Raw genomic sequence first — 72,089 nt, 5'->3', positions numbered from 1 at the left:
TAGATGATAGCTTATGAAAATAACTTACAATAATATATTTAAATATTTTAAGAAAATTTTATTTAGATTTATATTTAAATTCAAATTTAAATATAATTAAGATTTAAAATAATATATGATTAGGATATATAATTTATATTTCTGTTAAAAATATGTTTAGAATTTATTTCTTAATTTAAAAATATGATTTATTTTTATATTGAAATTTAATTTTATATATAGAGCGATGAACAAAAATTTATCGTATGATATTTTATAAAAAAATGAGAGACTTATCCATACAAAATATATCAAATATAATTTTGTTTCTGCAAATCCAAAAACAAAATAACCCCATCAATATATAGAAATAATTTGACTTTATTTTATTTTTTGTTTTAAAAATATCTTATACACAAACACTTATACATTAAATTTTTATAATATAAGCATTTAATTAAGATGTTTTTCGAAACAAGTTTTTAATTTTATTGCATTCAACTAAATTCTATTTCTTTCCGTTAGTTGTGTCTATTTTAGTCTGGTACTTAAACAAGATTCCGATCTCTATTGCTGGAGTTTTAGTGTTCAAAGTTCCTCTGAGTGTATCAAATGTATTCAGCATTTTATTTGATAAATCATCACAACCACTCAACATTTCTTTTTATTTTTTTCCTTTAGTGGAGGGTTTATATTAATTTAACTTCATAATTCACACTATTTTCAGGTCTCTTTGCTGGTGTATTATTTGCAAGAGCTGGGATCTTAAACCAGAAGTCATCTTAGTAATAATAAATGTTGGATCTTATATTAGAGGTATCTTGCAAATCTTGAATAAGAAAAAAATGAACTTGATGATGACGAATGTTGTACAAATAAATTTTAAAGCGTGTGTATCACACTAAATTTTAGATTTGATTCGTTCCCACCGATCTATATATATTGGATGCAAATCGGTTAACCGGCGAATCCCCTTCAAGATACTTTGAAATCCTTAAAGTGAATTGCACATTCACATTAACAGAATAATTTTTTTTTCAATTACTCTCGTGCACTAGAGAAAGAAAGAAATGACTCCGAAATATTTTTGACAGAAATTTGATTCATGTAACATGAAAATTGTATTCTAACTTTGTCTCTAAATTGGTGAAAGAAAACAACTTTTGAACTCATATCAATTGGTAAAAGAAAACAAATATTGAAAAGGATTGTAACTTTTGGTAACATAACAAATGCATTGGTTTGAATTAAACCTGAACATTGCAACCACTTGATCAAGTGATACATTAAGTTATTTAATTTTGTTACATTAATATAGCTATTAGAGAGTTCCAAATATATTTTGGAAATTCCCCTCACAATCCCCCACCATTTTCAAAATATATCTAAATTCGTTATTCCGTAAATTTCATGGTTTAAGATAAAGGTGTCTTACGATTTGAACCATTACTTAATAAATTATGTTTTCACTCATTCCCGAATAGATTGGTAGACAAGCTTCGAACCAACCATTCATTAGAACAAGTGTGCATAACTCACACATGAAATCTCGGTACCATTGATCAAATTATAAAAATGACACATTTGATAATGTCATGTGTCTCATATCCTTTTCGTGAGAATTTAAGAGTCAAGCCCTTGAACTCTATGAAGCGGCCCACTTCATTCTCATATAGGTAGACTATATTAGAAATGCACCTATAATTATACATTCCAACAAATATATGATATATGTCCATTAAGATGAGACTACCACTCTTATTTTATGGTCCAAGTACTTTTACCATTTGGAATGTATCTATTTTCAAGTAATTCAATCACCTTAATAGTGTACTTTCATCATTGAACTCACGACTTAATGTTACTCAAGTGTGAGTTGATCGTTTCCACCATTAGTGATAATTTAGATACGAGTTTGTATCATATCTCTAATGATGTCTTCAACACCATATCCTTTGTTAGACCTTTCGTCAAAGGATCTGCAAGATTCTTTTTAGTTCTTACAAACATTATGGATATCACTCTATTAAATCATTTACATAGCTATGTCTTAAACCAATATGTATTGATTTTCTATTATATATTTGACTTTTAATAGTGTGTATTGACTATCACAATATATGGGTACTGGTGTCATTGGCTTTAATCAAATTGGTATCCCATACAACAAATTTCTTAGTCATTTAGCTTCTTTACTATCTGCAATTAGAACAATAAATTTTGTAGCCATGGTGGCAATGCAATTTTGTTTCTTTGAACCCCAAGAAATTGCACCTCTACCAAGGTTGAAGATCCATATATTTGTGGAAGCATGATCATCAACATGATTTACCCAACTGACATTTGTATATCCTTCCAAAACTGAAGGATATCCACTGTAGATTAAATTATAGTTTGTTGTTCCTTTAAAATATTTTAATATTTTATTAATAGCATGTCAATCAACTTAATCTTCTAATAACATATGTTATATCAGATCTGGTATAGGTCATGACTTACATCAAGCGTCCAATTACCTTTTATATTATTGATAATGTTGACCAACTATCTCCAAACCATGACACTTTGTCATTTAATCTCTTCACATTGCATTGCTTACAATTGATAAGCATCTCAATTATCACATACACAAACTTTTATGCTATCATACTTTTTACTATATTTAATAAACATTTTAATTTAAAATTCTAATTCGCTTTTCAATATATACAAATTCAAGATATAATATATTGAATGCATTAAATATATATTGCCACAAGCTAACAAAATATAATTATAAAAATTTCTCATAATCAAATATTATAAGGTGGATCCAAACATGTAAGTCATTTACTCCTTAATAAATAAGAATTGATTTCATTTTTATTAAAGAAATTATACCTTCTTAGTTATATTATAACTAATACATGCATCATAAATTCAATTTGGTAATTCAAGTTTCATATTTAAATATGTTCTATAGTAAATCCAAATAATTATCACGATAGAAAATAAACAATGAATAAAATTATTAAGATTTTCTGTTACTTTATTTCCTGAACATTTGTCCAACTTAGAATATTTTAAAATATATACCCAAATAATTTTTAATATCAATATAAGCAATAAATTGATAGTTATTTTAATGCATATATAATATGAGTTAATCAATTATAAATTTAAGACTTCTTACATGAAACACAATATCATTAAAACCATTAAGTTGATATTTATGACAATTTTTAATATACTACTTTTAAAATAAAATAGCATACAAATATACATCATAAATCAAACATATTCATTCTAATAAAATCCTCAAACTTGTAGTTTCTCAAATTTGTAGTTTCTAAATCATGTATATACGAACCTTCATCTATTACACGTAAAATTTAACATATAAGCTCTATATGTTGAAAATTATCGCATAATTATGAAATTAAGACTCAGGTACAACTAAAAGCAACATATATCTAATTATATATAGGCTTAAATATGTAAGCCACATATATATATATATATATATATATATATATATATATATATCATAAAAATCAAACAAGAAGCAAAATGAATTTTTATGCATCAATTATAGCTCTAAGACTTGTAATTTTATGTAGCCATCGAGATAATATTTTAGGGTTTTGTCTACTTTGCAAAACACAACTTTTGAGTTTTAAATTTAAACACAACTTTTGTATTTGATTAAAACTTAATTAATTTTAAGTTAAATAACACTTGTGGTCCCTTAATTTAATTTCAGTTAATGTTTTAGTCATTTATCTTTTTTTTCTTTTCGATTTAGTCCTTTATTTTAATTTTAAGTGACAGTTTGATCTTTTATGTTTTAAAATGTCAACAATGTTATCGTTTTTTTTTACAAAAATTAAAAAAAAACACCAAAGTTTTCAAACAAAACCCATATAACTAATTATCATCTTCAATATAATGCAAATTTTATAAAATGCATAACTCAAATATTCAAATAAACTCAATTTTCATCTCCAACAACATCAAACTCATCAAATAAAGAATAAAACATATGAGTTTATTTAAAGATTTAGTTATAAATTTGATGAAATTTGCATTATATTGAAGATGATAATTAATTTTATGAGTTTTGTTTGAAAATTTTGATTGATTTTTTTGAATTTTTGTAAAAAAAAAGAAGATAACATTGTTGACATTTTAAAACATAAAAGATCAAATAATCGCTTAAAATTAAAATAAAGAACCAAATTGGATAAAAAAAAAGATCAATGACTAAAATATTAATTGAAATTAAGTTAAGGGATCGCGGGTACTATTGAACCTTTATTTTAATATGTAAACTGAAAATTCAAAATTGGTGCTTCCATATACAACCTATAGCACTAACGTAGCAAAGCTTTGAAACAAAATTCGATGCAAATTCAATCATTTATAATAATTAATTTTGATGAAGAAAATTAGCACCGAATTGCATAAACATTTAAATTCCATAGTTTAAAAATTTAATTCATATTCTCTTTAAAACTAATTGTATGTACTTTTCACCATAATCATACATGAGTATTTTTCTTCTACAAAGTTGCCTCATAAATAAAATCATAAATCGAAACTAAAGATTGTTAGATCTTATATTGAGGTATATTACAAATATTGAACTAGAAGATGATGAACTTGATGATGATGAATGTTGCACAAATAAATTTCAAGGCGTGTGTATCACAATAAGCTTTAGATTCGATTCGCCCACATCAATCTATATATATTGGATCCAAACGGGTTAACTGGTGAATCCCCTTCAGGATACTTTGCAATTCTTGAAATGAATTGCACATTCACACCAAATCTATTGATGAATGATAGTTTACAATTTTTTTTTGTTTACTCTTATGCACTACAGAAAGAAAGAAATGACTCATAAATATTTTTGACATAAATTTGATTCATGTAACATGAAAATTGTGTTTCACCTTCTGCCTCTAAAATATCTCTATTTATAAAGAAACTCATACAATTGGTGAAAGAAAATAACTTTTGAACTCATACCAATTTGTAAAAGAAAACAACTCTTGAAAATGATTGTATCTTTTGGTAACTTAACATACATTGATTTGAATTAAACCTAGGCATTGCAGTCACTTGACAAAGTGATACATTAAGTTATTTAATTTTACTATATTAATACAGCTATTAGAGAATTTTAAATATATTTTGAAAATTTCCGTCACAATAATCTCTCACATTAGGCTGGAAGGATTGATGACTCAGAGATGATGATATGGGCATCAAGATGGTCCTTGTAGTTAGTCCAGAGGTAGTTAATGGCATTCTTGAAAACAGAGGTGATACGGGGAAAGCCTACTACCGCATAGGCGAAGTTATAATATAATTGTGGCATGTCATATTTCTGGTTGCAACTAAAATATAATTGTGGCATTAGTTTAATTTTAAAAATCAGATTTTTGTTTTAGGGTTTGGTTTTTATGATTACGTTGAATTTCTTCGAATTCCATTTTTTGTTGTTATGGGATGTGACTTTTTTTAAGCAGTAGCAGAACAATCGATTGCTTCACTACTCTTGTTGTGTGGTTTGTGTTATATGGGGTTGTGAGCAAAGAGTCTGTAGTAGTGAAGTTGAAGACTTGTCTTTTTTTCCTTAAGTTCTTTTTTACTTTTTTTGCGTCTTTTGAAACCATAAATTAAACGAGCAGCAACAACAGTTGCTAATGTTATGTATGTGTTTGTGTTTGTGTGTCTTTTGTGTCAATTGTCTATAAACTTGTGAAAGACTACATGTAGGTAGCACTGGACAAGAAGTGCAATCCCGACCGCAACCAAATGATCCGAGGCCCAAAATACACATTCGGGCAGGTGAAATGGGTAGGCGGGGGTGGAAAAGTGGATTGGGTTGGTAACACGCAGGTGGGTTCGAGTTGTGAAAATTGAATTGATAATAACCGACCTTGATCGTAGATATATGTGAATGGAGTTTGGGCCTCTAACTAACTAACAGGCTTAGTCTGCAGCACCACACCCAGCGCGACCCAAAATATAAAACTTATACTAACAAATCTAACCTAAACTCTCTTGTATTGCCTACACGCACATCACATTTAACACTCGTTTTCTCTCTTAGCCATTTTCGTTCCACTTTTTGAGGGAACCTAAACTATCAGGTTCTCTCTTCTCTCGTTTCGTTCAGTTTTCATCATGTCTCTCGTTCCATTCAGTTCTCTCTGTGTCTCTCGTCCTCACATCTTTAATCGCCTTAATTTCATGGTAAGATAATTTACCTCTCGTTTTTTAGTGACTTTTTATATATTTTTTCTTTCCTAAATTAGTGATTTTTTTCGAGCAGCATATTTGACTAAAATGAATTTTTATTTTCAATTCGAAGATTTATAATCGGACAAACTTGACGGATTGATGGGTTGGAGTCACACATCAACACGTTATTGTTAAAGGTTAAGCCTTTTATGCTTATTGATTGTTATTTTTAGCGTTAGTGTGTCTTATTACATGGGGTATATGGGTTTTGGCTTAAGACTTAGAGTGTTTGTGTTTTGGTTTAAAATTTAGGGTTTTTAGTTTTTGGTTTTTTACTTTCACCATTTATCAGGGTCCATCGCTACTTTTTCTCTAGAGATGATATGACTCAAATATTCAACACTAGTCTCCGCAAAACTGAATTTTTTTCTTTCTATTAGTCACTAGACCTTGAAGGTACAAACACGAGAAGGGGGTTGAATTGCGTTTGTCAAAGTTGATAACTTTTTGAGAATTTATATATATATATATATGAAGCATATCTGGTGATAACTGATAGTTATTATGAAAAATGAGAACTATTAATAATAACCATTGGATTTAATTAACGCATAAGATTAAATTATTCACTAAAGATGTTATGTGATTGTATCCTCATCCAATAACTTTTGGATACTATATGCTATAATTTTTTTAAATTTATTTTCTTTCTATTTTTGTAATAATTCGAATTAAAAACTCATTAATGTTGTATCTAAAAAATAAATCTCCTTCCAAAAATTGTGAGATATAATTATTTAAGGATTTTATTTTTATTTGTATATTTGTTTTAGTAAAAAAATTTAATTTTATTAAACTTGCATTTTTATTGTTTATCAAAATAAAAAACTACTATTCAATCATAGTTTTTTGTTTAAAAAAATAAATCTGAATTTTTTTTTGTATTTCCAAAAAATCCCTTAAAAAATAATTTTCAAAATTAAATATAGAACTTGTAAAATCCGAATTTTGAATATCATAATTCAAACTAGCCACACCCACGATTTTATTACAATAAATAAATTAATGATTTATTAATAAAATTGTTTATAATAATTAGTTTTAAATTAATAATGCTTAAATAAAAAAAATAAGTTATTAAATTATATAAACTCGAAATAAAAATAAATTTGGAAGTTAAAATAATAAGGATTGAAATTTGGAAGTTACAATAATATTATAATAAACAATAAAAATACAGGTATAATAAAAATAAAATCTTTGAGTCAAAAACATATAAAAATAATATCTTTTTTAAGGAATTTTTAATACGAGTTATTACGAAAATCGAAAGAATAAATTTAGAGATATTATAACATATAGTATCAACGAGTTATTAGGTGGATATACAATCATATAACATCTTTAATTAGTAATTTAATCTTATGCATTAATTAAATTTAATGGTTATAATTAATAGTTCTCGTTTCTTGCAATAAATATCAATTCTCACTTTATACGCCCCATATATATATATGTAGTTTGAATTTTTGTGATTTGCTTGGAGTAGAAGCAATCGAATTCAGAGACAGCAAACAATGAAAACATAAATAATCATATTCAATCCCCTCATTTAGAAAGTTTTAATCCACTAATTCAAATACTTTGAATTACAAAGCATCTGACCCTCCAAGTCAGTCTTCCCAAACAGTCTGTGTCACGACCCAAAAACTAAACGTTGTCACCGACGTACAAGCTATATTCATAGTCTAGCAAGCCTACCTACAAACTTAACAATTAAGCGACTAAATAGTTCTCAATAATTAATATATATACAATTTTTCTCGAAATTTTGACAGAGTATCCTCTGTAACTTCAATGTTTCCAAATCTATAAAATTTATGTTTAAACTTTCAATTTAGTCATAATCTAATATTCAATACATCTCCCAAAATACTTTTTAGACCCAAAATAATTGCAAAATACATCACGACTCAACAGACTTTACAAAAAATGGGTCCTCAATCAAAAAGGCATACCAAAAAAATATGATCGAGACTTAAGTCTACTAACAACTTCCTACTCAGCTGTCTATGAATCTGAAGAGAAAAAAACATGAAGAGGTTAGTCACAAAGACTTAGTGAAGAGACAACAATCACCAGCAACTAGAAGGGAAACACCAAAAGACAGAAAATAACTGTTTTATAATTTTGTGGCATTTATGTTAAACAGTACTACTTAACATATAGGTAATTTTCAAATAAAATATAAAATCATTAACTTGTAATTTAACCATTCAAGTAGAAATATTAAAAATACAATTCATAAAGAGGTGAATAAAAATAAGCAACCTTAAAATATCATAGAAAATCAAACAAATAAAAATATAAATTCTTGGGAACCATCTAATGGATAGCCATCTCATCTCAATTGTGCAACGCGTCATCACACATCAATTAGGAAGTTTACATCTCATTGATAGTCATCTCCTCATATGGGTGACCTCTCTCATAGGGGCGACTCCATCTAACGGATAACTCTCCCTAATCAAAATGATGTAACTAGGGGCACCTACCGCTGTTAACGATTTCATAATTATAACAACAATTTCCACAACACATATTTAAAAGCTTTATAACTCATAAATAAATCAAACTACAAACATATCACATAACAAAGACCATGAAAATAAATAAAGGTTGACATCGAGAAAATTCAAAGGTTGTGTTTGCCCTTTTTTCCATATATGCTTTAACATAGAAAACGAGTAAAATAATAATTATAGCAAAAATACAAATATGACAATGATCGTCGTCTACTCACAACTGTGGAGAATCGCCTAAGTTTGTTCTCCAGCAACTCCTAGTGTAGCCGACAAGACCTCAGCTGATAAATCTGAGTATAAAAAATATTCTCAAGACTTTAGAAAAGAAAATTATTCCAGAGTTTAGCTAACTCTAGGAAACCATAAAAATCCTTTAAATTTACTTTAAACACAAAAATAAGAATTTAAACCAAAATTACATTTTTCTAAAGACCCATACAAGCTTTAGAGTTATATATTTACCTCAAAGAGTCTCAATTAACACATTTCAAAGAATGGCTTCTCTTCTCCTTTCTTACTCACTAACCCTAACCCACAAAATTCTAACAAAGAGTATTTGTAGGAGTATGAAAAGTTATGTTTTTGGGGATGTCAAATTATTTATATAGGTTGAAGGTTTAGGTGTGTCATTGGGGTTGTGGAGTGATAAGAAGCAAGGATAAAAAGAAAAAAAGAAAATAATGGGGGTATGGATGTTGTTTGCCGAGAGAGAAGAAGAATGAGGGAGTGAGATAGGGAGGGAGTGAGAGTGATTATTTAGTAATTATTATTTATTAATTATTTTACTACTATTATTATTATTATTATTATTATTATTATTATTATTATTATTATTATTATTATTATTATTATTATTATTATTATTATTATTATTATTATTATTATTTTGAAACGGGGTGTTTCAGTCTCACAACCTCAGTCTTTTGAGGAACTAATCACATTGACCCTAAAATCCAAATCTTCTCCTAATAATCCGACAATCCCAGATTAAAGAATGAACTAAACCACTATCGAGTTGAATGCAAAAGGTTGGAACTTTAAATTTTTGTTTCTAACAAAGTTGATGATAATAATAACTCTCACATACACAAAAAAACACTTAGAGAATATTTCTCATTCGAGCAAGTGTTTCTCTCTTTGAACTCCAAGACTACTCTTTTATATTTTTCGATGATTTTCTTCTTCAGCATTGAGTATCTATTTATAGTTAAAATTCAGGTTTCAATTTTGTTTTTGTTTAATTCTGAATTGTATCTTGTTCATATTGAGTTTGTAAATTTTTCAAATTGATTATGTTCCTATTTTGTTTAGATTGAGTTTGGGGATTCTTCAAATTGATTATGTTCGTATTTTATTCAGATTGTGTTTGTAAATTCTTCAGATTGATTATGTTCATATTTTGTTGTAGATACATCTTGATCAAATTTTCTTTAAATCTTCTTCCAATCTTGATCATATCTTGTTTTCAACTTGGCCAAATATTTTCTTCAATTATAAATATGAATCAAATCTTATTTTAGATTTTCATCAATTATAAATTTGAATCAAATCTTATTTTAGATTTTCTTCAAAAATATTAATCTTCTTTCATACTCTTTGAAATCAAATATATTATTTTCGTAAAATACTTTTGTTATCATCAAAACTCTAAGTATAATATCAAATTGGTTCCAACAGACTTTGCTGCTGCAAAATGTTCAGTATAGAGGATACATAATGGAGAGGGTCTTCCAAACTCGGGTTGTACACTAATGTGTCATCAAAAAATACCAACACATATTTTCTTAGAAGAGCCTTAAAAATGTCATTTGTTAGAGCTTGAAATGTCGAGGATGCATTCATCAATCCAAACGTCATTACAAGATATTCATAATGGCTTTCATGAGTGCATAACGCAGTTTTGTGCCCATCTTCGATCTTAACTCTCACTTGATGGTATCGCGATTTGAGGTCTAACTTTGAGAAATAATGAGCACCGTGTAATTCATCTATGAGTTCATCAATCACCAGAATAGGGAACTTATATGGAACAGTTACCTTGTTAAGAACATGATAATCTACATATATCCAACATGACTCGTCTTTCTTCTTCACGAGTATCACTAGACTAAAAAATGCAATTTGGCTAGGACGAATGACGCTCAGACTGCAGCTCCCTCCCTGAGATGAATAGCATGCTCTTGTCTTCTCTTAGAAGGTAACGCATAGGGCTCTGAGAACACCTTTGAGTACCTTGCCAATAGCTCATGAATCGAACGATGAGGGGTCAAATGTTAATCATTGAAGTTTTGCTCAACTCAAGACCCTTTGGTTCCCCTTATTCTCTTGCAGATAAAAACATTCTTCTGTATCATAGCTTGGGTCTTCCCAATAAACTTTGTAAGGCCAATTAGTTTTTATGTTCATTGTCTTCCCCACCCAACACTTTTTGTGCCCAATCGGTCCACATGCCCCTTATGGAAGCTAACTAAGACATTTCGAGGACAATGTCATTTCCATCCAAATCGAATAACCAAGCATCAATGGTAGATGTCAGGTTCCCCACATCCAACACCAATTTCCTGTAAACTCCTTGTGCCACCACTTTAAACCCATCCCCCAATTTGACATTAAGAAGAGTAGTTTCTTCTACTGGCCATCCCATTTATCTGACCAACTTGTGCGAGAAGAAATTATGTGTCGCACCACTGTCTACCAACACCAACAAGGGTACTCCTTGCACTCGACCTTTTAACTTGATGGTACGCACATCTCATAATGTTGATTTCAACTCGTTCTCCATCTTCCTCATTTGTATCCGCTACAAGGATTTGTTTCGTCCTCCTTCTTCATCACCATCACACGACGATTTGGGCACTGGTGATGAGGATGATGGGCGCCACTGCACTTCAAACAGAGGTTTTTCTATCGCCTTTCTGCATTCTTGTAGGTGAATATATGATTGATCCCACGATCACTAGGAACATATCGTTGTGAGTCTTGATAGTCTCAAATTTCTGTTTTGACCCATTTCTCTTCGTCGTCGTTGGAGCTCTTGACTACGACCCAACCTTTAACACTCCGGCCATTATCGTTATCGACGGTGCTACCTCACGACCTTCTCGCCCCTTGATAGCGTTTCAGCAAGTGTACTGAATCGTTGCAAGTAATAATAAAACGGTAGTACCGAGTGTCGAACTCAAGGATTGCGTTTTACTATTGAATTATATTTAGTTACTAAAATTGAACAAAAAGTTCCCAAGTTGATTGAAAAAATATTTAAAATTGACAACAATAATAAAATTGATCATGTCTTAGTGACAGAACCTTTAATTCCAAAGTAACCCCTAATTCCTTAGTGGATTTAAGATTAGAATTAAGCATTACCGTATAGAAATTCTCTTGTAAATTATTGCTTTGCAACTAATTTAATTGGTTTCATGACCTGCACCTATGTCTAGACTACAAATTCATGAATTTCTCATCTCAAGCATTTGTAAAGTCCACTTCCGTTTCAAAATACAAATCGTAGAACATTTTAATGTTGATCAAGCAATAAAAAGCATTAAGCTTAGAGATGAGAAAAATAATTCAATAAACTCATTCATATAACTAGAAATCAAATCATAAAAATAAGGGTTTCATCTTGTTACACTCATCCCTAACAAATAGGGTTTAGTTACTCATGACAGAGATAAAAGAGATAGAGATTAGAGAAGAATTACAAGAAGGGTTCATGAATGATTCTTGATAAAACTGCTCCAATGATGTTAGAAACGGCCGTCTTTGAGTTTCTATGCTAGGGCACAAGTCTCCCAACTTCCCAAGAGTCAAAAAGATCCCTAAAACAGTGAAAAATTGCATTTTTATGGTTGTTGATGCGCGTCACGCGCCCCAGGCGCAGAAAACGCGCTTCAAGCGCGCTTGGACAGTGTTTGAATGGCTGGGAATGCGCTTCAGGCGCGCCTGGCGCGCTTCAAGCGCTCAACATCTGATGTACGACGTATATTTCATTTTGCGCCTCTTTAGAGTCTGAATTGGTTTCTGGTGTCTTCATGGAAGTTGTAGCGATGGATGTTAGCTTTCATTTGCACTTAATTTGACTCTAATTGGACATCTACAACTCCAGATATGGCTAAAATACTCTATATAGGTCATGTTAATTTCTCACCAAAATTCAGCACTGCACTAAAACAAAGTAACAACACAAAACTCCGAAAAATCCCTACTTAATCAAGGAAATAATAACATAAATGTTTCATTAAATCAAAGAGCTAAAATCAATAAAATATATCAAATAAATCCTTAAATTAACTAATGATTAAAGATAAATAAGACTAAAAACAATGAAAAATATGCATATGATGAAGAGTCATCACAACCCAAAACTTAATCTATTGCTTGTCCCCAAACAACAATTTATTTCAGATTTTGTGCAATTAAACGCAAATTTAAATTCAATTTCTCAAATCAAATCAATCTCAATTTTCAAATTTCCAGCTACTACAAAACATTCATCATGCTCGATAGTTGTTTACAAAAAAGACACAATTTGTACACTTTAACATTTATTCATCAAGTTCAATTCTCTCTTCACGCAATCTCACCAAAATTTCTCTCAAGTGTTTAGAAAGGGTTACAAATTTATCACTCAAATCCGAGAACATCCATCACGCTACCATAGGCTTGAAAAACTTCTACTTAGCAATCACAATGCAGCAAACACATACACTTTTGGAGGACTTTCGGGTTGTAATGGGGCTTAGGTAAGGGTATGACATTTTGGGATAGTAGGCTTTACTACTTGGAGTTCGGCATACATTTCCAAATTATTCTACATTTTTTATTTTTCTTCACCTTTTCATTCTGGAGATTCTCAAACATTGACAAAAGAACCAAGAAGATATTATTTACCAAAGTACACAAACTAAATTTTTTTTTTCTTTTTTCTTTTTCTTCTTTTCTTTTCTTTTTTTTTTCTTTTCTTTTTGTGAGAATCACCACCTCAAACTTAAAAGGTTGTTATCCCATGAACAACCCCAAATTTAGAATTTTACTAAGACAACACAATAGTTTCCAACCTAACTCCAAGTAAGGTGATGTAATGAGAGTCAGGTCTTTGGTTTGTAATGTGGCTAGTGACCGAAAGAAAAGCGCAAGGCTCAAAGGGGCTAGCAAAAGGTAAAATTTTCATAGGGTAGTTAGAAAGGCTCAAACGACCAAACAAAATTGCCTCAGTGTGTGCATAAATTACAAGTGATGCAAGTCAGAATTAGTGCAAGTTCTGAAGGGATAACACATGTCTGGATAATCACACAACAAAGAATTAAAGTGTTTAGGCCCAAAAGCTCATAGCTAGGATAATAAGAAAGAGTATGAACTATCTAAATGATGTCAAACGTGCTACTACAAAATTTATTTAATGGCAAGTAGGACTTCAACAAGCAAGGAGTAATCAACAATGCATGCATTAGTGCATGTTTACACACAATTAGAAAAAAACAAATTCAAATAAAAAACATAAGATTGCAAAAAATAAAAGTTACCTCTACCTGTGGGTTGCCTCCCACGAAGCGCTTCTTTAAAGTCATTAGCTTGATGCCTCAACTATTGTCAAGGTGGCATATATGACAGGAAGAACACATCATCCTTCTTTTTCTTTTTGTTTGGTGGAAATTCCATGAACTTAAGAAATAAAAGATGTTGTTTCCATGTCCTTCTCAATTGGACATTGACAAACAAGGCATAGATTGAATCTCGAACTTTATCAATCTCTTCTTTTTTCTTGTCCTCGTTCGCCTTTTCCTCTTGCTTATCTTCTTCTACCACAACAATGAAATTATCTTCAATCTTCAACTTCTCCTCCATCTTCTCAAACTTAACCACTTGTTCCAATAACCTCTCACACTGACTTTCAAATCTTTCAATTGAAACCATGTTATTCTTCATGAATTCAACCAAAACGTCCGTAATGTGAAAGTCTTTGTCATTTGATTCTTTGGATAGAATTTTAGGAGGTAGAATTTGTTCCCAATAGATCTTTTTAATATAACACTCATCGTTTTCTGTAATTTTGAGAAAAAAAATCTTCATATTCTATTAGTTCATCAAGGTCATCTGAACAATGTCTATTCTTATGTGCTTCTCTGCAAAAGTTACACCTAAGATGCTGCATCGGAGGGATTTGAGGGTGATATCTTAAAAATGTATAACTCAAGATTTGCCCCTCAATCATTCGACATATACCAGATATAAGACAAGTATCACACTCTTCATATAATTGTAGTAGAATATCATCATTATAATCTTCGATGTTTTACAGCGAATAGTTATCTCAAACAAAGAAGAGACAACCCACTAGACATGACATTAGCAAGCTCAACAAACAAAAATAGAAAATAATTTTTTTTTTCAAAAAATCAAAAATAAAAATAAAAAATTTTATTGCAGATCAAAAAAATTCAATTAAGTAAATAAATTAAATCAAATAGTCATATGGCAATCTCCGGCAACGGCGCCAAAAACTTGATAGCGTTTCAGCAAGTGTACTGAATCGTTGCAAGTAATAATAAAACGGTAGTACCGAGTGTCGAACTCAAGGATTGCGTTTTACTATTGAATTATATTTAGTTACTAAAATTGAACAAAAAGTTCCTAAGTTGACTGAAATAATATTTAAAATTGACAACAGTATCAAAATTGCTCCTTTATAATGAGAAAAATGTCAGGGATGAGTTTCACTTTGAATCCAACCTTGGTGTCTAATTTGATCCTAGTTACTGAATTCCTTGATTGAATTATTACCGAATTCTCTTTATTATTCTTGCCCTAATGTCTTAGTTACAGAACCTTTAATTCCAAAGTAACCCATAATTCCTTAGTAGATTTAAGATTAGAATTAAGCATTACCGTATAGAAATTCTCTTGTAAATTCTTTGCAACTAATTTAATTGGTTTCATGACCTGAACCTATGTCTAGACTACAAATTCATGAATTTCTCATCTCAAGCATTCGTAAACTCAACTTCCGTTTCAAAATACAAATCGTAGAACACTTTAATGTTAATTAAGCAATAAAAAGCACTAAGCACAGAGATGAGAAAAATAATTCAATAAACTCATTCATATAACTAGAAATCAAATCATAAAAATAAGGGTTTCATCTTGTTACATTCATACCTAACAAATAGGGTTTAGTTACTCATGGCAGAGATAAAAGAGATAGAGATTAGAGAAAAATTACAAGAAGGGTTCATGAATGATTCTTGATAAAACTGCTCCAATGATGTTAGAAACGGCCGTCTTTGAGTTTCTATGCTAGGGCACAAGTCTCTCAACTTCCCAAGAGTCAAAAAGATCCCTAAAACAGTGAAAAATTGCGTTTTTATGGTTGTTGATGCGCGTCGCGCGCCCCAGGCGCGCCTGGACAGTGTTGGATGGCTGGAAACGCGACCCGGGCGCAAAAAACGCGCTTCAGGCGCGCCTGGACAATGCTGAATGGCTGGGAACGCGCTTCAGGCGCGTTTGACGCGCTTCAGGCGCTCATCATCTGATGTCCGACGTATATTGCATTTGTCTCCTCTTTAGAGTCTGAATTTGGTTCCAGTGTCTTCATGGAAGTTGTAGTTATGGATCGTAGCTTTCATTTGCACTTAGTTTGACTCCAATTGGACATCTACAACTTCAGATATGGCTGAAATACTCTACATAGATCATGTTGATTTCTCACCAAAATTCAGCACTGCACTAAACACAAAGTAACACAAAACTCCGGAAAAATCCCTACGTAATCAAGGAAATAATAACATAAATGTTTCATTAAATCAAAGAGCTAAAATCAATAAAATATATCAAATAACCCCTAACCACCCAGCCCGGTACCTAGGGAATAAGTACCGCCTCCACACAGTCCCACTACCAATTGAGCCAATTGTAACATCCCAAAATTCATAATCAACTATTTTATTAACTAAATAAAATTCTAAAGAAATTAATTTGATGTTAAAATTATTTTAGAATATATATTGATTAATTTGATGATTAGTTCTCCTCATATGTGTGAGTTTCTTATGGTTTGATAATCGTATATATATTTGATTTAATGAGTAATATAAATTATAAATATTATGTTTATTTATTTAATTTATTTTCAAAGATAAAATGGTATTTAAGCAAAAGTATTTTAGAGGATAAGATTTTGAGTGAGTTTACATGTAGATTTTCATTAGATATTTGTGGCGATATTTTCGTGTGCGTTAAACTATATAATAAATATTTGCATAGTTATATTTTAATTATTTAAGACTATTTCCTATTTTAATTGTTTGTTTTATAAATAATTATCTTAAGATAGTAGTAATATTGTGATTAGTTTCTTTATTTCTATATATTTTTTACGATATGATAGTTTTATACATATTTATTGGGGTTTAGTAATAAATATTAATTATTTATGTTAAATTTAATTATTTTATCATTTTGACTATTCTATAAAGATAATAGTATTTTTATGTGATTATTTTGTAAGATAGTATAGTAATAATTGTAATAATGCGAACGCATGGTAAACGTGAGTTTTTCTTTCAAGACGATTTTGTAATAATGGAATTTTCCAATATTTTTAAGTTCTTTTGATCTTTTGTCACAAACTTTTAAAATGTACTAGAATTCTAGGAAATACGGAAGTGGTTCTCTTCTGTTAAGAATAATTGTCTTCGTATTATTTTAGTTTTGAGTAAATATTTTCTTAATGATATTGAATAATGTGATTGTTACTATTTATGTAAAATGAATAAATGTTAATTATTCAAAAAAAAAAAAAGATTCGTAAACTTTTTTAAGAAATAAGTATTTTTTTAAGTAACGTTTTGGATTAAAAATCCAGGGCATTACATAATCACCATTTCGCGCTCGACCCGGGGGAGTTGACCTGAATCCGAAATTAGGATTATATCTATAAGAAAAACCTGACTCTGATCCCTTAGGCCCATTCCAACCAATCATCTTCTCACGCACCTCCGCTTCCACAACACGTGCTAGATTCATCAGTTTCGCACATGAGACTGGACCCAATGATTTGAGGCTACAAACTCTTCCTTGTATTCCATCATAGAGGCCATAGATGAAATACCCAACGAATTGAGCTTCTGGTAAACGACATATCTGTGCAACTAACCTCTCGAACTCTTTGATGTACTCATCCATATTGCCTTCCTACTTCAATGACAAGAGTTCTTCAAACACGCTCCCATCACCGAGATCGCCGTACCTCTCCAACAACACATCATTGAAAACTTCCTAGGTCAAATCAGTCTCATCCACAACAAGCGCTTTGAAAAAATGGATGGTTGATTGTTCCATACAGAGTTGAGCCAAACTAACGTTGATCTCAGGACTCGTATCCTGCACTCGAAAATAAACCTATGCTCGAGTAATTCAATCGGCGGATCATCACCGGTGAACATTGGGATTTCAATCTTTTTCACCAATTGACGAAATTCATCAAGCTTCTCTCCTTGCATCTTCTAGATCAACTTCTTGATTTGCTCGTGGTCACTGTGATTTGAGTCTCCATCACTCTTCTGTTTTACAAAACCTCCCACCTTAATTTGAGTGATGAGCCTTTCTTGATATGTTGCAGCTTGAGCTCGCATCACATCAATTGCAACCTCGGGAGTTGACATTCGGTTCTCCAATGCATGAACCTTGTTATCCCCGTACATTCATTGGTTTGTAATGTATCCGACAGGTCGGACCAAATTGATAGGTTCTCAATTTATAAATGCAGCAGTAAGAATTAATGAGAGATTAATCAACAAATTATAGTATATCCTATTGATGTTAAAGGGAAATTGAGTAAAGGAATCAAAGCTTCCTTTTACTCCTTAGAACTCTGCTCAATCAAATAAGAGAGAATCTTCCCTCTACTCACGATTAACAGAATTTGTTATCCTCTCTCATTACCAACTTCTCCCATGTATACGGGATAGGGCTCATGCTTTTCCTCCTCACTTGTCACCTCACCTTTCTTAAATTTTCTAACATACACTCTTCATACCTTAGGTGTACTATGTGTCCCACTACACACGTCATCAATTCCCTCTTTGTCTCCGTCAATACTCCCCCATTGAGTAATGAGACTTAGAAAATTGCAGCAGCAATTAGTGTTAAACACGTTCTCTCTCTTCATCAATTTGTTCTTTCACTCCTTTAAGTGTGACATTTAGCTTATGACAAAAAAAAAGTGTGACTTTCCTTCTACCTTATTTTCTATGCGAGTGTGCCAAAAATATTTATTCTTCATCTTTTTTGTTATAACCCTTCTTCTACCTCTTCTTGGAAAAAAAAACTCTATTTATAGTCTTTTTTGTTAGAACCCGTGGTCTTCCTCTTCTCGCTTATAACATGTGTATTGTGTTGGGGACATGTCATTCGTTGCTTGATTACAAGTTTATTTTTCAAGATACGGTTCTTCTCTTCCATTCACATTATTCATGGTTCCCATGTTTTTTTATAAGCATGCTTTAAACTATTGACATGATATGATTTATCATATTATTAGTAATTTTTGTTAGATTGTTAGTGATTCAATGATACAAGATGTTCAACCCAACTTGCTTCTATTAATGAATTAACCATGGACTTCCTATAGGCTTATAGTAATTTGGTAAAATATTATTTTCTCGTCAAATATTCAAGTATTGTGTTTTATGAACTCTTATTGTCAGTTTCTTTGGAGATTGAGTTCTACTTTTTTTGATTGGTCAAATAAGATATTCGATTATACTGAACATGGAGATTTCAATTTTGCCCAAGATTTCAAATTTGTTGACAATTCAGAAGAAACTTTTGATTGAAAACTTATTGCTGGGATACTATTTTGAAGAATGCAAGGAACAATTGTTTGATTTACCTATTTCTTAGCAACTAAAAATTTTCCTTTTGATTTTCCTCAATATGTGCTGTCATGTTTTTTGTAATCTATCTGTTATAATAACATTCCATTTTGTCATTTGGCAATTATTGAAATTAAGGGTGTTTATAGTCAAAAACTGAATTGAATTGGACCACATTAATGGTTTGGTTTTAAATCGACTTGAAATTTGATTATAAATATAAATCAATTTTATATTTTAAATAAGTTTTTAGTTAAAATCCGTTTCAAACAAGTTCTTCAGGAAAAGTAAAATTCAATTTATTTCAAGGAAAGTTTTTCATTTTTTTTCGAAAAAATTAAATGTCAAAATTATTCAGAAAAATAAAATGTTTTTTTGATTTTTTCTCAAAAAATTTTGAAGAAAAAAAATGATTAAATTTTTTTTCGATGTTTTTTGAAAAATTATTATAACTGATTTGATTTAAATATGTGTTTTAATTCATCAACCATATAATTTATTTGATTTTTTTTAGTGCAGTACAATTTAATTTATCAATATGATCGAATAAATCATATATATTGTTCTGTTGTACACCCCTAATTGAAACAACAATTATAAATTTAAGTTTTTATTAACAGTATTATTAATTGAATATATTAATTATTAATTCCAATTTTATCAATATTCTATTACTTTTGGAGGAATAATAATATTTATGAACTCAATTCAAATTCAATCATTTTTTGTCACTATCTATTCAAATGAATGTTTTGCATTTCAAGTTTTGTATAAATTCTCTCTATTTGGAAAATATAAAATTAATTTTTCATAATTATGAACCATCTCACTTATCTATAGTTTGTTGATTATAAATATGATTCATAAAGAGTTCGTGTGATATACATTTTCTCTCTAAACATAGTTTTATGCTATGAAAATGGTTTTGATTGATGAGAAAGTTTTGTTCTTTCTTTCATGTATTAATGTTTTAAATCAAACACTAATTGTGATTGTTATGTTATAAATTTAACAAATTCATATATTATTTGTTTAGGGTTAAAAAGTTGAATTTTTACACAATCTTATCACATTATTTTTCTTTAAATAGATGTAGTGAGAATTTTAGTTAGAGTAGGACAAGAAAGATAATATAAAAAGTAACATTTAAGATTATTGAGTTGAATTTGTGTTCTACAGTGACCATAAATAAGAGTTTATGAATTTCAAATTATATATTTCATGTCATCAAAATTTATTATAACTTCTACACAAAAATTAAATAGATTATACAACATGAGTTGATCTATACTTATTAATAGAACAATATATTTATTAATATCATAATTTATCTTTGTGCACGCACAGATTGCAAACTAATTATTACTAATAGATACGCATACACATGCTCAACATTTACAAACAGTGATTAAATAGAGAAAATGATGTTATTGAAAAAGGTGAAAAAAATCTCAACAATTCACTAACTCATAATCACTTTATTGGTATAAAATCAAATCAAAGATATAATTAATGTTTACATATCAATTGTTTCTTTTTACAAAATTTTACAACAATTGCTACTTTTCACTCTAGAAAAAAAATTAAAAAAATAAAAAATCTCTAACATCTCTTGCTTCTTTGAAGAACTTTGCCGAAGTCTGAAGGGAAACAACCGGTCACAGCAGGATCATTGAAGACAATTTCGAAAAAAACGGATTCCCTGTGATGAAATATATTCATGGCAAAAATCATTTAAGATTAGCTACCAAGACAAACATAATAATCCAAGGGAGAGTTAAAAACAATTATATAAAAGGGTTAAGGGAAAGGTATCAAAGAATACCTGCAATGCAAAAGTAATATCGCCTTCATCTATTTTGGATGTCACTCTTCTCAATTTATCATCTCGAGATTGTCCTAGTTTAATTAGGCCCTGCAACATCAATTTATGTTTTTATCATTTTCCATATAACCACTTTGCCACTCCGGTATAAGAAGTTCATAGTCACTTTGATACCTGGTCATTTAGTACTCGGCACATGTTTGAAAATTCCATGATTCCTGTTGGGGGAATTAGTGATGATTTGCATATTGCCGCATAAGATTTATATAACTGCATCATTGATACAGTTTTAGAAACCAAATAAAGGATGAAGTCAATATCTTGAACAGAGCTATAAGGCATACCTCGCCAAGGATTGTATCTTTCTTGGCTGCGCGGAAATGTTTCATCGAAGAGCAGAGGATAATCTACAAACAGTGCAGGTTGTTAGGGTTGAAGTTACCTCAAGCAACAGATTGTCTTATTATTTGATCACAACAATTCACATAGTATATTGCCACTTCATGATTACCTGTTGATGATGTGGCAGAGATTGTATTGTATCCACCACTGGTGATCTATATGTTTTCGACAAGGCAAGAGCCATATGATCAATCCTTACCTGCAATCCATTTTAAGGATTTTAGGACTATATTAGCTACAAGAGGGAGAGAATAACAAAGGAACTCTACTTGTTTCATAAAGTTATTTTATATTGGTGATGACATGTAATCATGTAACAATGACTCCAATGCAGAATGCTGAAAGAAAATAGTTCAATGCACCTACCTAAACATTAATTGTACAAAATGCTATTATAAAACGAAGTTGCCTAAACGGCATAATATATAATCTGGGCTAAAAGTTATGCATCTACTGCAGTAAATTACATTAAAGTCTTCTACAGGACAACCAACTGAATTTGAAACTAAGAACACCAAGTTAATGACCTATTATCCATGAATCAAATGAGATGCATGATAAATTGTACCGATTAATCACTGTTTCATCCTTGAACTGTTGTTAGTTCTATTTGTGGGACTGTGGTTCATTACAGCAAATCATTACACTTACCATATCAAATTCTTGTTTTTTTACAAAATCCGGAGCTGTAGGAAGATTTTGTTCTGAGGATGATTTCTCTTCCAAAGCATTCACACTGCAAGCAGATTCTCTAATTTCTGCTTCTAGCATCTCTATTGCACTCCTGAAAAACAATAAAAATAATTACTTAACTGATTTTACTAAGGCTAATTCATCAAATCAAATACTATATCAGCAATCTCCAAATGCAAGACACCTAATGTGTTTTAGGTTCAAATTCAAATATTGCAACTTAGGATCCAAGCTCAATAAGAAAACTGAAGTCAAGTTCTCCATGTGTCAAATATATGTTTTGATTTAGAGAGGTATCAAATGATCCAAGGCCTTTTCAGAACCAAGATTTTGAACATAAGACGTGAAGTTTAAGCTCAACCTATATAATAGACTAGATTTCAGATATAGATGCACTGATTTATAATGGAGATAAAAGCCAAAAAACAGTACATAACAATAAATTATGACAGACCTGCATATACAAAGAGCGTTTCGCATATCTCCAGAAGCTGCAGCAACTTTCTGCAAGTAAATTAGACTCTAAATAAATTAGACTTTAGCTAATGATGAATTACAATAGCCATTTCTTAGATGTTTTAGAGCTTGTAGCATTCTATAGCATTTAGATTTTCTAGGGTTACTAATAATTTTACAGTCTCTCTTAAGGATGACACTGGAAAAGGTTAACTGTGATAATATTTCTAAAAGTAAGTTATGACTCAGGACATGATCCAAAAGTCCCAGAATTTTTCATAATTTAATTTATATTTGATGATCCCAGATAAAGACTGAACAACATATGCAAATATAAACTTTTATGGAAAATGGTAAACGTATTTACCCTAGCACATAGCTCCAATGCTTGATGTTGGAAAACAATGTAAGGAAGTTCCTGATGGTGAGACAAAAAAAGCTATTAATAAGAATATTAAAAAGGGACAAATGTAACATTTGGTTCTGTTTTTCTTGGCCAATGCCACAACTCATGAAGAAATGAAGCTGTTAACAATGAACCATGATAATTTTATGAATTTAACTTATATACACTAACAGTGAATCACAATCATCCAATGTTCAAAAATGGTCGAATTGTATTGTAACCACTTTTAAAATAATAGACATGATTGATTGTGATATGCTGACACTATAAAATATATTCCACTGTCTGTGCATACAAATTTAACTTTAATTTTATTAATGGCAATAATATTTCTTGGAGAAAATGGCACAACCATATAACCCAACAAATTTATATAACAATAATCTTACATTTAGCCTTTCTTCAAGAATCCTAAGGATCTGATCTTTGGTGTATGCTCGAAAATTTACAACAGTAGGCTTGCCTGAAACAGAAAGACAGAAAAATTAAAAAGAGAGAAATGTCCAATGATGAATACAATTAGAGGACAGCTTCATTACTAGGGTCATTTGAGACAGTACTTAAAGAGTTTAAAACAAAATAGAAATTATTGATTTACTCACAATTTAATGATGTAAGCCTTGGAAGAAATCGATCAGCAAGGTCAATTGCATTTGCTACACCTATATTAACAAGCACAATAAGTCATGATCATGGAGAGCTAAGGTTAGAAACCAAATTTTATAATTTTCACAATAAATTTACCTATTAGTATACATCTGGAAAATGGGAAAGTGGTAAGCATGAAAAGATCATGAAGCACAGCTCTATCTTTGGTTATTAGATAATCTAATTCATCCGCTACTATTAATCTGTTAAATATTAATATTTGTTAGCATTCAAATTTACAGAATCAAACAGTAATGAAAAAACATCTTTGCCTAACAATTTAATTGAAAACATAAGCATTCTTGTGCAGAATCAAATCCAGGACAAGAATAAGTTTCTTACATCATGTTTGTTGTAGGTGATTCATGAGAATACATGTTCTGAAGTTGCTGTAAGGGTGTGCCTGAACCCTTTTTACCTAGGGCTTTGTGTAACCCAAGTATCTGCCAGAACATCCAATGAGTAAGTCAACTAAGTAATGATTTTTTATATAATGTAATGTTAAATTCAATAAAATGTGCTTAGGCATTCCTACCTTTGAGAAAATATCAGATGTATTTGACAGAGATGTACAATTTACAGATAAAACATCAGGCAGTGGAAAATCTCCCTGCAAAATGAAGTTGTATTAATGGAAGAAACAAAAAATCTAAATACAGTGAGCAATTTAAATATCTTCTACAGTGTGTTTCTTCTCCCAATTACATGGGATCATCAACTACATACTATGAACAAGCACGACAAATGGTATTGTTCTCTATGACTAGTCAAAGAATATACTATTGGTATTGGCGTGTAATTATACAATACGATCAGTCTAATTAGAAAAAATCCACTAAAGAATAACCACAAATATCTATGTATGCCATCAATGATCAATCCATAATAAACCTCAAAACCTTTAATAAGCATGACAATCAAACTAGAAATTAAAAAAATCCAATATCAATATAAATCAAATTTACACTAACATCCAATGATAATTTTCCGTTTTTTCATGGCATAACATCAATTTCAGAATGGAGGCGATGAGTCAAAATTCAGAATTTTTATTGAATGTCAATTTAAAACATGTTTGCACAAATAATGCATATCATTAAAATCCATCAAACTGTACTAGTTACTAGTTATATCAAATTCATGACACTAAATTCTCCCAAAAAATTTAATTAACATTTCAACCTTCCAATTAATTTCAATGTCCACAAAACAATAATTATAGAAATAGATAGATAGATAGATTAATATACCTGTGTAGCCCAATTGAGTAAACTATCTTTCACTTTCTCCATAGAGAGAGATTTCCCAGTTCCAGGGCATCCACATATGTAGAGACTCCCAGCCTTTTCATGTTCAACGCAGCCTTTGCAAAACTCCAACACTACATTTTGCTCCTCTTCACGGCACACTATGGTAGACGGTGCAGTAGACATGTGCAACACTTCTTTCACCATTCTCAATTGCTCAACATCTATTATTTCCAATCAACACAAACAACAAGAATATTCACAAACTATCCCACCGAGAAAACAAAAATAATAAATTAATTAATTAATTGAATAATTGATTAATTAATTTTACCTTTGGGATTCCATCTGGATTTCACGCCATTGGATTCATGCGATTCGACTTGATTTTCGTCGGTGTCGATCATCTGAATTACGGTAGGGACGGAATTGGGAGTTGCAGTGATGCAACGGCGGCGGGATTTCCGAGTGGGCGGAGTTGCGGCAGGGAGTGGTGGTGCGGGAGATCTGAATCTACGTCTAGCGCCAATTGAAGACATTGTTTAATTGCAGATTTAATTTGGAGTGTGAAATATTTAGAGAATGGAAAGATTAGGTATGGAAAGATTGAGTGTGAGATTGATTGAGATTATAAATGGTAGAAAAGTTTTGTAGTTGAGTAGAGCGGGAAAACATTAGCGCTTGATTTCATTTTCCCGCCATGCTTTCATTCGGGTGTTGGGTTGGTTTCGGTCTGGCACTGTCTTTTTAAAAATTTGATTCACCTATAAATTTATTTAAAAGTTTTATTAATATTAAAATATTAAAATATTATATTTTATAATTCTAATAATATATTTTTTTAAAAATTTAAAACAAATACAATTTATATTACCGAATATATAATCACTATTAAATAAGGAGCGGTCACTAAATATAGAATCAATACCAAATAAGGAACAATTACCAAGTAATTATCTAATTTATACACTTTAAAATAGAAAATAATATTACTAATAAATAATAATAATAAAATATATATAGGTCGGTCTGTCAAACCTAATAGATTTTTTTATAAACACGAGTATGATGTATTTAAATAAATGGATTTTAAAAATAATATTAGTGGTTAGACTATAAACCCCTGACGTATTATAGACCTGGACTATAAACTTTACTTTTGACGGACGACCTAATCTTTTTCGCATCCCTAACTATGTGTCCCACTAAACACGTTCTCAATTTCCTCTTTGTCCCTATCAATACTCCCCCTTTTGAGTCACGAGACTTAGAAAATTGCGGCAGCAATTAGTGTTAATCATGTTCTCTCTCTTCATGAATTTGTTCCTTCACTCCTTTAAGTGTGACATTTGGCTGACAACAAAAAAAGTGTGACTTTCCTTCTACTTAATTTTCTATGCGAGTCTGCCAAAAATATTTGTTCTTCGTCTTTTTTTTGTTATAACCCTTCTTCTACCTCTTCTTAAAAAAAAACACTATTTATAGTCTTTTTTGTTAGAACCCGTGTTCTTCCTTTTCGCGCTTAAAACATGTGTATTATGTTGGGGTCATGTGATTCGTTGCTTGATTACAAGTTTATTTTTCAAGATATGATTCTTCTCTTCCATTCACATTGTTCATGGTTCCCATGTTTTTTATAAGCATACTTTAAACTAGTGACATGATATGACTTCTTATATTATTAGTATTTTTGTTAGATTGTTACATCTAATTTTTGAAAAAAAATTCAAAAAATTTTCAAAAAAAATAAATGTCTTTCATTTTTTCTCAAATTTTTGAAGAAAAAATAATCAAAATATTTTTTTGATTTTTTTTATTTTAAAAATATCGAAATTGGTTTTTAAATTTAGTTTTAAATATGTAATTCAATTTATAAATCATATAATTTGCTTTATTTTTTTTAGTACAATGCAATCCAATTTATTAATATGATTCAATAAATCATATAGCACAGCCCTAATTAAAACAACAATTATAAATTTAAGTTTATATTAATAGTATTATTAATTGAATATATTAATTATTAATTCCAAATTTATTAATATTCTATTATTTTTGGAGAATAATAATATTTATGAACTTAATTTAAATTCAATTATTTTTTGCCACTGTCTATTCAAATGTTTTGTATAAATTCTCTTTATTTGAGAAATATAAAAATTAATTTTTCACAATTTTAAACCATCCATTACTATTAATAACTAATATATAGACTTAATTTAATTATTATAACAATTACTAATAGATCTGTATGTCCTATCTATTAGTTATTATTACTAATAGACTTCCGCAACTATTACTAATAGATATGCATACACATGTTGAACATTTACAAACAGTGAATGATAAAAATAGAAAAAATAACATAATTAAATAGAAAAAATGATGTGATTGCAAAAGGTAAAAAAAATCTCAACAATTCACTAACTGATAATCATTTTATTGGTATAAAATCAAAGACATAATTACTTTATTGCAGTGAGGCGAATGACGGGAGATTTCCAAGTGGGCAGAGATGCGGCAGGGAGTGGTGGTGCGGGATATCTGAATCAACGTTTAGCACCAATTGAAGGCATTGTTTAATCGAGGAAAGTTTGAGTGTGAGATTGTAATTGGCAGATGAGTTTTGTAGTTGAGTGGAGTGGAAAAACATTGGCAAGTTGATTTCATTTTCCCGCGCCATAGTTTTATTCGTGAAATGGTGTTGGTTTGCACCGTTTACTAATTTTCTTATTAATGAAAACAATTAAAATTAAATGAGACGCAATCATATTTTTTTAAATATAGTGGTTGTGGTTTACTCATTTCTTATTTATGAAAATAATAAAACTAATTAATGAGACATGATCTAATATTTTTTTCAAAAACGGTGTTGGATTGCATCGGTTTTTATGACAAAAGAAAATTGAAGTTTAAATTATTTTTATTTTTATTAGACATATATGATAAATTTTCGTTCAAAAAATATATTTTGTCTCTCTTAAATTATATGTCATTTTATAATATTAATGAATATTATTTTTTTTATTTTTATGTCATTTACTATTTATTACTTTTTTTTTTAATTTTTTTAATTTGTGTTTCTCATTCTATTTACGGAAGTACTTTATAATTTCTTTTCTATATAGCACTAAATGTATTTCTTAATTTGTGTAAAATTATTAAAATGAAATCTAATTTGGAATGAAAAAGGTATTTTTTATGAAAAAATAAAACTATAATTTATTTTAAAATAATTTCAGTTTAAATAATAAATTTAATTTATATATACACTCTGTATATATAATTTTTACACTTTCAATCAATCACAATCCTTAAATCATTAATAATATTTAATTTTTATTTATAATTATTTATAAAATCATTAATATAATTAATCATAGTTAGTTTATTGTAAAAAAAAAATCACACTTTTAGTATACTACATCAAAATTAAACTCTTAAATAACTATGATTACATTTATACAATATGAATAAAAATCAATCTAATTGCCCCCCGAAAAAACAGTCTAAAAACTACCATTTTCATTTATGTTTGATTAATTACTTTAGGTTTCGGGAAAAATATTTAATTCTGGTTGAATAGTAGAACTTTGTGTCTTTTGTTTCATTGAGTCGGAAAAAAAAAAGTCTTCTATTTAATTTTACAAGTCACATTCAGTTAAAAAGTATTCTGTTTAATCTACTTATTATGATATCAACTTTAATGTAGTTTTCCATAAAATGAAAATTTAATGTAGTTTTAAATTTACTTCCATGTTGTTACCAAATAAACATTACTTCCATGTGTAGTTTTGAATATATATTTTTTTGGTATGAATGGTGTGGTTTTTTTTTTTCTTTTAAAAATAATATTTATTCATTCAAATTAATAAAAACTACATGAATTGGGAATAATACAATTTAAAGTAGTTAACATCGAAAAGAATAAATTTGAGAATAAAGTCACAATATCTAGATTAATAACATAAAATGGCAAAATATATAAAAATAAAATAAAATTGAAGTGCTGAAACTCTTGACAACTTTCAATTAGCTATAAAGTGGGATGAATGAATTTGCAACGAGTTGTTCATTGTACTTGCACTGCAAAATTTCCTCTTCTCATTGTTCTCATGTCTGATTGTTTATATCATTGAATATTCTTCATGGACATACATGAATATGATTGAGAAACCGAAATCAGATTTGCACAAAATATATACTTGTCTTTGCACACGTGAATAGTGTCAACAAAATTGACCATATGAAAGCCCGTGGAAGTTCATCTTTATTAGTTTGTTGCAATTCAAGTGATGGGTATGGAATGCATGAGTCCTTTATATGTTACTAAAACCTTGATTTAGTTTTTTTAAAAAAAAAAATTGAAACATAGATGATGGTGCCTCGCCACACTGAGAACAAAATAAAATTGTAGCAATTTCCTCGTTGCTCTTCTTGGGTTTTTTTTTTGGTTGAAAAATTTGTTGTTGAATGAGCTCGATTATATGTCGTATATGTTTTACTGTGTTACTAACTATTGTGCAACTTTTTCACTATTGTGTTTTTTTTTTTACCAACTTCAATATATGTGAAAAAACACAAATTTTCGTGTTGCTGAAATTGCATAGTAAATTCTCACTGTGCAACAACACTGCCTTGCTCCTTATTAATGTTGGATTTAAATTAAGTTGCGAAGTAGCGATATTAATCTCAAAGAAAGAAGTTTAAATTGTGATCCTTTTTTAAAATCTTAATTCTTAAACTTAATTCAAATTAATTCAATATCAATCTTAGTTTCAAACAGAAAGTCTAAAATATTATGGGTGAGTTAAAGATAAATAAAACAGTTTATTTATAGGTTATATGTGATTAATGAGTGAAAAAATAAATAAGGGTAAGAATAAGAAGATAACACAATAATGTATTGCAATTCACCTAAAGTGAGCTACATCCAATCCTCACAATCTGCGAGATTTTTCACTAATGTGCTTAACACCAAAACGTCATTGATTTCACACTATACTTCTTGATCACTCTTTACTAGTTTTAGAATTCAGTATCAACCTTAAAAGAATTTTTACAGTTACTTTTCAATTTAGAAAGAATTTTTACCATTGACATTTTAATAACTAAAGTATTTTTTACAAGATATTGGCCAAACTACAATATATTGGCCAAACTATTCAACTATTTTTTACAACATATTGGCCAAACTATTCAACGATTAAAATTATTTTTTTAAAATCAAATATTCAACTACAATATATTGGCCAAACTATTTTTACCGACCCGTCTACAATCGTGCACCTGAAAACTAACCAATCCATTTAAAAAAGGTAGAGACTAGAGGGTATGTTTGAAACACTTTTATATTTTAGTTTTTAAAAAATTGTTTTACAAATTTGATTTAAAAAATAATTTTAAAGAATATAATTAAATAAAAAATTTAATTGAGAGACTTTTTTTAAAAATAGATTTAAAGATGAGAAAAATAGAAAATTTATTTGATAATCTAATCTTTTTAAAACATTTTTTGACTAGAGAATGAAAAAAATTGAAAAATAAAAATAAAAATATCATTTTATCTGTTTTGATTTTTTAATTTTAAAAATATAATATTAAAAATAGTTTTACAAAACAGTTTTTAAAAATAAGTAATCCACACATTTAATAATTTTAAAAAAATGATATTAGTAAGTGAGAGAGAGAGAGAGAGAGAGAGAGAGAGAGAGAGAGAGAGAGTGAATTAGAATAAATACAACTCCAACTCTAAGAATTTTGTTACAAACTTCTAATAATCATCCTAAGGTAGCACACCACTATCCAAGTTTACAACACTTGAAGACAATACACTACTTTCTTCAATTTATACAATAACTTGAATGATTTCACAACAATGACTTTAACTGAAAACAATAGTGTATAACAATTGAGTACACCGACTTGGTTTTGTATTCGACTACTTACTTCAGATTAGTGACAATCGTTTATAGAGGTTTGATGAACATATGCAATGATCCAAGTTGAATCTAAACTGAAAAATTACATTGATTCACAGTTGTATTCGGCTACAGCAAGTGTGTAGTCGAATACACCTCTGTAACGTTAAGTTCTATTTGAAAATTTTAAGCTTGTATTTGAATACAACACCTTGTAGTCAAATACAGATGATTGAATTTTGCCATTGACTTGATTTTGTATTCGGCTACACCATGTTGTAGTCAAATACAAAAGTCCAGTTTTAGCTACTGACTTAATATTTGTATCCGGCTACATCATCTCATAATCAAATACATATATTCAATTTTTGCTACTGAATTGAGTCTGTATTCGGCTACAACATGCTCTAGTCAAATACAACTTTGATTTTTGTCAAAAACTTGATTTTCAAACATTGTTCATGCATTTTGACATTTTAAAAATTATTTTGATGCATATGCTAAAATGGAAGGTTCTCATGTGCATTTGAAATATAATAATATTAGATTGCATCATGTACTTTACATTATAAGACTTATATCATATTGACTATAATTGACTTGATTGTTGACTTCTTTTTGAGCTTGCAATTTGATCAATTTCCTTAGTATTTATCTTCATAAACAACATAAGTATTTTATAAATTTAAAATTAAATAACTAAATCAATAATCTAAAGATATTTTAAGGTATTAACCACAATACGTGTTAAAAAAATCGATTGAAATTTACCTTATAGATTTTCATTAAAAATTAGAAATTAGAAATCTACAACAAAAGTTATTTGAAAGATGATTTTTTCTTTAAAAAAGTTTATAGATTATAAATCAAATTTAATTTATTTATTAAGACGAAAAACTTATTTAATGATTGATGTTATTTATAGAGTTAAGAGCTATTTCTTTTTGACGCTTGAAGAAATTTTAAAGATAAGGAGGATTGGATTAATTCCACTATGTTCTTTATTGCTGATAATGATAAAGATAAGGAGGATTGGATTAATTCAATTGGTCGTGCTATTGTTCTTAATTCTATATCTCATTCTGATTCTGAGGTTATTGATTATGGTCAATCTAACGCTACTTGATCATAACTCTTTGTACACTATTGATCGTTGTATTTAATTGATAACCCAAGTTGTAAAAGTGTTCTTATGCATTTTCATTTTTATTATTATAGATTAATTGCAGTTTTAGTCCTCCTATTTTTATTTATTAACAAAATTGATCTCTTTATTTTAAAAGTCGACAGTTTAGGTCAGTCTCTCAGATTTTTAAATTAAAAAATGACGATTTGACATATTTTTAATGACGTCACATACAATTATATAATATAGAACCATCTAGATGCATTAATTATTTATATATTATTAATTAAATTAAAAATATGAAAAATTTTCGAAGTTGAAATCTAAATTTTTTACAACGTTTTATTCTAATTTCATGGGTGTTAATCATCCTATATTGTCGTGTTATATGTCACATTATTTAAACTATATCACGTCATTATTTTTTAGTTTCAAAATTTGATAGAATGACCAAAACTGTCAACTTTTAAAATAAATTGACTAATTTCGTGAATCAGTAAAAATAAGGGGACTAAAACTGCAATTAAACCTACTATTATCAATTAAGTTTTTTGCTTTTTGTTAACTATGTATGTAGGATTTTGGATACTTGGTTGACCTGATTGAATTTGTGGTGGGAGTGAGTGATCTATTCTAGTAGCGTCAAATTTACACTAATAAAGTAACTTTTTATCGAAAACACTATAACATTGTAGTTTTTTTTGTAGATTTAAAGTCTTTTGCTAAAATCACGGTGGTATATTGTGATTCTGCCAAACTCAGTTACACACTAAGAGTGTGTGTTTGGTTGAGTAGGAGCAACCGCTACTTTGAGTTTGGAGCTTCCCGCCATGATTTTAAGAAACTCCAATATGTAGTTTCTGGTTGACCTAGGTTTTCCACCGTGATTTTGGTGCTTTCCAAACACAAAATTGGGATAGCTTTGTACTACATGTGTTTTGTGTGTGGTACTGAGCAAGTCAGATCAGGACTCAATTGTTTTTCATCTTGATTATCACTTTATAAGCTAAGAGTTGATGTTATGAGTCTTTTCAAACTGAAATCAAACACACAGTGAAGCATTTTCTATTTTTGACACTAATTGAATTGAAGCTTGAAATTTGCTTGATTAACTACTAAGTAATGTATTTTTCTCAATTTTTTTATTGAGTTAGTCTATTGTATCACTAATTAATGAATCTGTCAGATAGTTTCATTAACTTTAACGTTTGATTTAGATATATAACATTCAATTGACTTTAACGTTTAATTGAAACTTTATTAATTTTTTATTGCAATTTAAGTGATATTTTATTTGCATGTATAAGTAATGAATTAAAATAAGGACGTATTTAAATTAAGGTATAGTTTGGTTGGTGAGGAATACTAAATAATTTTAAAAAGAAGGATTTAGGTCTAAAATATGATAAAACTAATATAGTCACTAATTTTCTAACATTTACTTAGAAACAAAAAATGTTTCGGCTATTAAAAGTAAAATATGTCATTATTATTTTGCGAAGGGATATTAAAAGTAAAATGATAAGTTTAAGGATAAATGAATTTTCAAATTAAATTTAGTATTAGTATGTATTTATTTGTTGAAAGATGATACACTTTGTTTAAAGTAAATTTCAATTATTTATCAAATAAATTTATTAAAAATTTGTTTATTAACTATTAAAAAAAATTAAATTTGCAATATTTTGTATGAAATAATAAAATGTCGTTGATCAATTTTTTTTTATTAAAATTAAAAAAATTAAGTTCACATTATTTTAAACATCCATATTTTATGATGGTTGATTGTAATATTGAAGTGATTAAATATAAAAGCGGTTGTATTTGAAGGTCACGTTAAATTTCTAGATGAAAATAGTTTTTATTTATTTATTTGTTATTTATTATTTTTTAATTTGAAGACATAAACTATATTTTTTTTAACACAAATATGGTTCAACTATTAATAATATTATTGAATATGTCATTATTATTTTGTGAAGTAGTATTATTGAATATTTTATGAAGGAAGATTATTATTGAATATGTCATTTTTCAAATTAAATTTAGTATTAATATGTATTTATTTGTTGAAACTTGAAATGTTTTGTTTAAAGTAAATTTCATTTTCAAATATAGATCAAAATTTTGTTTATTAACTAATAAAAAAGATTAAAATTGCAATCTTTTGTATTAAATAATAAAATATCACTGATCAAGTTTTTTTTAATTAAAATTTAAAAAAGTTAAGTAGACATTATTTTAAAAGTCCATATTTTAGCATGATTGAGTTAGGTGAGAGATGAATTTAGATTCTCTAATATTGAATCAATTAAATATAAAAGAGATTATATTTGAAGGTCGTATCAAATTTGTAGATGAAAGTAATATTCATAGTTTGAAGACATAAGCTACAAATTGATGCAGAGAAAATCAAAGGTGTGGTTAAAATCTAATAGAATGAAATAGAACTGCAAATACCTAGATTCTTTCTTATATATATAAATTTAATTTTTCAAACTTAAAGCTACAACATTTGAAATGTGTCGAGATGTATCGGTTCTAATATTTTTGGTCTTTGATACACGATAAAATGTCTCAAAAGAAAACACACACACACACACACATATAGGTGGTTTGTCTAATTGTGTGGACAATTTAAAATTGGTTCCATAAATGTAGAGAAGTTTACCGACGGAGACACAAATTTTTCAAGAAATAAGGAGAGACGACTTTGTGAGATTGGGTTCATATTTGTATATGATCATTGAAACATTTGCCATGAGATAACATTAGATATGATGTATTTTGTTATCAATTATATACAAAGTTAGAAATGGAGTAACATTGAAAGGTAATTAAAGTGAGAAGATGATAAAATTATTTTCATAATAAGCTTTTATGTGAGTTTTCAACATATGTATATGATGATGTGTGAGATGCAAAAATTAAATTGAAAAATAAAAAACATAAGATAGATTATAGAGACATATAAATAGTATCACATAAGAATATAAGTAACGTAACACAAATACTATAATGTGGAATATAAGTGTGATGTTTCATTGAATAAAGTTAAAAATTTATTTTAATATATTATATAAATAGATGTTCCATTCGACATCAAACTAGTACTCAATACTTGTCAAATAGAGTATAGTTCTTATAAGGGTACTATTTATTATAAACTCAATTAAGCAAGTACTTTTGACCAATGAACTATTAGATTTAACTAAGTTAGGTTTGCGGGTTATAGAAGAATCTAATTAAATAAAAAAAGCAAAATGAACATTCTGCAATTCTCCAGCAGTCTGGGGTCTATCCCCAGTTTCCAGAATAGGATTCATGACCTCAGCCATGACCAGGTGCGATCAAGGTAGAGAGGGTTGTGCTGCAATGAAGGCTGCAACAATGCTTAAAGGTAGCGCAACAATGAAGGCTGCAACTTAGGGTTTACAGGCACGATCAGAGGCTCCCAAGGATCAGCAGCTCTGATACCATCTGAAATTTAGAAGGAATAATATTCTTTCTTATATTATTATGAGGTCACTAGACCTATATATATACATGAGCCTGCAACTTATTTTAGGAAATATGGACAGCTAATTCTAAGGAAACAAATCCCTATGATTATGGGATTGATCCTAAATACATAAACCTAATAATAGCAAGATACAACTATTACAGAAATACAACAAATATAAAACTTCCTAAAATACATAAGGAGAATCACGGTTTTGACAAGACATATTAATAGTGTAGGTGTTGTTGTTGCCTTCTTAACATAGACTCCATGTTCATTTACACACTTTTCAAATTGTTGCTCTATGAGGAACATTTCAATCCTCTTGTTTTAGGCCCTATGAGCTTGCTTCAGGCCATATAATGTTTTCCTCATTTTATACACACTGTCTTCTTTGCCTTTATCTCATATCCTGGTGGATGTTTCACATACACTTCTTCCTCTAATGTCCCATTAAAAAATGTTGATCTTACATCCAATTGATGCATGGTCCATCATATGTAATTGGCCATTGACACTACAAGCCTCACTATTTCAATTCTGGCCACTAGTGCAAAGACTTCATCATAATCTAGTCCAGGCTTCTGCAGAAATCCATTTGCTACAAGTTTGGCTTTGTACTTTTCAATTTGTCCATCAGGCTTCATCTTGATTTTATAGACCCATTTCACATCAATTGGTCTTTTGTGTACTGGCAGGGTCATCAGCTCTCAGGTTTTGTTTTTCTATGGCATTGAGCTTTTCCTCCATTGCTATTCTCCATCTTGGATCACTTAGGGCCTCATCTTCAATGTATGGTTCAATGCAAAATGTATTTGTTCAAGAATCAAGGAAAATTAGATTTGATTCTCTTTTATTTTGTATTATATTATTTTGTTTATTTTTATTTTATGATTTTGTTATTATTACTCAATATTACTATTATTATTTTTTCCCATATATAAACAGCTTAGGGGTATTGTAATAAAATATGAAAGTATTTTGTCTTTTACTTTCTTCATGGTATCAAGAGCTCTTGGTTAGGGTTATGTAAAACTTTCCACAACCCAGTAAGGTTTGGGGCACCAAAATTAATAGCCACAATACCTAATGGCACACAATACCCTATGGAAGACAGCCCTAATGGGTAACGGCGGCAGTAGCGACAATGGTTTGGGTGAAAAATTAAAAGTAGTCAACAACTCCAGCAATATTGGTTTAGGCAGTGGCAGCGGCCTAGACGACATTGGCAAATGCCCAGGCAAAAGTGGCGGCGGCCTATGCGGCAGTGCGGTTGGAATGGTTTATTTAAAAATGTTTTTTCCATATTTTTTTGCCATAAGGAAACTTCTAATTCCATAAAGGTTGAAATCCAGAAACTCAATGGAAAAAATTATGTCGAATGGTCCCAAACCATAAGATTGATACTAGATGGTAAGGGAAAATATGGTTTCCTCAAAAAAGAGGTGCAAATGCCTGCCACAACTGATCTGAATTACAGGTTTTGGAAATTTGAGAACTCTATTATTATTGCTTGGATGCTTAGTAATATGGAATCAACGATTAGAAAACCTTTTATGTTTTTGCCTACTACAGAGGAAGTTTGGGAGGTTATCAAAGAAACATATTCTGATATTCAGAATTCTTCTCAAATTTTCAATCTCAAATCACAATTGTGACATGACAACAAAGAGATAGAGATGTCACTACCTATTATAATGAGTTGATAACAATATTGAAAGAATTGGATCTCTGCTATGATGAACATTGGAAGTTTTGTTAGGATAGTGTTTTGTTTCTTAAGAGACAGGACAACGACCGGGTATTCATGTTCTTGGTTGAGCTTAATAAGCGGCTTGATGAAGTCTGAGTCAAAATATTGGGAAAGATTATATTGCCATCACTTTGGGAAGCGTTCTCACAAGTTAGGAGAGAAGAGACGAGACAAGGTGTTACGATGGGTAAGTCACCTTTTGTTGTTGATGTTGAAAGCTTTGCCCTAGTCACTAAGAATTAAGACGGGAAGAGATATGGCAATAAACCATGGTGCAAACATTGCAAACGTCCATGGCACAATTAAATCAATTGTACAAACTTCCTAAGTCTCAAACTTCTTCTTGCTCTATAGTTCAAATAGGTAATTTTCCAAATACTGCTCTACGCAGTATCACTCTCAAACATACTTGGATTATCAATTCTTGTGCTACTGATCATATTGATTAGGGAGTCGAGTATGTTTTCTTCTTATAGTCCTTGTGCATGTAACCACAAAATTAAAATTATAGATGGCTCTCTTTTTGCCATTGCAGGGAAATGTTATGTTATTGTGTTGCATGTGTTAACCATAAAAGATGTCTTACATGTTCCAAATTTATCATGTAATTCGTTATCCATTACTAAATTAACAAACGATATAAATTGTCAAGCTAACTTATTTCATTCTCATTGCACTTTTAAGGATTTGAGCACAGGCAAGATGATTGGCAATGCTAACGAGAGTGGAGGACTCTAATATCTTGACAATGGACTCGACTTCAAAGACCAACTAAAAACGAGTACCTGCTTCGAAGCTATTTTTGTTTCTTCTAATAATGATGATATTATGTTATGGAATTTACGGTTAGAACATTCCAGTTTTCCGTATTTCAAACATTTGTTTCCTAAATTATTTTCTAAGAAGGATTCGTCTTTATTTCATTGTGAAACTTGTGAATTTGCTAAACATCACGGTTCTTGTTTTTCTATACAACCATATAAACAATCAAAACTGTTTGCAGTTATGCATAAAGATGTTTGGGGTCCTAATAGAATACACATATTTTCTAATAAAAAATAGATTATAAATTTTATTGATGATCATACTAGAATTTGTTGGGTTTATCTGTTGAAAGAAAAATTGAAAGTTGGACGGGTTATCAAAATTTTCTTTAAAATGGTGCACACTCAATACCAAACAAATATTCAAGTTTTTAGAAGTGACAATAGTACAAAATATTTTAATATACTTTTGTTCGATTTTTTTTTTCTGGCAAATGAGGTTGTTCATCAAGGTTCTTGTGTACACCCCAATAAAATGGAATTGTTGAGAGAAAGAATAGGTCTCTTCTTGAGGTTGTTAGAGCTTTACAATTTGAAAATAAAGTTCCAAAATATTTGTGCGGTGAAGATGTTTTAACTACATCATATTTAATTAATCGAATATCATCTAAAGTTTTAGATTTTCATACCCAACTTGATGTTTTTCAAAATTATTTTTCTTTGACTAGTGTCTATGTTGATTTGCCACTAAAAGTTTTTAGTTGCACTGCTTGTGTTCATCAATATAAACAACTTGACAAACTCGAGCCACGAACAATAAAATGTGTGTTTATCGGTTACTCTCCAACTCAAAAGGGGTATCAGTGTTTTGAACCAAAAAAAAATTATAACAATGGATGTTACTTTGGTTGAAAATCAACCATTTTTTACTAACATTCATCTTCAAAGGCGAAATTTTAAGGAAGATTCATCTTTTATTTTTGAAAACATTATTACTTTAACTGATATAGTGTTGTCTCAAAATTCCGAGACTTATTTTGATGCACCAAAAGAAAATTCCCAAGAATCTATATTGGAACTCAATCCACTTATGAATGAGGTTTCGACAGATTCGGGGGCGACAATTTCAAATCGAAATCACAATGATCAAATTTTTTATCTCAATAATAATGAAGGACCACCATAAATGCTACAACATAATGAATTAGATAAAGAGACACAAAACAGGTTTACTACCATTGACCCTACTTGGAAGGAAAATGTCTTTGAAAAAAGAAACCATAAATAGAGAAATGAAGGACCCATTCTCCGACCCTTCCATGATTCTGAACCAATAGATAATCCAACATATCATCTTGATACATGTAAGTCTTCTTTTGTTCTTAAGATTCATGGTGAGTATCCTGATATAGACATTCCTATTACAATTAGAAAACCTGTTAGATCATGCACTAAATTTTCTTATTCATTTGCTGCATTTATCTCTAAGTTGTCTGTTGTAAAAATTCCAAAAAATATACAAGAGGATCTAAAAATTCCAAAGTGGAAGGAAGCTGTTCTTTAGGAGATGAGAGCTCTTGAGAAAAATCAAACTTGGAGAGTCATGACGTTACCTATAGGAAATAATACTATTGGTTGTAAATGGGTTTTTACTATGAAATATAATTTTGATAACATATTTGAAAGATATAAGGCACGCTTGGTTGCTAAATGGTTTACTCAGACATATGACATTGATTACTTAGAGACTTTTGCTCCTATTGTCAAATTAAACACTATTAGAGTTTTCTTGTTCTTGGCGGTGAATTTAGATTGACCTCTTAACCAACTTGATGTAAAAAAATGATTTCCTAAATGGTGATTTAGAGGAGGAAGTATACATGGATAGTCTGGCTTTGAAGATAATTTTGGTTCGAATGTGTGCAAACTACAAAAATCCCTTTTATGGTTTCAAGCAATTCCTCAGGGCTTGATTTGAAAAATTCATTCGGTCTGTCAAAAGGAAACGATATATGCAGGGACAATCAGACCATACGTTGTTCATGAAGTTCTTTAATGTTGATAAAATTGCAATTCTAATTGTATATGTAGATGATATTATTCTCACATGAGATGACATTGTTGAGATGGAAAGATTCAATAAATATTTGACAAAAGAATTTGAGATCAAAGATTTAGGCGCACTTAAATATTTTCTTGGCATGGAATTTGCTCGCTCAAAGAAGGGAATTATTGTTTTTCAAAGGAAATACATCCTAGATCTCTTGGAAGAAATTGGGATGGGTGGGTGTAGACTAGCAGATACTCCTATGTAATTAAATTCTAAACTTTGGGAGAAAGGCAATGTTCCTATTGAGATTGGAAGATACTAGAGGTTGGTTGGAAAACTTATTTATCTAACCCATAATAGACTTGACATCACTTTATCTGTGAGTGTTTTAAGTCAATTCATGCATTCTCCCTATGAAGAACACTTGGAGGCAGTTTATCAGATCTTAAGGTACTTGAAATCCAATCCTAGAAAAAGTTTGTACTTCAAGAAAACTAATGATAGAGAAGCCTCTATATTTACGTATGTTGAATGGGTAGGATCAGTTACTGATAGAAAATCTGCTACTGGTTATTGTGCCTATGTTTGGGAAAATTTAGTCACTTGGAGAAATAAGAAACAAGGGTTTTTTTGCTCGAAGCAGTGCAGAAGTCGAATTCAGAGTAATGGCTCAAGGAATCTGTGAACTTTTGTGGATTTGTAAACTCTTTGATGAACTGAAAATGAAAGTTGAGTCACCCTTAAAAAAAATTTGTGATAGCAAAGCAGCATTAAGTATAGCTCGCAACCCTGTACAACATGATAAAACCAAGAACGTTGAGATTGCCCATCATTTCAAAAAAAGAAAAAATTGATGTTGGAATTATATGTTTGCCATTTGTGACTTTCAATCAGCAAATTGATGATATCTTGACAAAAAGTTTAGCAAAACTCAACTTTGAGCGACTTATAACCAAGTTGGGCATGACAGATATCTATGCACCAACTTGAGATGGGATGTTGAAGAATCAAGGAAAATCATATTAAATTATCTTTTATTTTATATTATTTTGTTTATTTTTATTTTATAATTTTTGTCATTTTGACTCAGTATTGTTATTGTAATTATTTTTCCCTATATAAACAGTTTAGGGCTTTAGTAATAAAATATGAAAATATTTTGCATTTTACTTTCTTCAGTATCAATTATCCATCTACATAGATTGTTAAATCAGATGTTATTTCATATTGGTTAAATCTGATTGAGGGTTGTCTAATTCTCCCAGAATGCCTCCTTGGGTATGGAGTTGGCTGAGGTTCTATTTATGTTGGATAATCATTAACCAGTTCCATTACTGTTGCACTGCTTGAGCTGGCTGCACTTATTGAGTTGGTTGTTCTACCTTAGCTAGTTGCACTGCTTGAGTTGACTGCATTTATTTGTCAGTCCCAATGTTTTGATTCATCGACTAGTATGTCCCTGCTTATTACTATCTTTTCTTTGTTTGGATTTTAAAGCTTATAATCCCCAGTTGATTCATACCCCAGCAGCACCATCTACTCAGTCCTATCAACCAATTTTCTTATGTTGTGGACAGGCACATGTCTGAAACACAGTGATCCAAACACTTTTAGATGACTCACATATGGGCTCCTCCCAGACCAGGCCTCTTCAGGTGTCTTAGTGCCAATTATTTTGGTTGGACACCTGTTCAATATGTATGTTACAATGGACACTGCTTCTCCTTAAAACTTGTGAGGCATTTTCTTTCCCTTCAACATGCTTCTACCTATGTTCAATATGGTTATGTTTCTCCTTTCAACAGCTCCATTATGTTGTGGTTTGTATGGTGCAGTCAATTCATGTAACATTCCTTCTCTATCACAAAACTCATGGAACTCATGAGAATTGTATTCTCCTCCTCTATCTGTCCTGAGTATTTTTAGATTGCAGCCACTTTAGTTTTCTGCCATTACTTTGAATATTTTGAACACGTCAAACCCTTCACTTTTTCTTTTAAATAGATATATCCAGGGCATTCAATGTTATAATTGTCAAAAATGGGGGCATTTTTCCATTTGATTTCTTGTTGCTGCAATTATCACTATTGTTCTGATTTCTTGAATTTTCAGCCCCTTCATTTGAGTCGTGCTTCTTGTACCACTTGGATTTTCCCTTCATCTTGACTGGCTTTCTTGTTGCTAGCCCGAGCCTACAGTGCCTACAATTGAGTTATTGTACTTCTTTCTTTAATCTCAATTGATGGGCTTCTAATGATCCTTGCAAGTCTTCCACTTTCAATGTCTCAAGGTTATTTGATTCTTCTATGGCCACCACTATGTGATCATACCTTGGCATCAATGTTCTCATAATCCATTTATCACTTCACCATTTCCTTGCATTTGATTGGTATTTGCCTACACTCTACTGAAGTAATCAGCCACACTGTCATCTTCCTCTATCTGCCACAATTCATACTGCCTTCTAAACATTTGAAGCTTCACTTTCTTGGTTTTTTCACCACCTATGTAATACTTCACCAAGATGTCTCATGCCTCCTTTGATGTTGATGCCTTCTAAATTCTCTTAAAATTATTTGAATACACACTCTGCTGGATGTAAAACAATGCTTTGCAGTCTATTTTCTTTAAATTCTTGAAGTTGGCTTGATGTCTTTCTATTGGATTGGGACCTAGCTGTTCATAGCCTTCTTGAACAATCTCAAACACTTCTTGAGCTCCCAATAGTGATTTCGTTGATGCATATCATCTCTCCCAATTTCTTCCATCAAGGATTCGCAAGTTGGATGTAAAATTCCCTTATCCATTCATGATTCCCTTTTGTTTCTTTCACTCACACTTTGTGCTTCTCAATTTGAAATCCTCTCTCTTTTCACTCGTGTTTCCCTATATCAGAACCCAAGCTTCTGATCCTAATTGTTAGAACTGATTAGGGAATGATAGGAATTGGAATTGGAATTGGAAAGAATAGAATGAACTGAATCAAGTTTATTGATGTTACTTGTTGCACAAGCAATGTGCCCAGCCTTTGCTATTTATCAAATAGTTTGCTACGTTACATGTTATAACAAACTAACTAACTTCTTAACCATATTCTAGCCTCCTTAACTGTCTATTAATCAATACAAGACATGTTGAATTAACTATATAACTTTTCCCATGGTAAGAAAGTAGCAAAAAGTGAGTCCATACTAGATTGGTACTTGCATATTTTGGCCCCATTTTATGCATCAAGAAATTAGTTATGAAGATGGAACTATCAAACAATTAGTGATACCAACTTGGTGTGGCAATCCTTGAGATCAACAAAGGTGAAAAGCTGACAACTTACCAAATATAAATCTCTCTTTGCCAATCAAGCAATAAAACATCTTCAGTAATTAAGTCATCATGTATAATTGTGTATCTCTTTCACCTAAAACATTACATCAAAGCCACATTCAAATAAAATAATATACTTATGCATTGGAACTTTTTCTTGACAAAGAAGGCATAAATGCAAAGTTCACATAATTTTTCAAAACAAAAACTAAATGGCCTCAATGCTAATAGTAATATACCTGGAAGTCTCCTGAATTGAAGTTCCAATAAATTTGTGTGAGAAACAAAACCATCAATTAGACATGTTTTTCCTGTCATTTCACCTGTCGATAATTCTAAACCAAATAAGATCTAGATTATTTTTCTCATAAGTTTGATTTTTTTTACCTTTGGTTATTTTTAAAGCAAACAAATGTGGATCATCTATGAATCTCTTTCTCTTTTGGATATTCGGCCTTTCCGCCAAGAACATCCCGTTCGTTCCATTCCCTCACAGATACCGGAAGCAATGTTGGCTGCCATTCTGATTCAAAAGAAAATAGATACAAAAAACGCAAATAATCTCTAGTGCATGACATACATTAAGCAGTTCCAAACCTTGTGTTATAAGTTATCAAGAGAAACATCAGCAAAGCCTAATGAAACTAGATGAGATTGAGTTTATCCAAAACTTACCATTACACATTTGCAGCCAAGCCAAGCATAAAAGATTGCCCGATTCCTTTCTTTGCATGCAAATGTATACTGTACTATATAGCAATCTCCAGTGTAAACTCTTGTGTGCAAGTTTCCTAGAGATGAAAACATGTGTGCCATGACATATATTAGATTTAAAGAAGGGAAAAAATATTTAAAACTCTAGAATGGTATTCTAGTGGTCAAGGTCTATTTTATGCATGGTGCATCAAGTATTTTGTTTTTTGATTTATTACTTTATTTTTTGTTTGTTTAACATATCTAGGACAAGATCTGTGTTTTAATGAATTTGAGTAAATAAATCATACGATATATTAAAAACACGTTAATAATATTAACAAAGATAAATGTCTTAAATAAGAGTATACAAGTAATTTTGACAATAAATGTGTCTTAAAAGATGAAACTTTTTCTTATATTATAGAACCAAAAAATTGTTCAAAAATTCTCTTATATATAAAACCGAATACAATATTTGATATGCAATTTGGTCCATAACTTTTCAAAGTTTCAATTAGGACCTTTGTTTTTTAGTTCTAAAATGATTTTTTATTTTGCAAAAGTTATTAACATGTTGTCCATTTTTATTACAAAATGGTCCCTGTATTTAAAAGACAACATATCATTGGGTCCTTTTCTAACTCAATTTAAACAAAGAGAGTCATATTGAAATTTAAAATAAAATTTAGGACATACTTAAAACTTTTAAAAGTTATAGGGTCAAACTAAAATTTAAAAGTTATATTGAAAGACAAAAAAGTATTTTAGTATTACTTTCATTCGTTAAACAGGGGCTGATAAAAGGGGCATTATGGGACTTCGACCTAGTCCGATTATCAAAAGAGTTTGTTTGATGGACATGATAAAAGATATGACAGAAATAAATTATTATATATTGTCTTAATTTAATGTTTGATGAACTAACATGATATAATAAGTTAATTCCGAACTCTATTATATCTTTTCTCTCTAGTTAAAATTAATATCCTGAATATGAGTTGTTAGAAACTAACAAGATAGGATAAGAACATTAATTTACTTAATTACATTTATAAAATATAATTTAAAATATAAAATTGAAAGATAATAAAATATAAACATAAAAATAATTTATAAAACATAATCTAAAATATAAAAATATAAACTTAATCAAATATAAATATAAAAATAATTAATTGAATTTGATATTAAATTTAAAAATTAAATATTAATAATTTATTTAAAAAAATTTATGATTTTATCACAATATGAAAATTAATTAAAATTTTAAAATAAATATAATTTGTTTACAAGGGTATTTTTGTCATTTACATATAATATATATCATATCTTTTATTTACATTTTAACAAATAAAATAGAATTATTTGGTTACTTATTATTTTGTTTTTAAAATATAATAAGTTAATTTAAAAAAAAAACTAATACGTAATTGTTCACAATGGTAATTTTGTTATTTAAATATAATATATTATATCATATCATAATGAGATGTGTACTAAATATATGGCAAAATAAAATATTTTCATCCTATTGATTATTGGGTGTTTATAGAATACAAGATATGATAATATTTATCTTATCGCTATTATATCGTTATTCAACTTTATATTTTATCATGTTTATACCATATCTTGCACATCAAACGAATCTTAAGAGTAGAACGGGTTTTAAAATTCAAACACTCGAATATAATATCTGACCCAAATCATTCACCTCTAAATTTAGTAAATAACATTAATTGAGATACTGGTTAATTATTATTTAAATTTATATATATATATATATATATATATATATATATGTATATATATATTTTTTTTTTATTTTTTTTTTGGGTAAATACCACCTATAGTTCCTTAACTTAATTTCAGTTAACGATTTAGTCCTTTATCTTTTTTTTTTTCCTCGTTTTGGTCCTTTATGTTTTTAAATAATTTCAGGGTTACCCTTTAAGTGAGGTTCTGTTAGAAAAACGTTAAAAAATCCCTCCTCCGTTTTCTCTTCATTTAGGTTTTCTCTCCCATTTCTCTTTATGTTGTTTGGTTTATGTTGTCATTTCCCTTCTCCAAATTCTCAAATTCATAAATCCTAACTTTCTCATATCCCTTCTCCAAATTTCCAAATTCATGAACCCTAACTTTCCCAAATTCACGATTCATTTACAATTTCAATTCTCGAGTTCATGGCTGCCTCTTTCACAAATGGGTCAAACTCAACCTCCTACAACTCAACATCGTACAACTATGGTTCTTTTATTTCTAATGGAATTCGTGAGCTGCCAAATTGTGCTTGTGGTCTGAAACCTGTAATGCGCACAGTGAAAAAAATTGGGTCCGAACAGAGGAAGAAAATTTTGGGGCTGTAGGAATTTTGTGGTAAGCATCAATACCTTTATGGTTTTAGATTATTTTATTTGAGGTTGTTAGATTGGTATTCGGGATTTTGGTTTTTAGATTGGTTTTCTCATATTAGGGTTATTAGATTTATTGTTTTTGGTTTAGATTAAAATTTTTGAAAAAAATATTATTGATGTTGCCTTTGTTCATCAATTGTAGAGTTATGACATTGAATCCATATGCAATTACTTTGTTTGGGATTCAGACTATAGACTTCAAGCACAATAGAGAAATCAACAACAAATACATACACAATGTTTAGAGTGCCCTCAAAAGGAGTTGGAGATTGTGACTTTTAGGAATGTCATTTTGAAGATGCATGGAGATCACAAGCCAACCATTATTAAGATGAAGTTGCTGCTATTTTTATGCTTTTTGTTTGGTGTAATAAGTGTTGTTTTATTGTTGACCTTAGCTCTGAAATGAACTTATTGTAGTTGATGTAATTTTCTTGATGTTGATGTAGTAGATTTGTTGTAAGTATGTAGTAATGAATGAGTTTGTTGTATGACATTTGGAACATATTAGTGTATTTTGCTTTTGCATCAATTGTGCCTCCAATTATCTTGGTTGTTCTTTTTTAAAGTATTACTGTCAATATAATGTTTGATTTATCTGCAATTGTATTATTAATTCATTCATTTAAATTGATGAAAAAAAAATAAGAATGAAGAATACAGAATTCATTCATAAAGAAAATCATAATGCATTAATTCAATTATCTTGGTTGTATGACATTTGGAACATATTAGTGTTCGATTTGTATAAATCAGAATGCATAATTCATTCATAAATAAAATCACAATGCATAATTCATTCATAAAGAGTAATTCATTCATGAACAAAGTTCATTAATGACAGATTAATTCATTCATTCATAATTCATTGTTGAATCCTAAACAAAATCTAAATAACACCCTTGTTCCTGAACAAAATAATAGAGTTCTTGAACAAAATAACAGAGTTCCTGAACAAAATTACAATCAAAATAATACCCTTGTTCCTGAACAAAATTCATTCATAACATAGTAATTCATTCTTGAATTCTGGACAGAATTCATTGTTGTTCATGCTTGCTTCAGAATTCATTCATAACACAATAATTCATTCATAATTCATTGTTGAATCCTGGACAAAATTCGTTCATAACTCATAATTCATTCACTACTCAAAATTCATCCATTCATAAGTCATAACTCATAACTCAATATTCGTTCTTGCTTCAAGTGGTACAAAAGACAGCAAATGGCATGCAATTACCAAAACAGAATGACAAATACATAATAAACATAATGCTGACTTGTTCCTAATAAACATAATGACAAATAAATAAACAGAATGATATATCAAAGAGTTCTTAATATCAAAAAGTGACAGTTCCTCCATGTGACTATTCCTAATATTATTTCCTCCATGTTTTGAAATTTTGCCTAAAAGGTCTTGGCTGAGCTTGTGCATGCTGAAATTGAGCTTGTGCATGCTGGGACTGAGCTTTTGCATGTTGGAAACGAGCTTGTGCAGGCTAGGACGGAGCTTTTGCATGCTGGAACTGAGCTTGTGCAGGCTGGGACTGAGCTTCTGCATGTTGGAACCGAGCTTCTGTAGGATGGGACTGAGATCGTGCAGGCTGGGACTGAGATCGTGCAGGCTGGAACTGAGCTTGTGCAGGCTGGGACTAGGCTTATGTGGGTGGGTTTTTGTTGGGTCTTCCTCTGAGTTTGACAGGTTTGGCCTGGTTAGGTTGAGATTGGGCTTGTGTGGATGGGTTTTCTTAGGTCTTCCTCTGAGTTTGACAGGTTGAGATTGGGCTTGTGTGGGTTGGTTTTTCTTGGGTCTTCCTCTAGGTTTGATAGGTTGTGTTTGGACTTGGGCAGTTTCAGTTTGGGTCAGGTCAGGTTGGGTCTGCAGAGCTTCAGTTTCAGTTTGGGTTTGGGTCTGCAGAGCTTCAGTTTCAGTTTGGGTTTTCCTTTGGGTTTGGGTCAGGTCAGTTTGGGAAGCTTCAGTTTGAGTTTGGTTTTCTTGGGTTTGGCTTGGACATGATGCCTTGTTATGACCAGTTTGTTTACACTTTGTGCACTTATTTGGCATCCCTTTCCTACTAATCATTGTTGAGTCCTTATTTTTTTTCATTGTCATCTTTGTTCCTTGACCTTTTGGGCCTTCCTGGAAGCCTTCTTGATGGTGGTGGTAACACATCAGGATATGGAGTTTGAGGCCATTGATTTTGTCCATTTGATGGGTAAATAATAGGTCGGTAACAAGCCGCATATGTCTCTCTCCTATAATATATTGGAATCAATTCTTCTGGATCTTGTTTGATGAAATTGCAGCAACAAACTGCATGGCAGCAGGGAATTTCAGTAAGCATCCACTTCCTGCATGAACTTTCTTTCTTTTCCAGTGATACCACAAACTTGTCTCCTATGTGGGTGATGTTACTAACTTCGAATATGTTTTCACCAGCATACCTTATTCAATAAGAATAAACATATAACAAGAATTATAAAACAAAACCACAATATAACCAAAATTAATACATGACATAATTGACAAGAATTAAAAAACAGTTATATCATAAGAAGAATTATAAAATAGAACCACAATATTACCTACACATCCACATTCTTGATAATTCTTTTTCTTGATTTGAGGTAGAACAGAACAAGTATACCTTTCCAATGTAGTTCTATTTCTTGCCCACCTTTCCATTAAGTACAATTTGATGTCTTCAAACATTGTCATTGTGGGTTTCCCTCTAGGTCCAATTATGACACTATTGAATGTCTCTGACATATTATTGACAAGCACATCACATTTAGAATTGAAACTGAATCTTGACTTTGACCAAAACCTTGGTGGAATCATCACCAAATATTTGTAGGCCTCTTCGTTAACCTTCCTTAACTCTTTCTTTTCTCTTTCCCATGCTTGATGATATGTTGACTTGTGTAACACCCCGTTTTTCAAAGCGAGGGTATATTTTTTTTTTAAAAGTAATTAAGAACGAACAAAGATTTAAATCAGAAAATGCCTTTGGATAAATAATTGAGTCATTATAAATTACAAGCAGCGGAAAAGTTTCTCCAATTATAAATCCAAAACATTTACACCACATCAAATGGTACATGGAACCCATTCAAAGAAGATGTCAAACTGACAATATCAGTATAAGTACAGTTTTCCAAACTAAAAATACTCCAATAAAAAAAAAAACACCTAGTCCCTATACATCATCCTAATCTGATCATCCTACCAAAAAGCTATACACCCTGAGTATCTCCACGCGCCCCGTGAGATCCTCCTAACGTAACTGCAGTCAAGCGTTCCCATCTCCATTCCCGTCCGTAGGGTACGAACCGGTAGGACCGTCCTGACTCTCATCTGAGGGCAAAGCCCAGATTTCCACAATAATTGTAAAGGGTCACCAACCAAAAAAATAACAGTTAACACATAGCAATTAAGCTTTTAAATGCTCAAAATAACTTTTCAACTAAGCATGCACCTTAATAGGACTTTCAATATGCGAAACGTTCATGCAATACTTTGCCAATTAAAAATGAAAGTAAAATGAAGTTCTCAATCCCCTAATTATAACATAACAAATCAAGACATTGGTAGATTCATGAACAATCAATCATACAACTAAAACTGAGGATTTTCATTGAGCCAATCGATTGGGCAATCGATTGACAGGATGACTGAGCCCCTGACTTAGTGCCAATCGATTTCCAAATCGATTTCCTAAAGGTTTTTAGTGAAATTTTGAACTCCGGCTTGTTCATTTAAAAAACCATTTAAGAAAGCACTTTTCACATCCATTTGAAACAGTTTGATGAGTTTATGAGATGCATATGCAAGAAGTATTCGAATAGCTTCTAACCTTGCAACTGGAGCAAAAGTTTCATCATAGTCTATACCTTCTTGTTGATTGTAGCCTTGAGCTACTAATCTTGCTTTGTTTCTCACGACCTTACCTTCTTCATCAAGCTTGTTTCTGAATACCCATCGAGTGCCAATAACAGTTTGATCTAAAGGATCTGGTACTAGAGTCCAAACTTCATTTTTCTCAAACTGTAGTAGTTCTTCCTTCATGGCGTTTATCCAAGATTGATCAGTAATAGCATCTTTGATTGACTTTGGTTCAATCTGAGATATCATGCTGTCGTCATCATTTTTGAATGATCTTCTGGTTCGGATTCCATCAGCTGTGTCTCCAATGATCTGAGTTTGAGGATGATCTCCAATGGTTTTCCAGCTTTTTGGTGGAGAATGAAACGGAGATTGTTTATCAATCTCTGTTTTCTGCAGACTTGTTTCCTGCTGTGTTTCATTTTGAGTTTCTTCTTCCTCATCCTTTTTACTTATATCTAGATCATCAAACTCATCAAACAATATATGCATACTAATTTCAACAACATTAGTTCTTAAATTGAACACTCTATAACCTTTAGATTCGGTTGAGTATCCAAGAAAGATCGCTTTATCGGATTTTGCATCAAATTTTCCAATAAGATCTTTGTTGTTTAGAATGTAACAGTAACAACCAAAAATATGAAAGTAAGAAATGTTTGGTTTTCTGTTTTTCCAGATTTCGTATGGAGTTTTGTTGATGATTTTTCTGATAGATACACGATTCAAGATATAGCAAGAAGTGTTTATGGCTTCTGCCCAAAAATACCTTTCAACATTTGATTCTTCTAAAATAGTTCTTGCCATTTCTTGTAGTGTTCTATTCTTTCTTTCAACAACTCCATTTTGTTGTGGAGTTCTTGCACATGAAAGATTGTGAGATATACCAAGTTCATCAAAAAAGCTTTTGAATGAGGCATTTATGAATTCTCCTCCATGATCACTCCTTACAGAGATGATGCTGGAGTCCTTTTCATTCTGCACCTTTTTACAAAATGTTTTAAATGATTCAAATGCATCATCTTTTTGTTTTAAAAACAGAACCCATGTAAATCTTGAGAAATCATCAACAATAACAAAACCATATTTCATTCCTCCTAGACTTGTTGTTTTGACAGGCCCGAATAAATCTATGTGAAGTAGTTCAAGAGTTCTATTTGTTGTTACAAAATCTTTTGTATGAAAGCTGCTCTTGACTTGCTTACCTTTTGCACAAGCTTCACAGATTTTGTCTTTCTCAAAATTAAGTTTTGGTAAACCTCTAACAAGATCAAGTTTGGAGATTTTTGAAATAGTTTTCATGCTGATATGTCCAGCCCTTTTATGCCAGATCCATTTATCTTTATTGATTGATATAAAGCATGATTCATCAGGTAATTCATCCAGATATAACACATATAAATTTTTCATTCGCTTACCAGAGAACATAATTTTTCCAGTTTTGGCCTTCTTGATTTCACATACCTTTGGTTTGAAAATGACTTCGCATCCATTGTCGCACAACTGACTTATGCTTAATAAATTGTGTTTCAATCCTTCCACGTATTGGACATCATTTATTTGAGCAGAGTTTGTCTTACCAATTGTTCCATTTCCCTTAATTTGAGCTTGATCATCATTTCCAAATGTGACCGAACCACCATCCTTCTTGCTGAAGGTTATGAAACAGTTTCTATCTCCTGTCATGTGCCTTGAACAGCCATTGTCCAAGAACCAAGGCTTTCTCTTTGTATTTTGAAAACCAACCTGCAGGTGATATCATTTCAGTCTTAGGTACCCACTTTGTTTTGGGTCCTTGAGAGTTAGTTTTTAAGTGGTTTATCATTCTCGTTTTGGAAACAGCTGTGTTGTTTGTTGATTTTGAAATAGGTTTAGCAGTATATGATTTAGGAGAATTGAACTTTGGTTTAACAGATTTTTTGAAACGTTCAACTTGTAACTTTGAACTTTCTCCGTTTGGGGGATAAACTGGAGAACATTCTCCGTTTTGCTGTTTTTTTGAAACAATCTTGACAGGATGATTCTTATGTTTAAAAAGCTTCTTCTTTTCGATTTTTTCACCCCTTTTCCTGAAGTAGCATGCAAATTCTAGATGTCCAAGTTTTCTACAGTATGAGCATCTAGTCTTGCATTTTTCTTCCTTTCTTTCTGGAACAAAGAAGTTTTCATAAAGTTTGGTTTTTTGAGTTTGATTGAAACCAAGACCAGCTTTATCAAAAATTCCTATTTGAGATCCCATGATGTTATGAAAAGTTTCAATGGCTTTAATGAAGTTTAGTAAATCAGTTTTGAGAAGTTCGTTTTCATTTTTGAGTTGAACGTTCTCCGTTTGTAGCGCAGAATGTTCTTGACATTCTTCGCTTTCAAAAACTCTTGTTTCTTTCAATTCTTGAATCATCTTTTTTAATAAATTATTTTCAGTCTGATTTCTTTCCTTCTCTTCTTTCTCTTTATAAAACTGTTCTTTCAGAGAACTACATTTTTGAATAAGGAGATTTGAGTCATTTAGCAAGTTATCAAATTCATTTCCCATTTGTTGACATAAATGACATGGTTCAGAATTCATTACCTCATCTTCCTCTGTTTTTGCCATCAAGCATATGTTGGCTTCTTCTTCCTCTTCTTCTGTTTCTGATTCCTCTGAATCATCCCATGTTGCCATCATTGATTTCTTTTTGAAGGGAAATCGTTTTGGTGGATTTTTGTTTGATGGACATTCTGCCTTGTAATGTCCCAATTTGTTGCATCCAAAGCATGTGACTTGACTCTTGTCAATCTCTGTTTTAGGATTTCTGTTTTGAAATCCCTTTTTGATTTGATCTCTTCTTCTCATCATTCTTTGAATTCTTCTAGTGAGAAGCGCGATTTCATCAGCATCTCCTTGTTCATTCTCTTCTGATTCCTCTTCAACTGGAACTGTGATTTTTTCTTGAGAGACTTTCAGTGCTATTGCCTTTCCTTTCTTGACTGGTTTGTCTTCTTGCAATACTATCTCATGAGCTCTTAGAGTTCCAATTAGTTCTTCCAGAGGCAGTGACTCAAGGTTCTTGGCTTGGCTTATAGCTGTCACCATTGGTCTCCAAATGATTGGGAGACACCTCATGATTTTTCTTACTCTTTCTTGCACAGTATAGGCTTTGCCAAGAGAGCGCATTTCATTTACTATTGTGGTGAATCTTGAGTACATTTCATCAATGGTTTCTCCTTCTTGCATTTCGAACAATTCGAATTTCCTTATACCAATGTCTATCCTTGTTTCTTTGACATGGCTTGTTCCTTCATGGTGAGTTTGCAATGTATCCCAGACTTCTTTTGCAGTTGTGCATTCATCTACCCTTTCACTTTCTTCCCTGCTTAAAGCACATGATAAGAATAATTGAGCTTTAGAGTTTAGAAGTACCTTAGCTTTATCTTCTGCTGTCCAATCTGCTTCCTTTCTTAGAGCAGAATTCGAGTCATCTTGATCAACCCTTTGTGTGAAATCTCCATCTGTGATGATGCGCCACATTCCTGTGTCTTGAGATTTTAAGAACAACTGCATTTTGTTTTTCCAAAAATAATAGTCTGATCCATCAAAGAATGGAGGTCGATTTGAGGATCCTCCTTCAACAATGTATTTTGCTTTCGACATTCTTCTAGATCTTTTCTCTAACACTTGTTAGGTGTTTTTGAACTTTTTAGAGACGAGCTCTGATGCCAATTGAAATAACAATGTCGATTTACAAGAAAGGGGGGTTTGAATTGTAAATATGCCTTTTAAAAATTCCTGTTAAAACTTAAGAAAATAACTCAAGAATGATCTTGGTTATACACAGAAAACGGAGAACGTTCTTGGTTTATGTTATAAAACAGAGAACGTTCTTTAGTTAGCAGAAAATCAATCTATATTTTATCTCAAATGATTAATGCAGTATAATAAAGAAGGAGAAAGGGAAGAGAATACCACACAAAGATTTATCCTGGTTCACCCAACGTGGGTTACGTCCAGTCCTCACACTGTGAGATTTTCCACTAAGTGTTTAAAATGAAGATCCTTCTTAATCTTACAACACCTAGAATAAATCAACCTTGATCTATTTCGTTCTTAATTACTTTCCACCCAGAAAGCAATCACAACATCTATCTAACCTTGATAGGAAGCAATCTTAAAACAAACTATAAAGAAACTCTTATAGTTTGAGTTTTTACAAATGATTGAATTTGACAGAATCTGATATTGCTCAACTCTTGTTTGAGAATAGATTCTTTACAGAGTATCTAATGACAATTTCGCAGCTGATATGTGAATGTGCAGCAGTGGCTGTTTCGCGAATTGCAGAAAGTGATGTTGCCTCTGTTTTGCAGAATTTCAAGCTTAAGTGTGATTGTATAATGTTGATTACTTGGCACTTGAATTTCTTGCTGAGAACTGAGATAATGGCCTTCTATTTATAGGCTGGAGATGTACGAAATAGCTGTTGGAGAGGCCATGCTTTTTTGACTAAAACATTATTTTTAGAATAAAAATAATGCTGCTTTGAAAACAGCTTTTTGACTTTTGATGTTTTAGCATTGAAAGCACTTCTGTCCTTTCTTTGACATTTCTTCATTGATCTTGGATGGTACATTATTTGTCTTGAGTCTTGAGTGAAGCTAGAGGAGGTTGGAGAAGATTTGAAGCGAATTGCAGACTGAAACAGAGAGGATGCAAGGCTGCTGTTGATGTGCAGAAAACGGAGAATGATTAACGTTCTTGGTTTTATCAGTTTGAACGTTCTTGAGCTTCAATAATCATTCTGGAGTTCCCGTTTTGAATGTTCTACCGTTTATCGAGGTGCCACCTATCACGGGTCTGCACGATTTACTAAAAAGCGTAAACCATAAACGTACTGCCTATCACGGGCCCGTACCGTTTATCGAGGTGCCACCTATCACGGGTCTGCACGATTTACTAAAAAGCGTAAACCATAAACGTACTGCCTATCACGGGCCCGTACCGTTTATCGAGGTGCCACCTATCACGGGTCTGCACGGCTTACTAAAATAACGTAAATTGTAAATGTACCGCCTATCACAGGCCAAAGTACTATTTATCAAGGTGCCACCTATCACGGGTCTGCACAATTTACAAAAAAGCGAAAACCATAAACGTACTGCCTATCACGGGCCCGTACCGTTTATCGAGGTGCCACCTATCACGGGTCTGCACAATTTACAAAAAAGCGAAAACCATAAACGTACTGCCTATCACGGGCCCGTACCGTTTATCGAGGTGCCACCTATCACGGGTCTGCACGATTTACAAAAAGCATGAAAATGCATGAGCATATACTGACTCCATCCACAACAATCGTTAAGCAAATGCAGATATTAAAAAAAACGTAAACCATAAACGTACTGCCTATCACGGGCCCGTACCGTTTATCGAGGTGCCACCTATCACGGGTCTGCACGATTTACAAAAAGCGAAAACCATAAACGTACTGCCTATCACGGGCCCGTACCGTTTATCGAGGTGCCACCTATCACGGGTCTGCACGGTTTTCAAAACGACATTAAATAAATAAGTCATTAAGAGATTCCCCGTTCTTAATACCGATTTATCTTAATGATTTTCAAAACAAAACGTTAAGCAAACAGTCATATTAAGAGATTCCCCATTCTTAATACTGATTTATCTTAATGATTTTCAAAACAAAGCGTTAAGCAAACAGACATATCAAGAGATTCCCCATTCTTAATATACTTTTGACTTAAACGATTTTCACACAAAATATTCAGTAAACGAGTCATTAAGAGATTCCCCATTCTTAACACTCATTTACCGGAACGATTTTCAAAAACGATCGTTAAGTAACCGGGACATTAAGAGATTCCCCATTCTCAACGCCCAGTTAACTTAAACCTTTTCCTCAAATGCACATTAAGTAAACCGAGGTATTAAAAGATTCCCCATTTTTAATACTCGTTTAACTCTAATGGTTTTCAAATTCCACGGAAACAAACTCAAACATACTCTCACATTCAAACCATAATTCACAACAACCACACCAATTAACAAACATCAAGTATGGACACGCCAAATACAACGAACACAAATCAAAGCCAACATAACACCCAGATACATCAAATTTCATTTACTCATAATCGTACACAATGACTTCAAATTCATTTACCACGAAACATTCATCATTATAAACAAAACCTAACTCTAAGGTTTTACCCATAACGCACTAGTTTCGTTTTTCCCCAAATCGATACATTTAACCCTAACAAATTCCTTCCCACACAACCACAGATAAGTCCCTAATGCAACTAGAAGTTTGGAAGGAGCCCTTACCTCAACGTTAGCTTTAACGTGCGTTTCCGGTACCGCGAGTAATTTCGGTAAAATCTCCGCTCGCAACTTCGCCTCCAAATAGGTCCCCTAGCACCGTAGCGTGGTGGTGAGCAACTTTCCCTTCTATCTCTTCGAGAAATGAGGTTTGGATCTAGGAGAAACGGAGGGGTTTGTGTTTGGATCTCAAAAACCGTTTTTCTTCGTTGTCGAATCGATGAGGAAGAGTGGAGTTGCGAAAACCTTGATCTAACTCTCACCCAACCTTGGGTTACTAGTTTTGAAGAAAAGAAAGCGACGAAAATGAAAACGGGAGAAAGGAGAGAAATTGGCCGCGGGAGAGGAAGAAGACGATGGAATTTTTCTAATTTTCCTTCCTTTCTTTTTCTTTCCTTTGTTTTTCCTTTCTTCCTTTTTCCTTCCTTCCTTTTATACTATTTTCTTTTCTTTTTCCTTCCTTCTAGTTTTCCTTTCTTTTTCCCTCCAAACAAACATATATAGATAATAATTATAACTTAACAAATATCTCAAAATATCTAGATATTTGTTAAATTACCGTTTCACCCGAAACGCATTGAATTATCCGTAAAGGATTCACCGCAGTTAAATTCAATTTATTTATCGACGAGAAATTTCAATTGGCATCAAAATATCTTTTTGATTATAAAACTCCAAAATATTATTAACTTTGGCTTAAAAGCCTCCGAGCCAAAATCCAAAATACACCAAAAATGCATAAATGGTACTTTAAAATTATGGGTCTTACAACTTGGCTGCCTTCCACATCAATTCCTTAAGCCTCTTCCCTAGGTGAATTTTTCTGAAGTTGTTATAGAGGTGTCTTACACAAAATATTTGTTCCACCCCAGAAAGCAACTCATCCATTGCAGGCAATAGTCCCTTACATAAACAACAAAAATTAACATAAATAAATAATGAATATGGACTTTAACGTGTGCTCTAAAGGTTTTTTAATACAGTAAATTCTGCATTAACAAAGGGAAATACATATCCAAAGTCAGAAAGGAGGAATTATTTACAGATATTTGATGAAGAAGAGGAAAATGGTCTAAATAAAAACTACAAGTCCATATTAGGGCAAGTGGAGCTTGATGAGTTACCTAGATGAAAAACACATTATTGAACACCCAAGAAAAAACAAGACTTAATAGAGTTGTTGGCCCCATAAAAATGAAGGAATAAGTCTAACATAAATAAATGAAGGAATAAGTCTAACATAGAGTTGTTGGCCCCATAAATAAATTACCATAAATAAATAATGAATAATTGAACTTAAATGAGTACCTTTTGCTGATCAGATATGAAGGTGTAGAACTTGCATGCTTGTTGTCCACCCAAGTCATCAATTAATAATCTAAGGAACCAAGTCCATGAATCTCTTGTCTCACCTTCAACTACAGTCAGGGCAATTGGAAGCATTTGGTCATTTGGATATCTACCCACAGCAACAAGAATCATACCCCCATAATACCCTTTAAGGAAACAACCATCAAGACCAATTATTGGTCTAGAAATCAGGAAACTCTCTTTACATCCATTAAGACACATATATAGGCGTTGAAAACTAGGTAAAAGTGGTATGTCCACATAGTCAGTTACCGTTGAATTTGTAGCTTGGACTTCTAACTTAACATTACTATTTGGATTTGATCTTAATAACTCATGAGAATAATCATACAATCTTATATATTGCTCTCTGAATGATCCATCAACCATATAAATTGCAACCCTACGTGCCCTGAATGCCTTCATCTTACTCACTCCAGCGTTCCACTTTTAATGAACCTTGTTAGAAATATCTGTAATTTTTATGCTCGGGTTCTCCTTCACTGTTGAGTACAATCTACTTTCGAGCCAACTTGATCTCATAAATTTGACTTTATACTCTCTATTACATGAATGTGTGTCAACTAGTTTCCTAAGTTGCCATGTATCTTCATCGGGTAACTTTGCACAATAGGCAAACCATTCACAACCTTCCTTGCATTTAACTCTCACTCTTAGATTGTCATTTTTTATAAACTTCAAATCCCTCCCATTATGAATGGCATATGTTGTCATAGCCTCCTTAAATTTTTCTTTACCGGTGAAAAGGCTTCCTAAAACCCACTTATAATCTTCCATTTTTTTTGGCATGACAAATAAAAGATACTTCTCTTTAGTGCCCTCTTCATCACCATTTTCTTGTGATTCATCACTCTCCAATTCCTCCGTAAAATAATCTTCATCACAAAATTCCTTCTCAGTTGGTTTTACACGCTTCTTTCTATTTGAAGCGAAATTCAAAGAGTCATCACTTGACACATTAACCTTCGCATCTTCATCCACAATATGTTCTTTCTCAACACGGATCTTCTTATGTCTCCCTCTTTTGTTACCAGTACTTACTAGTACTAGACCCTTTCTTACTTGCACTATTCCTCTTCTCAATTTCAACTTCACACTCGGTTTCCTTACCACCTACCCCTCCTTGTCCTTCCAGTCCATCACCACCTATTTGGACCTCATCAAACCCATCATTCATGGGCAGTTCATCATCTGAGTCTCCAAAAATTACATTAACGATACTGTCATCACTATCAGAGCCAAGATTGTCTTCTGTTTGGGTTGCTTTTTTGGTTGGTCCATGTGTATCATTCACTCCTTGGGCAGCTTCTTGATGGGCCTGTTTATCTTGATCTTTTTGAACCTCAGTCTGCACATTATCCACAAATACGAGCTGAGATATTGGATGAATAAGATACAAATTCAATTTCCCATTAGCCTTTGCAAAATTTACCATTTCTATAGCCCCAATGTAATTTTCCAGAAACTTTTTCTCACCATACACTTCATACCAAATACTAATAACTTCAGGATACCTCATTTGTTTAATAATATCCAAAATTTCAAAGTAACTCCACCTGTCAGCATCACATTTCCAATTTGACACTTCACCTTTGTACACTTCCATTGCGTCATCCAAAAAATACCATCCATGATGGACATCAATAAAAAAAGACATCTATTCTGCTTTTTATACATTGAAAAGACAAAAAAAAAACTCATCAATACAAAACTATAATCAAATAGTAGGGACCACAAAACTGACCCCATAGTCTTAGAAAAAGAGTGAGGAATATGTATGTGTGGACCACAAACCCTAGATCCCAATAAACAACACAAACAACACATGCAATAATCAACTCATTCACAAATCAAACACATGCAAATAATAAATACCATAACAACCCAACTAAGCCCTAAACCCTAAAAAAGAGTCACTACCCCATTAAAATGACACTTACAAACTAAATAAAGGAGCTACAATCACCAACAAAATCAACTTCATCCAACAAGCAAAGATTACCAAAATAAGAACTGAATTGCAAACTGAGACAATTTGGGAACATAATGAAACTTACTTGCTACTGAGAATGCGAGGAAACTGAAATCGTCAACTGAATAGCGACTTCATCTTCGCTTTCTCTGAAGAAAACTGCGAACTGGACAAATGAAGAGAAATTGAAAATGAATCGTGAATTTAGGATAGTGAAGACAAATGAGAAAGTTAGGGTTCATGAATTTGGGAATTTGGAGAAGGGAGATGACAACAGAAACCAAACAACATAAAGAGAAATGGGAGAGAAAATCTAAATAAAGAGAAAATGGAGGAGGGATTTTTTAACGTTTTCCTAACAGAACCTCACTTAAAGGGTAACCCTGAAATTATTTAAAAACATAAAGGAACAAAACGGGAAAAAAAAAAGATAAAGGGCTAAATCGTTAACTGAAATTAAGTTAAGGGACTATAGGTGGTATTTAGCCATATATTTTGCAAAGGGAAATTTGTATGATTTCTTAGTTATAAAGTGTTGAAATGTAGTTTAAAAATAACTCTTATTATGAATTTATCAATTTATTTTTCACTACATAACTCAAATCAATTTATCCAAGATGGGTTCAAAAACCAAAAAGAAAACTACTTTATCCAGTACCATAGTAATTAACTCATTTTAATTCCTCATTTATATAAAGAAAAGTGTACAAATAAAAAAATTAATATTATCAATATCATAAATACATAGTAGAAAATATTGTATTGAAAATGATGTAAATATTATTAATTAAAAGGTACACTTCAAAAAAAAGTGTATTAGACTAATGAGGGTTCGGTCTTGGGGAAAAGGTTAGACTTCTACAGTGTGGTGAACCGAATTTGAATCTCTGCTGAGATAATATTATTAATGAATATGAGCACTTCTAGTTAAGGGAATCTATGAGAAACCAGAAGAAAAAAATGCATTTGAAATTAAAAGGTCATTCATTTTGAGACAATTTTTTATGTAAATGAGTTAATTATTATGACACATGAGTACAAACTTGTAGGGGTGTTGCGTAAAATTCCACAAGTGTACCAATTTGCCAAAAAGTAGTATATAAGAATATCGTATCCACCTAGATTAATTTAACAATTACTAAACTAATCAAGATTTTATATTATATATACTAATAAAAATTATTGTTGGTTTGTGATAACGAAAATGTAACAATAGCTTAAGAATTAAAACGATAGTATATAACAACACAACTTTGAATTAATGGAAATTAAACATAGGGTCATGATTTCATTTGTGATATCAATACCCCAAATCTTAATTTTATATGGTCTTATTTGTTTTCTCAATTATCAATCCATCTTTAAAACTATATGCAAAGATTCGTCGTTCAACGAAATATTTTTTCCCCTAAATTGATTCTTTGATTGATCATAAAAAAAAATATAATTAAGAGAAAGTATAAAGAATCAAAAGGTTGAATGATTAAAAGATTAGTATTTATGTTTCATCATACAAGAATCATAATCTCAATCATCATATAGATCTACCAATTAATTGTAGTTGATCACTAGTCAATTGATTGGTTAAGGCATACAAAGGTTGGTCATCCCAAACATTCAAATAAAAAAATAGAATAATTTAATTGCCATAAACAACAAAAATCTAAGATAAAACTAGAATTAAAACTAAGACATAGTAAAAGGTATTTTAATCACAAGATTTACCAAAGACCATATAAGATAGTTTAGTTACTTATTGACGTATAGAAAATAAAGCAAATGATAGAATTGTTCATCATATAAGAAAAAATGTATAAAACCCTAAAAGAGTATGAATTTTTGCTCAAAAATTTGAGACACTTTACTCCAACGCACTGTCAAGTTTCCAAAGTGTTTGTATTTTTTTTTCTATTTTTCTCCTATTTTTTTTATGATAGATGCAGCTCTTTTTATGATAATAAGAGCATTATAATCGTAAAATTCAATATCTTTGAAGTGTGCCACAAACCTCGTCCTTGCACTCATAAGCGTTGAGGCAAAATCACGAAATTAGTGTTTTAAGGATAATCCAACGGTTAATTAAATCACTAATTATGATTATGATCATATTGACATTTAACTTGTGTTTTTAAGTGATTTATTCAAAGATAGGTAATCAAACATATTCATGCAAAAATAATGTGGTTCTCCTTAAAAAATCAAGAACATTATTGTCATCACTTGTGATCTCATATCATGTCATATATAGACCAAGATATACTTTACAAAGCTAAGAGTTTTCTTGAAGAATCTTCAAAATCAATAAAGAAATGATTAGAAAAATGATCAAAAGAACATTATGGATGTTTCCTATTGAAGACAAAGTCAAGATACATTATTTTGTATAGTCCAAACTACAAATTAAGAGTGTCAAAAACTGCTAATTAGTGTTCAAGCTCACAACTTGAAATGAAGGTCCAAAAGAAGAAAACAACCTCCATATTGATGTCCACATTAATCTCCAAATTGATGGGCTATGAGCAAGGACAACAAGGACTGAAGTACGTTTTGCTTACTCTATTATGCAGAAAGCTTTGCATGCTTCTGATTGAGAACAATATCAACTGACATGTTACAGTTCATTATCACACTCATTCATGTTTTCATTCAGACTAAAAAGCAAGAAAGTTATGGGTTTAACAAATAAAATTTTGGACAAAAATAAGAACATGTGCTTAATATATTTAAACAGAACTAACAACCAGCTAATGTGTCTCACGGCTATATTTAATCTGATATGAGTTTCTCAAAGTTCTCTTCATCCATAAAAAGAAGATCAATGAGAAGACAAATGCAAGAGTTTACAAAGCAATCAATCTACACTTGATCATTTAATCTCAAGTAGAAAAGCTTTTCTCTGAAGTAAAACTCTAGCTCTCTCACTGTGTATATAGATCATCCTATTGAGTTCTTGTTGTTAATCAATCTCCAATAAGTGTCTAGAATTATTTTGATCACAAACACTTTTATCATATACATCATTTTGTAACTCAAGTTCATCTCTTAAGTTAAATTGAATGTGTAGAACAAATCCTGTTAGGATTGAAAGGTAATTTTTAAAATCTTATCTAGACTGAAAGGTGACTGTCAAAATTCCTTTCAATGCTGAAACGTGAAAGTTGTAATTGATCAAGTGTGATCAAGAAATAAAGTGCAAAGGCAAAATGTTATGTGTTAAGCATATTAGTGGAAAATCTCACATATTAATATCATGAGGGCTGAAAATAGCCCACTTTGGGTGAACCAAAGTACATCTTTGTGGAATCTTCTTATCCCTACCTATATTTATTTTACACTCACCGATCACATTTCACTTAGAACTAATTCGTCTTGTTTATTTCTAATGCATCAAGAACATTCTAGACATTCGGTTTTAACCAAGATTATTCTTGTGTTAATTTTAAACTAAGTACGGGAATCAAAATTTTAAAAATGATCACAACTCAAACCTCATTTCTTGTGATTGATATTGTTACTTCAATAAGTTGGAGTATTAGACTTGATACTTTTGCATTAAAAAATTAGATTTGATCAATTTGAATTATTTTATCATCTCATGGTCAATTTTGCAAATACGATAAATAAATAAATAAATAAATAAGAATAAGTTAAAATCAAAACTATAAAATAAGATAAAATAGATGATAAATACTCTATTAAAATCCTATAAAAATAGGTTTATCAACTTCCATCACTTAACTTTTGTTTTTCATCAAAGTCTCACTTTAAGCCAAAGTTAAAGAAATAAGAGCACCATAATTAAATTTTTTTAATTTGGGCATGAATCATTATGAATTGTTTAGACTAAATCAAACACCATTTACACCATTTCAGTTAAGTAAAATGAATTCACACATTTCAAAGTGTGTGTGGTTAACCTCATTGCTTCTTAGCATTCAAACCCTTAGACTTTCTTCAATCAATTTATTTGATCTTTCTCATTCGTAAAGTTTCATTCTTATCACAGAACATAAAGGTTTATTTTTCTCAAGTACTAGGGACATATTTATTTGATTTAACTAGACATGAAACTCGCACGATTGGATGCGCTTATCATGCCACTTTTTTTGGTGCGCTCCTTATAAACTTTGACATTTTCATAAGCTTCAAAACGAAACTCACGTTATTATTTTTGTTGATTATTTTTGTTTTTAGGAAATAACTTCAACTGCAAGCTCTTTCAGATAAGTCACTTTTACTTTCTCTAATTTATTAATTCATTTAGTTGATTTGAATATTCTACATTGAGGACCATGCTTTATTCAAGTATCGAGGGGAGGAATTATATTTTGACGCTACTCATTATAGTACTTGTTTGTTGACTTATTTTACAAGAATTATGTGTAAGAATGAAGATTATTTTTTCTAAAATATCATTACACCTTTTGCTTGACTATCAGTGCAAGTAATCCTCAAGCTACTCAATGAAATAGCACTTCATCTCATCTTTTACTAGGGATGGCAATAAAATCCGCACCCGCGGGTACCCACCCAAATCCGCTTGATTTGGGCGGGGAAAATCTGTTTTAATTGGGTGTGGATGCGGGTGCAGATTTTCCCCGACATTAAAATTTGGGGGCGGGGACGGGTTTGGGGTTGTGATATCTACCCCGCACCCGAACTCGCCCCGCAAGTAATATTATTACAATTTTTTAATTTTATATACATATACATATTTAATATTCTTTTAACTATTAAAAGTTATAATTTTATCTCTATAGAAAATATTTTTTAATTTTATTATTATTTAATAATAATTATTTTATTATAATAAATATGATTTTTAAATTTATAATTATATATATATATATATATATAATGCAATTTTAAATTTTATATACATATATATATTGAATATACTTAATATTTTTTTAAATATTAAAAATTATAATTTTATCTCCATAAAAAATATTTTTTTTTATTTTATAATTGTCTAATAACAATTATTTTATTTTATTAATTATAATAGATATGATTTTTAAATTTATAATTATATATATATATGAACGGGTGTAGGTGTGGACAGGGAAACCCAAATTCCGTTGCGGGCGGAGATGGGTGTCTAAATTTTACATCCGCTATGAAACGGGGGCGGGTATAGGTTTTTCTCGATTAGTTGGGTGCGGGTGTGGAGGAGGCGAAATCCGCCTCCGACACGCCATGTTGCCATGCCTACCTTTCACATGATTGCTAGTGTGAGTAACCCCAAGACTAAATAGTGAGACAATGTTTATTATTTAGACTAATGAAAGTTATTGTTGGTCCGCGATAACGAAAATGTAACAATAGCATAAGAATTAAAATGAGAGTATATAACAACACAACTTTGAAATAATGGAAAGTAAACTTACGGTCATCATTTCGTTTGTAATATCAATACCTCAAATTGTAGTTTTATATGAATTCTTATTTCTTTTCTCAATTATCAATCTCTCTTAAAAATTATTAGCAAAGATTCGTCATTAAATGTAATATTATTTTCTATAAATTAATTCTTTGATTGATCATATGAAAAACATAATTAAGAGAAAACATTAAAAATCAAGAGGTTGAATAATTGAAAGATTAGTATCTATGTTTTATCATACAACTAATCTCAATTATCCTATAGATGTACCAATTAATTGTAGTTGATCACTACTCAAGTGATTGATTAAGGCATGCAAAGGTTGGTCCTCCCAGACATGTAAATAAAATAATAGAATAATTCAGTTGAGATAAACAATAAAAATCTAAAATAAAACAAGAATTAAAACTAAGACATAGTAAAAGGTTATTTAATCACAAGATACACCAAATACCCTAAAAGAGAGTTTAGTTAACCATTGACATAAAGAAAATAAAGCAAATAATTGAATTATTCATTAATTAAAAGAAAATAAATAAAATCCTAAAAGAGTATGAATTTTTGCTCCAAAGTTTGAGACACTTTACTTCAACTCCAAGCGCTCTAGTTTCTAAGGTGTGTCTTTTTTTTCTCTTTCTAATTTTCTCCATGATTATGTTTCTCCTCCATTTTTTTATGATAGGTGCGGCTCTTTTTTATGATAGCAAGAACATCCTAATAATTTCATGCAACAATTTTCCCCTTCTTCAGCAACATTTTATTTTTATAAAATTCAATTTCCTTGAAATGTTCAACAAACCTATTTCTTCCACTCATAAGTTACAGTATTAAACTTGATATTTTTCACTACAAACATAAAAGGTTTTACCAATTTGAATATTTTATCATCTCATGGAGAAAAAACACGAGGAGGTCTGGTGTACCCACTATAACAAGCCGCACCACACAAGAGAGAAGTGCTGGAAATTACATGGAAAACCCCCAAGCCGAGAATGGGGGCCGAAAGGAGGCCCTCCTATAAAAGGAGGGCAAGGGCAAACACACATTGCTAATGGACAAAGTGAAGAATCTGTCCAGCTAAATCATGAAGAGATAGAACGGATAAGATCCTTCCTTAGTAAATTGGAGAAGCCCACAGGTACATGCTCCTTAACATATTCTGGTAAGTTTCCACTTTCTTTTGGGTTTAATGTTTCAAATACACCATTTACACATTACTGGATATTAGACTCTGGAGCCACTGACCATATGACCCCTTTACCCAAATACTTCTCCACATATTCCCCATGTCCTAGCAATAAGATAATTTCCACAGTAGATGGAACCCTTATAACTGCAGCAGGACAAGGAGAAGTTCAAATAAGCCCATCCATAACATTAAAAAATGTCCTTCATGTCCCTAAACTGTCCACCAATCTGATTTCTATACAAAAACTCACAAAAGATCTCTCATGTAATGCTGTTTTTCATAGCAATTCTTGTATACTGTAGGACAAGAACTCGGGAAGGACGATTAGACATGCTAGAGAATGGAATGGCCTATACTACATGGACGATCCTAATCTGCCTACCAAGAGCCGCTCTCTCATATCTGAATCTACCATGACCAATAAAGAGAAAGCTAAACTATACCATTGCCGGCTAGGACACCCTTCATTTCAAGGTGTAAAAGTAATTTTCCCTTCCTTGTTTAAAAATTTAAATGTGGAGAGTCTCCATTGTGAGGTGTGTGAGCTTGCTAAACACAAGCGTGTACCTTTTCCCATTAGCAATAAGATGAGTCCTTTCCCTTTCTTTCTTGTTCACACTGATGTATGAGGTCTTGCCTATGTTCCTAATATCTTAGGTGCTAAATGGTTTTTAACGTTCATAGATGATTGTGCCCGAGTGACTTGGGTTTTTCTATTGAAACAAAAATCTGAAGTTAGCTCCGTGTTTTTTCAGTTTGTCTCAATGATTAAAAATCAATTTGGGGTCGGTATCAAAAGAATTAGGTCTGATAATGCCAAGGACTACTTTAACCTTGTACTAAACTCTTTTTGCCAAAAGGAAGGGATAATCCATGAGTCCTCATGTGTGAACACACCCCAACAGAATGGGATTGCAGAAAGAAAAAATGGGCACCTATTAAATCAAACTAGAGCTCTACTTTTTCAAAACCATGTTCCTAAGAGATTTTGGGGGGAATCTCTTCTTACTGCCACCTACCTAATCAATAGGTTACCCACTAATGTATTCTTAGGGTACTCTACCACACAAAAGAGATACAAGTGTTTTCACCCTCTATCAAAAAGATTCTATGTGTCAAGAGATGTCACCTTCAACGAACAAGAGAGCTACTTCAAGCAGCCTCATCTTTAGAGGGAGAATGTAAGAGAAGAAGATGAGACTCTCATGCTTCCAAATATGACATTTGGACCTGAAATTAGGATAAATGGCATTGCTGTCCCTGAAATTGAGAGAAGAACAGAACCTGCACCTGAACCAACAGCAGGACCTGCACCTGAATAAATAGCAGGACCTACACCTGAATCAACAACATGACCTACACCTACAGCAGGACCTGCACCTGAACCAACAGCAGGACCTGCACCTGAATCAACAGCAGGACCTACACCTGCACCTGCACCTGAACTAACAACAAGGCCTGCACCTGAACCTGCACCTAATGGTGGACAATTTGGGAAAAATCTGGCATATTCAAGGAGAGAAAAGGCCATTCTAGAATCTGGCAATGTCCAAGAATCCAACCCATCATCACTGCATGAGGTAACACCTTCGAATCCTATAAACTCCAATGATTCTAATGAGTTTGTTTCTAAAAATCTAGAAGCACAGGTGGACCAAAATCTAGACCTACCCATTGCCCTTATAAAGAGAACTAGAACATGCACCCAACAACCACTTTACCCACTATCAAATTTCTTATCCTTTGAAAAATTCTCACCTACTCATAAAACCTTTCTCACAAACCTCAACTCCACACACACACACCTTCCTCTGTATCTGAAGCATTATCTGACATGAAATGGAAACAAGCCATGGATGTGGAAATGGAGGCGTTAAACAAGAATATGACCTGGAAACTTGTCACCCTACCAACTGGAAAAAAACCAGTAGGATGCAAGTGGGTATATACAGTTAAATACAGGGCTGATGGGACCATTGAACGTTAAAAGGCAAGATTAGTGGCCAAAGGCTTCACTCAAACCTATGGAGTTGATTACTTGGAGACATTTGCCCCGGTTGCTTAGATGAACACGTTCAGAGTAATATTGTCATTAGCAGCAAATCATGATTGGGACCTGCAGCAGTTTGATGTGAAAAATGCATTTTTACATGGAGACCTTGAAAAAGAAATATACATGGAGTTGCCCCCTGGTTACACTGGACAGGTTGCTTCTGGAACTGTTTTCAAGCTAAGAGAGGCTCTATATGGGCTAAAACAATCTCCAAGAGCATGGTTTGGAAGATTCACCAAAGTTATGACAGGTCTAGGCTACAAACAGAGCCAAGGGGATCACACATTATTTATCAAACATTCAGTTTCAGGGGGAGTAACAATTTTATTGGTGTATGTAGATGATATTATAGTTAGTGGGGATGACAAAAAGGAGCAGCAAGTGCTAAGTAAATGCCTTGCCACGAAATTCGAGATCAAGACATTAGGGAGACTTAAATATTTTCTGAGAATTGAAGTTGCCCATTCCAAGAAAGGAATCTTCATATCTCAACAAAAATATATTACTGACTTGCTTAAAGAAACAGGGAAGACAACTTGCAGACCAACAAGTACTCCAGTTGACCCAAATATAAAGTTGGGAAGTGCGGTGGAGGATATTGTCGTGGACAAGGAAATGTATCAAAGACTTGTGGGCAGGCTTATTTACTTATCTCATACTAGACCAAACATTGCTTTTGCTGTAAGTCTAGTCAACCAGTTTATGCACCAACCAAAGGAAACACATTTACAAGCTGCTCTTAGAATTATCCAGTATTTGAAAGGGACCCCAAGAAGAGGGATTTTGTTCAAACGAAACAAAAGTGTATGTCTTGAAGCATATACGAATGCAGACTACGCAAGGTCAGTGGTAGATAGGAGATCAACTACTGGATACTGCACCTTCCTTGGTGGAAATCTAGTGACTTGGAAGAGCTAAAAACATAGTGTAGTAGCAAGATCGAGTGTTGAAGCAGAATTTCGAGCAATGGCCCACGAAATATGTGAACTTCTATGGCTGAAGATTATATTGGAAAACTTGAAGATAAGGTGGGACGAACCTATGAGGTTATATTGTGACAATAAATCTGCAATTAGTATAGCCCACAACCCGGTGCAACATGATAGAACTAAACATATAGAGGTTGACAAACAATTTATCAAGGAAAAACTGGACAGTGGCATGATTTGCACACCATATGTATCCACTCAGAATCAACTTGCAGACATACTCACCAAGGGGCTGAACTGCATTAACTTTGAAGGAATTATATCCAAGCTGGGAATGGAAAACACCTATTCACCAGCTTAAGGGGGAGTGTCAAAACCGTGATTCTCCTTATGTATTTTAGGAAGTTTTATATTTGTTGTATTTCTGTAACAGTTGTATCTTGCTATTATTAGGTTTATGTATTTAGGATCAATCCCATAATCATAGGGATCTGTTTCCTTAGAATTAGCCGTCCATATTTCCTAAAATAAGCTGCAGGCTCATGTATATATATAGGTCCAGTGACCTCATAATAATATAAGAAAGAATATTATTCCTTCTAAATTTAAGATGTCTCTATGTTGATGATTTGCTAGTTATTGACATTAATGAAACTTAAATACATCAGTTCAAGGATAGAATGGAAACGAAGTTTGAAATGACATATTTGGGCACATTATCATACTTCCTTGTTATTGAATTTGTGATAAAAAGAATTGAATCTTTATGCATCAAAAGAAATATGCTAATGATGTATTAAAGAGAAGAATATGACGAGTTGGTTTATCCTGCAACACTCAAGCAAATTGTAGGATCCTTGAGCTATTTTTGCAACACAAGGCCATACATTGCATATAGTGTTGGAATGGTCAATAGGTATATGAAGAAGCCTAAACATCTCACTACATGACAACAAAAAGGATTTTGAGTTATATTAAAGAAACCAATGAGCATGTACTGCTATATCCCATAAAATCAAATGGAGATGAAGCTGGACTGGCTGGCTTCACTGATGCGGACTGGTGTGGAGATAAAGATGAGAGGAAGAGCACCATGGCAATGTGTTTATGAATAATGAGCCATTAATCTCACAATGTTCAAGGAAGCAAAGCATAATAACATTGTTCACTTGTGAAGCTGAATATGTGGCTGCATCGTGGGGGTTTGTCAAGCTATGTGGCTGACATAATTAATGATGGAACTGGGGCTGAGAAATAATGAAGCTGTAAAGATGAAAATAGACAATAAATCAACAATAGATTTAGTAAAACATCCAAGTGCTCATGGAAGAAGCAAACACATAGAAACAATGTTCCATTTCTTATGAGATCAAATGATAAAAGGCAAAATAAAGCTAGAACACTACACTATCAATGATCAAAAGACTGATATTCTAACCAAGAGTTTGAAGAGAGTGAAGTTCTAAGAAATGAGAGATAAGATTGAATTAACATCACTTTAATCATTTTGAATTAGGAAGAATGTTATATAGTTAGTTCAACATGACTTGTATTGGTTAATAGGTAGTTAAGGATGGTAGAATATGGTTAGGAATTTAGTTAGTTTGTTACAACATGTATTGTAGCAAACTGTTTGATAAATAAAAAAAGGCTGAGAACATTACTTGTGCATCAAGTAACATCAATAAACTTGATTCAATTCATTATATTGTTTCCAATTCCAATTCCTATCATTCCTTAATCAGTTCCAACAGAAATTTGTCATAGCATAAATTTTTGGAAATGGATGTCCTTGTTTAAGGCCTATCATTGGAGGTCCCCATTTATGTTGTAATGGAAGGTTACGAGTCGCTGTTTTTCACTCGTTTCTTTTCATGGGATCACTGAAAAACAAATGTAAGTCTTCTCCCTTCCATGTTATAAATAATAATGAGTAATTACTATTAAGAAATGTGATCAGTAGTTTGTGAATGCCTCTAATTAAGAAGACTAATTTACCAATACTAATAAAGATTATTAATTTACAAACTTACTCATGATTTGAGAAGGAAATCCTTGCTTTATATGCTAATCAACTTTTATATATAA

The 72,089-nt window shown here is 31.4% G+C and overlaps 2 protein-coding genes across 2 annotated transcripts; one reads left to right on the top strand and one right to left on the bottom strand.

Moving 5' to 3' along the window:
* Nucleotides 1-21,130: 21,130 nt before the first annotated feature.
* On the bottom strand, nucleotides 21,131-26,010 carry LOC101498650 (cell division control protein 6 homolog B-like). Its single transcript, XM_004506666.4, has 15 exons — nucleotides 25,684-26,010; nucleotides 25,353-25,573; nucleotides 24,638-24,712; nucleotides 24,445-24,545; nucleotides 24,199-24,305; nucleotides 24,057-24,116; nucleotides 23,844-23,917; nucleotides 23,416-23,466; nucleotides 23,047-23,096; nucleotides 22,551-22,683; nucleotides 22,009-22,098; nucleotides 21,842-21,904; nucleotides 21,672-21,767; nucleotides 21,498-21,587; nucleotides 21,131-21,374 (listed from the first exon to the last, which is right to left on the bottom strand). Exons 1-15 carry the CDS (start codon nucleotides 25,886-25,888, stop codon nucleotides 21,342-21,344), a joined length of 1,449 nt encoding a protein of 482 aa, XP_004506723.1. The 5' UTR covers nucleotides 25,889-26,010; the 3' UTR covers nucleotides 21,131-21,341.
* Nucleotides 26,011-40,616: 14,606 nt separating this feature from the next.
* On the top strand, nucleotides 40,617-41,852 carry LOC140920686 (secreted RxLR effector protein 161-like). Its single transcript, XM_073369493.1, has 3 exons — nucleotides 40,617-40,726; nucleotides 40,826-41,146; nucleotides 41,792-41,852. Exons 1-3 carry the CDS (start codon nucleotides 40,617-40,619, stop codon nucleotides 41,850-41,852), a joined length of 492 nt encoding a protein of 163 aa, XP_073225594.1.
* The last annotated feature ends 30,237 nt before the right edge of the window (nucleotides 41,853-72,089 follow it).

Source organism: Cicer arietinum, chromosome 6 (assembly GCF_000331145.2).
Source record: "Cicer arietinum cultivar CDC Frontier isolate Library 1 chromosome 6, Cicar.CDCFrontier_v2.0, whole genome shotgun sequence".
In the NCBI taxonomy this organism is placed as follows: Eukaryota; Viridiplantae; Streptophyta; class Magnoliopsida; order Fabales; family Fabaceae; genus Cicer; species Cicer arietinum.
The sequence above is the reverse complement of the archived record's forward strand: the minus strand, read 5'-3'. Positions and strand labels throughout refer to the sequence as shown.

What these genes read in the sequence shown, in the direction of transcription:
- LOC101498650 (XM_004506666.4), bottom strand. Translation starts at nt 25,888, where the DNA reads ATGTCTTCAATTGGCGCTAGACGTAGATTCAGATCTCCCGCACCACCA. An exon ending in AACGCTCTTTGTATATGCAG is followed by an intron (nt 22,684 to 23,046) that starts GTCTGTCATAAT and finishes ATTGTTTTTCAG; the next exon opens with GAGTGCAATAGAGATGCTAG. An exon ending in CTCTGCCACATCATCAACAG is followed by an intron (nt 21,905 to 22,008) that starts GTAATCATGAAG and finishes CACTGTTTGTAG; the next exon opens with ATTATCCTCTGCTCTTCGAT.
- LOC140920686 (XM_073369493.1), top strand. Translation starts at nt 40,617, where the DNA reads ATGGAATTTGCTCGCTCAAAGAAGGGAATTATTGTTTTTCAAAGGAAA. An exon ending in AGACTAGCAGATACTCCTAT is followed by an intron (nt 40,727 to 40,825) that starts GTAATTAAATTC and finishes AACCCATAATAG; the next exon opens with ACTTGACATCACTTTATCTG. An exon ending in AGTAATGGCTCAAGGAATCT is followed by an intron (nt 41,147 to 41,791) that starts GTGAACTTTTGT and finishes ATCATTAACCAG; the next exon opens with TTCCATTACTGTTGCACTGC.